The 72,089-nt window shown below is 38.5% G+C and overlaps 2 protein-coding genes across 3 annotated transcripts; both read left to right on the top strand.

Annotated features, from left to right (window-relative positions):
• The first annotated feature begins 25,022 nt into the window (after positions 1–25,022).
• On the top strand, positions 25,023–47,720 carry AUG3 (HAUS augmin-like complex subunit). Of its 2 annotated transcripts, none has more exons than XM_082905646.1 (18): positions 25,023–25,402; positions 26,546–26,582; positions 27,559–27,662; positions 33,097–33,292; positions 34,414–34,480; positions 35,042–35,145; positions 36,436–36,520; positions 37,237–37,294; positions 38,097–38,228; positions 39,267–39,336; positions 44,998–45,055; positions 45,151–45,206; positions 45,847–45,999; positions 46,166–46,277; positions 46,399–46,540; positions 46,807–46,882; positions 47,102–47,197; positions 47,412–47,720. In XM_082905646.1, exons 1-18 carry the CDS (start codon positions 25,227–25,229, stop codon positions 47,541–47,543), a joined length of 1,854 nt encoding a protein of 617 aa, XP_082761772.1. In that variant the 5' UTR covers positions 25,023–25,226; the 3' UTR covers positions 47,544–47,720. The 2 variants fall into 2 exon arrangements, with proteins under 2 accessions (XP_082761772.1, XP_082761773.1); XM_082905647.1 differs by having other exon boundaries at positions 37,240–37,294.
• A 4,654-nt stretch (positions 47,721–52,374) lies between these two features.
• On the top strand, positions 52,375–56,564 carry LOC145806973 (uncharacterized). The gene is made up of 6 exons (XM_082904855.1): positions 52,375–52,660; positions 52,751–53,501; positions 53,634–55,209; positions 55,328–55,393; positions 55,447–55,819; positions 56,137–56,564. The coding sequence occupies exons 1-6, from the start codon at positions 52,375–52,377 to the stop codon at positions 56,562–56,564; spliced, it is 3,480 nt and encodes a 1,159-aa protein (XP_082760981.1).
• The last annotated feature ends 15,525 nt before the right edge of the window (positions 56,565–72,089 follow it).

The following is a 72,089-nucleotide window of genomic DNA, read 5'->3' on the forward strand; positions in this document are numbered from 1 at the left end:
TGAAGATGTCTTAAACTAGGCCTAAGAGTACCTAGAATGGGATGAGGATGCAAAGATGCACGTTTAAAAGCATTTTCAGATTTTTCAGAAAAACAGAGTCCCGCTCGAGCGCGGTTTTACCCGCTCGAGCGGACATGCAACAAGGTACACGCTCGAGCGTCAACTTTCCCGCTCGAGCGTACTGTAAAAGTACTGGATGGGTGAAATCTCCGCTCGACGGATGCTCGACGCCCGCTCGATCATGAGACACATGCCTCCGCTCGAGCGCCCAATCCTCCGCTCGAGCGGACTGTAAAACAGTGCAGAGAAAATACTGGATGCTCGGATTCCACGCTCGAGCGCTACTTTCCACACTCGAGTGGGAGTGTAAAATCTGGAAAAACCCAGATTGCACCACCAAGCTCAACTCACAATCAAATGCATCAAAACCAATCCTCTTGGGCCCATTTTCTGGAAAACATTTGTATACACATGGAATAACATGGTTCAAAGCTCAATTTGAGAAATCAAAGCCCAAGGGTGTTTAATTCAAACCCAATTTCAAACCATTTTCAAGAACATGATGAACATGCAAACATGCATGAATTCAAATCAATTCAAAGCTTCAATTTGATGCTCTAAGGAGCCAATTGTTTCCAAAACATGATGAAATCATGGACTTAAACATAATTGTGAACATGCAAGTAACATTTTGCCATGAAAGCAACTCAACATCTACAATACAACCATGCATGCAAGGATTGAGCTTCAATTCAACAACAATGAACCAAAACATGACTTAGTTCTACAATGAAGCATGAATCATGCAAGAACTAGCTCAATTCATAAACAAGAGGGCAATTACTCTACCTTAGGTCTTGTATTCAAGATTTAGGAGCTCAAATAGCAATCTACACATCAATTACCAAGCAATTTTTCAAGATGAATCTAATTTCTCTCTCTCTCTCACACTCTTCTCTCTTGGTCGGCTATGGCAAGGAGGAAGGCTGAGCAAATGTTTTGATTTAAGTGTGTACAAGGCTCAACAGGTGTGAGGTAGTGGCCACTAAGTGGTCTAATGGTAATTAAGTCAAACTTAAGCAATTGATCAATATTTAATCTAATTTATTCATACCTAATCAGTTTTCAGATAAATACACCATAAGATCACATTAATTATGAGGATCATAAAACATCAATCAATTCCCGATTTGGCCGCCGATAAGGTCTTCAATTAGCAGTTTAAACATAAAACGTGAACAGATCAAGTAAACAATCAAACAGATAGAATATAGATTAACACACATACTCAGTCAATTCAGTTCCAATTTTCAGTCAGTCAGTTCAGTACTTTAATCAGTTCAATTATCAGTCATAATCAGTTCAGTTTGACGGTAATCAATGTTTATCGGTAAGCAGTGATGAGGGTTATTACAAGCATGGCTTCCACAAATTCCTTCATGAATTTCATATAGAAAATCTTCAACCTGCAAAGGGTGTACGCACCTCAAAAGGGGTCCAGTGAAGGACCTTCTGTAGAGGTGTCCATCTGCTGTCAGACTAAATCTTGCCGATTTCAATCTGACTTTGTGTGCCTCCTTACGATCTTCTGGCAGCTTTCCTTCTTTCAGGAATGCAACAACTGCATCCATCCAGCTTGGCCTCATGTCTACACACATTGCTTCCTACTCTATGCTCTGTGGTTCTATGCTCGGACCCGACATATAGTCGATCATAATTGTCCTTGTTTTTCCAGTCTGCATTGAACTTGCCAGGTTAGCCAACGCGTCGGCGTGGGTGTTGTCATCTCGGCTAACTTGGAGTAGTTGGCAGTTCTGAAATAGGGTTGCCAATCTGATGACCTCTTTTGCATATGCCGACATCCTTTCATCTGTGGCTGCAAATTCTCCTGTTGACTGGTTAACAATAAGCTGTGAATCACAAAAAACGATTACTTCATCTGCTTCTGCTGCTGCTGCCAGTTTTAGCCATACAATTAATGCTTCGTATTCTACTTCATTGTTTGAGGCCTTGAACCCCAAACGGATGGATTGTTCTATTATTTTTCCATCTGGAGATATCAGCAGTACTCCTACCCCCGCTCCTTGTTGGTTCGAACTTTCATCGACAAACAGTCTGAATGAGTCGCCGATGTAGATACTTCAGGGTCTGAGTTTTTCCTTCCTTTGCTCTTTTGCCTTAGGCTGGGATTCTCCTTGCTTGCTGGGACAATGCTCATCCTGGCTCAACGGAGCTCGATGTTCGATGGTTTCAGGCGTGAATTCTGCCACGAAGTCGACCAAAACTTGGCCCTTTATTGCTGTTCTGGGCCTGAACTCCAGGTCATACTGGCCCAAGGCAACTGTTTATCTTGCGATTCTTCCTGTTAAGTCTCCTTGTTGCAACTGGGACTTCAGTGGGTGCTCTGTGAGCACCATAATCTTGTGCGCCTGAAAGTAATGGTTCAATTTTTTTGAGGCCATTACTAAGGCCAGCATTAATTTCTCTAGTGGTAGATACCTTGTTTCTGCGTCGGCCAAGGTTTTACTTACATAATAAACAGCCTTTTGTTCTCCTTGTTCTTCTCGGATTAGTACTGCACTTATTGCGTATTCTGACATAGCTAAGTACAAAAATAGCTCTTTCCTAGGTACAGGTGTCGAGAGGATCGGAGCCGTGGTCAGATATTTCTTTAGGTCGGCCAAAGCGGCCTCACTTTCCTCAGTCCATAGGAAGTCCGTGGTCTTCTTCACTAGGTTGAAGAAGGGTTTACATTTGTCTGAGCTTCGGCTTATGAACCTGTTTAGGGCTGCAGCCCTTCCAGTAAGCATTTGTACCTGTTTTGTTGATGTTGGGCTTTGTAGGTCTAGGATGGCCTTGATCTAATCTGGGCTGGCCTCTATGCCCTTCCTTGTTACCAGGTACCCCAGAAATTTACCAGATCCAACTCCAAACGCGCACTTTGATGCGTTGAGTCAGAGCCGATATGTTTTGAGGATCTTGAATACCTCTTTTAGGTCGGCAAGATGACTCTTAGGCTCCTTGGTCTTCACGACCATGTCATCGATGTAGACTTCTACTGTTTGGCCAATCAGGTGTTTGAACATTTTGGTTACCAGCCTTTGGTAAGTTGCTCTTGCGTTTTTCAACCCAAAAGGCATTACCTTGTAACAATACAATCCTTTCGGGGTGATAAACGCTGTCTTCTCTTCGTCTGGAGGGTACATGGCTATCTAGTGGTATCCTCTGTAAGCATCCAGGAAGCTCATCCTTCCATGTCCAGATGTGGCGTCTACCAACTGGTCAATCTTGGGTAGAGGAAAGTAGTATTTGGGACAAGCTTTGTTCAGACTTGTAAAATCTACGCAGACCCGCCATTTACCGTTCTTCTTCTTTACCACTACTGTGTTGGATAGCCATGTCGGGTAATAAACTTCTCAGATGGCCCTGGCCACCAGAAGTCTGTCCACTTCTTCTTCTACTGCTTCGACGTGCATCAACGTTGGTCTTCTGGCTCGTTGAATCACAGGTTTTGCCGACCTGTCGACATTCAGTCTACGGCAAGTGACCTCGGGGTCAATGCCAGGCATTTCGTAAGGTGTCCAGGCGAACACCTCAATGTTGGCTCTTAAAAAAGTCTCAAACTCTTTTTCCTCTTCTTCGGCTAAGCCCGAGCCGAGAAGAAAGAAGCGTTCTTCGTCTCCATCCTAGACGAGGATTTTTTTTAGCGCCTCTTCGCCCTTCTCGGCTGGTTCTTTGCCGACGTCGTCTAGTACTTCCACGTCCTCATCTTCAATTACTGCCTCTTTTGGCTCTCGAACGTTGCAAGTAGACTTCATTGCTGCCATGGAGCAACTTTTTTCCTACAGTTGATCTCCTCTGACTTCTTCAATCCCATGCTCTGTTGGGAACCGCAGTAGTTGATGCAATGTTGAGGGAACTGCCCCCATTGCATGCAACCATGGTTTTCCCAAGATGATGTTATATGGTGAAGGTGTGTCAATCACCATGAATTCTGTCCTGATCTTCTTAGTGCCAGCTTGTACTTCCAAGCTTGTTGCGCCCAGTGGCCACGTCGGCGTTCCATTGAAGCCGACCATCGGGCCATTCGATTGCTTCATGTTGTCTGGGTGAAGGCCTAGCTCCTCGTAACATCTAACATGCATGATGTCACAAGAGCTGCCTTGATCTATTAGGATGCATTTCACTTGGCACTCCCCAACCTGGAGGGATACTACCAAGGCATCGTTATGCGGATGCTGGACCATCTCTAGGTCAGCTTCAGTGAAGGTTATCATCGGTCCTCGGCACTCTTCAGGCCGAGGTCTTTTATGTCCGACCTGGTTCACGTGCTGCAGGTGTTTTACTCTTTGGGTTTCTCCTCGAATGTCGCTTTCGTTCACTTTTGAGTGAATTACATTAGCCACCCTAGGTCCCCCTCCCTGTGGTTGCTGTGCTGGGGGAGGCGGGGCCGCTGGTGCTTGAGGCAATCTTGCCTGCTCTTCTCTTGTCCTGGCTTCGTCGACGAGGTCCCTTAGATGGCCTTGCCTTACTAAGTCCTCTAAGTATGCTTTTAGGGCTTTGCAGCCCTGAGTTAGGTGCCCTTCTTCATTGTGGTAAGCACAACGCCTACCAACGTTCCTTCCCATGTATTCCCCTGGGGCCTTTGCTGGTGCTCTGAAATAAGGTTGATTTCAGATTTGATCCAGGACTTTGTGTGCTGGGATTCGGAACACAGTCATCACTGCCTGTTTACCCCTCAATTCTATCTCCGATTTGTTAAATCCGTTGTCACCTCGGCTTCGCTTCAGCTCGCCGTTCCCTTTTTCTTGCTTTACCTCCTTATTTCCCGATGTGTTCTCCTCGGCTCTGGCATATTTCTCAATTCTCGCCATGAGCTCTTCCATGCTTTTTGGCAAAGTTTTTGCCAAAGACTTCCGTAGTGGACAATTGTCTTTCAGGCCGTTCTTGAATGACACGACCGCTACTTCTTGATAACATTCTGGTATTCGATTGAACACCTCATAGTACCTTTTCGCATAGGCCCTAAGGCCTTCATCTTTGCTGATCTTCAGAGCCATCAATGCGTCCACCCTCAATGGCTGCAGTTTGTTCGTTACAAACCTGGCTACAAACATCTCGGCCAGGCCTTCCAAAGTCTTTACACTTCCCTTCGGTAGTTTATGGAACCAATCTTATGCAATTTCCCCAAAGGACGAGGGGAACACTTTGCAGAGCAACGGCTCGTTCCCACTATACAATGCCATCGAATTCAGGTATAGCACGACGTAGAAGTTGGGATCTGACTTACCATCATATATTTGGAACCTCGGCATACTGAATCGCTTTGGTGCTTGAAATTTTTCCAGTTCCACCGAGAATGGTGTCCTCAGCTTAACCGGGGAAGTTACCTCGGCTTCAGTATTCTGTTGCTTCCTCTTGAGGTAATCTCTCAAGTCTTCTTTACTCCTTCCTGGAGCTTTGCTATCTCTGGACTTCAATCTCTTCGGCACACTACTCTCGGCCTCGTGGTGGGCTCGTTTTGATCTCTCTCCATGTGTTGTGTCAAAGCAAAGCGCCTGCCCTTGAACATGCCGATGTTCTTTGGGTTCTGGGTCCTTCGTGTGATACATCCTTCGGGACTCCTCTCGTCTCGGCTCCTCTCATATGCCTTCCCTGGAAGGTCGGTGAGAGTGCCTTCCGCTCCTGATGCGCTGAGGGACTTCGGGGATTGTTCTTCTTCCTCCCTTCTGGGTGTTAGTTGCTGGCATCGGCATATCCTGCAGCGGGTATGGTGGCTGCATGACATTGTTTTGCATCATGAAGTTGACCACTGACTGTAGGTCTGCCAACTTGTTTGCCAAGTCTTTTACTTCCTCATCCCTCCGTAGGCACCTATCCCTCCATACCTGAAGGTTATCTTCGTTATAATACTTGCTTTGGTCTGTCCTCTTCGAAACGTCGCCCTCCTGGCCGACGTCTTTCTCTCCGTGGCCCTGGTCATGAGTTTCTGTATTGTGGTTGTCTCCTTCAACGTCAAGGTCAATTGGTCTGCCACTCCCAGTAGGAGTGTCGCCCCCAATGTTTTCCCTCTGTCTGTTACTGGCCATCTATTCTTCTAAGTTCCCACAGATGGCGCCAAATTGTGTGAGTGATTTTCTGACCACACTGCCTGCCTAGTAATCAGCTGGAAAGCACTGGCAGAATAGATGGCTTCAGCAAACCTGTAACAGAAAGAAAAGGCTCCGGCGGTGGCTCTTCCACCTGGGGGCACTCCGACGATCAAGTCAGAATATCTCTCAAAGATAATCAAGTACTAAACTCACTACTCAAAGTATAAAACTGCGTACCTTAGACCCACGGGGGTGCCTCTTTTTTATAGTTTACTCAATCCTAGTCCCACTATAAGCTTGACTTCTATGGACTACAATTCTGTACTTATTTTGGATTTCTCAAGAGATAAAGATAAACTCCCTAAGAGTTTTATCCTTATCTTAGCAAAGTCTTCTCTTTACTCTAGGACTCTTGGCCCTTATCCATTATCCGCTTATCTCGAATTCCGATATCTTCGGAGATAACCTCGGCCTCGCCGAGATAACCTCGGCGTCACAACCAGGACACGTGGCACTTCGGCTAACACGTCGGCGTCACCTTGCCACGTGTTGGTATTCAGAAAATATATCCCCACAAACTTGAAAGTTTTGCTTCAAGTATAACGTATACTTCATCATCTTATAAATTTATCTGTCTTGCTTTAACATTCTCGGTTGTTTTCGATCGTTCTTGTTTCATTCGAGCTGTTCGGTACTGGTTTGTTGACTGTTAGAATTATGTTCGGTAATACAGTACTGAACATAATCCTTTTGTTCAATACATAGGTTCCGAACATTAATGCAGATAGTCAGTTATGTAATTTTCTTTGTTAAACTAACTTTGAATGGAAAAGAGTGATCGGTAATACAGTACTGAACATAATCCTTTCGTTCAATACATAGGTTCCGAACATTAATGCAGATAGTCAGTTATGTAATTTTCTTTGTTAAACTAACTTTGAATGGAAAAGAGTGATCGGTAATACAGTACTGAACATAATCCTTTCGTTCAATACATAGGTTCCGAACATTAATGCAGATAGTCAGTTATGTAATTTTCTTTGTTAAACTAACTTTGAATGGAAAAAAGTGAATTGAAATGGATTTAAGTTATGTATTTTGAATGGATTTAATTCATGTTATTTTAAGTTGTGAATTGGAATGGATTCAAGTTACACAGTGATGAACAAATTTTGTTCGGACATACAGTACTGACAGGATCATTATTGTTCGACAAAACAGTTATGAACAAAATACATTTTTTCGACTACACAGTGGTGAACAAATTGTTTTGGGCTACATTCAGAATTCTGATGGCCATTTAGATGATGATTTTGATTTTCCTCATCTTGCAAACGGTTATACAAATCCCGTAGAAATTAGAGTATTTTTGATCGATCTCAGCGATGACAAAGATATAAAAAGCAACAAAGAAGAAGATGATAAGAGGATGAGAGAGGTTATTGATTCGGCGATACGGAGAGCGTTCAGAGAAGATGAGAGTTGTCAGAATGCTCCGTTGATGGCCGAGACGGTGACGAGAGTGATGGAGGGTTGGGGTCCAATAATTCTATACTGGACCAAAGCTCAAAACTTTAAAGATTAAGTGAGTCAGAGAAGGAGAGGGATGAAAAATTAGGTGGGTGTGCATTTTATTGTGAAAAAAATTATGAATATGGATAGATTTGATAATAAGTGGAGTATCTTAAAAAATATTATTAAAATTTAAAACTTAGGATTGGGGTCTAAAGAAATGAGAAAGAGCAAGGATCCTCTAGAGTGATTTTTTCCTAAAGTTTCCTAGAGTGCTACATTGTGTGGTTGAGATTTACTGGTAAGTCACATCAATTTTTCTGATGTGACTTGCCAGTAAATCTCAACCACACACTATAACACTCTAGAAAACTTTAGGGAAATTTCACTCTAGAGGATCCTTGGTGAGAAATGAGAGTCTAAAGAATTTTGATCGGTGTTAATAGCAGAATTATTTTTATAAATCCGCACCGACGTGGCATAGTTGCATTGGACAATACGTCAGGGGCAAGACATCAAGAGGCTTTTCCCAATATAAGCCTTTTTTACATTGTATTTCCAAAACTATGCCAACTTCTGACGGAATTCCAAAACTAAGCTAAAGCGCCATTACTATTCGCGCTTTTACTGTTAGGAGCGCAAAAGTAGATGAACAGGAAAATCGCTATTACAAATAGCGACTTTGATTAAGAAGTCGCTGTTACAAATAGTGCTTCTAGGGTTAATTTTTTTCCCAAGGAAAACGCTGTTAAGAACAACGCTTTTTACACAAAATTGTTTTGCCAGAAAAACGCTATTGCTAATAGCGAGTTTACTTAAATGAAAACGCTTTTTCAATCAGCGTTTTTAACGTCCCTCATATATACGAAGCCCCCCCTCATTTGCATACGTTTTTTAGAGTTAGGTTTTTCGGGTCTTGCTCTCCATCTCGCTCTCAGCTCACTCTCCATCTCTCAGCCTCTCCATCTCTCACCCTCCTCCATCTCAGCTCATCTCAGCTCGCTCTCGCTCTCTGCTCTCTGCTCTCGGTCTCTGCTCTCACTCTCTGTCTCTGCTCTCTCTCTCTCTCCGTGGTATGACATTAACCCTAATTTTATGTATTTAGTTTTTGTGTTTGTAAATGTGTTGCATTTTTCTGTCAATGTTAGGGTTTTACATGTGAATTATTAAATGTGTTAGGGTTTTTATCATTGTGGTTATGAAATTAGGGTTTGGAATTTTTTGAAATCAGAAATCAGGGTTTGGAAATCAGAAATGCGAATGGTTTTGAATTTGTGGAATTTTTTTGCTTTTGAATTTTTGGATGTTGCTTGTGAATTGAATATGGTTATGAATGTTTATGCTTTGTCAGTGTGGTTGTGGTGATGAAATTAGGGTTCGATATCAGATTGTTCACATTATTAGGATTGTTCAAATTAGGATGTCATTTTAGGGTTCACATTATTAAGGGTTCTAATGCTTTTGAATTTTTATGCTTTTGAATCATAAATCGGGTTTGGAATTTATTTAATTTTTTGAATTTTTTAAATAAATCATAAATATGAGAATTGAGAATTGAGAATTAAGAATTGAGAATTGAGAATTGAGAATTGAAATTTGGAATGATGAAATTCGTAAATCATCAATTCATATAATTGATAATTGTTAATGTCATATTATGAAATTCATATAATTGAGAATTGGGAATTGGGAATTGAGAATTGAGAATTGAGAATTGAGAATTGAAATGACGAAATGTTTATATTTTTAAATTTGAAATCAGGAATTGGAATTTTGAAATTATGCTTGTGAATCAAAATGTCTATATTTTGAATATTGAATAAACCAACGTACATTTGTTGAATTGAAAATTGTTTTTTTTGCTTGTGAAGAGGAATTAAAAGGAAATTAGGGTTTTAAAAGTAATTTTTTTTAATTAAGAATTGCGATTAAAAAATCCGAAATTCATATAATTGATAATTGTTAATGTCATATTATGAAATTCATGTATTTGAGAATTGTTGATTTGAAATTATGAAATGTCTATATTTTGAAATTTGAAATCAGAAAATGGAATTTTGAAATGATGCTTGTGAGTTTTTTTTTTTTTTTTGCTTGTTAACAGGAATTAAAAGGAAATTAGGGTTTCAAATTATGGTTTTAAAAGTAATTTTGTTTAATTAAGAATAAAATTAGTAAAAATTGTAATTCATATAATTCGTAATTGTTAATGTCATATTACGAAATTCATGTAATTGAGAATTGTTGAATTGGAATTATGAAATGTCTATATTTTGAAATTTGAAATCAGAAATTGGAATTTTGAAATTATGCTTGTGAATCAAAATGTCTACATTTTTTGAATCAAATTATGGTTCAGAAATTGTTAATGTCTAATTTCTACAAAATACAATTATTAAACAAAAAAATATTTAATTTTGAATGTATTTGATTAAAAAAATATTTAATTTTCTCTCCATGAAAAGATCATGTTCTCTCAAATAAAAGATCATGTTCTCTGAAATATTTAATTTTGACTCTATTTTATTAAAAAGAAATATTTTTATTGGTTTCTCAAAATATTTAATTTTGACTCTATTTTATTAAAAAGAAATATTTTTATTGGTTTCTCAAAATATTTAATTTTGACTCTATTTTATTGAAAAGAAATATTTTTATTGGTTTCTCAAAATATTTAAATTTGACTCTATTTGATTTAAAAAAAAAAATTTGGTTTAATTTCGTTTGGTTTATTTCACTATATTTGGGGTCAGGCAGCCAAAATATAATTAAAAAATTTAATGAGCTGAATTTGTAATACATATAATAGTATTCTAGTACAAATTAAAATTTTCTCAGAAAACTGAAGAAAATTTGAAAAAGTTTTTGAAATGGGTATTGAACGAACTGACTTATCGCCTTTTTCACTTTGTGATTGTCCACTACCATTGAAAAGGAAAATCTAAACATTATGTTTTAATAATGTTTATTCATGTTTGTATAATTAGAAGTCATTATTAGAGTAGTTACAATATATGCATGAAAAGAGTAATAAATTATTTTAATTAATAGTCCATAGCAATTTTGTACGTAAGAAGGAAAAAAAAAAAATTGACACTTTGATGGGTAAGCATGTGTTTTATAATACCAAATAATTGGTACAGATGCCCCGATAGATTCACATGGATAACTATCCAAAATGTAGTCCATACATTTAACCACCAACTTCAATTTAATTATCTCTAATTTTTGGCCATTATAAATTATCTCTGTAATTATTTTTTTGTTTTTGTATGTGTAAGAAAAAAAAGGAGTAAATAAATTTAATTTTTTTCTTACTTTTCAGAACGATCCAAAATGATCCAAAATTAGTTTTTTGTTTTAATTTTATAAGAAAGCCTCTATGCCCTTTACAAAATGGACGAGGGTTACTAGTTCACATAGGAAATAACTTTGTCATTAAGGTCCGTAATGGCACAAGTTGGAGCAAATCAAATTAACTTATATTTTCCATAAATCTGAACAATTACATCACCAGGTTAAAAAAATCTCTCTCAATGTTTGCACCCGGTATTTTATATTGTCCAAATCAATCGCGTCACCCTCTACTAAATATCTCTCAACCTATTTTATTTTTCGCCACTAATTTGAAAGAATTAAGACAACAAGTATACTTCTTGTTATGTGTTTTTTAGATTAAGACAATAGAGCAATAACAACAAAGAACATTCACGTTGAAAAGATAAGAGTCTTCACATAGGAAGTAAATGAGACACAATCTATAACTCCACGTATAGATGAAATCTCAGCTGTTCTGTTATACGAATAAAAATAAGTGAAAAAAATGAGAAAATAAACAGTAATAATCAAGTTGAGACACAAATATATAGTTGACAAAATACAAATTGAATTAATGTTTCACCTCTACAGTTCCTTTAACCCTGGAAAATATAAATTGATAAAAAATTAGAGGGTTGCTTTTATTTGTGGCTTCTGCAAATTTTAATGTTTATTTTACAAGTACAATTCGATAAATGTATATTGTTGATATTTTAATATTTATTGTTTCATTGAAACAAGTATATGGCAACTGTTCCAATTATCTTTTACTGGGGGGGAAACATAATTCGGGATCCCGATGAAGGTGTGTCATATGATGCTGAGCCGAAAGGGATATATAGGGTGCAACTTGGCACCACACTTGGCAATTTGGAGGAGATGTTTATGTCCAAGGTCGCAAGTTACGGGGAAACAGTCCGATTGATCTTCAAATGTAGATATCCTTATCGCCAGTGGCAAGCAACCAGCAAATACAAAATATTACCGATAAATGACGATGAGGCGTTGAACACCGTTTTAAGTATCGGTGGAAATTTTGAACCACCAAATTGTTTGGAAGTGTACATTCAGAAAGAGGTTGTACAGAATCTTCCGAATATAACACAGATGGATTCGCATCCGTTCACTACATTGCTGACACATGGGGTTGACACGACAGCATTTCAGTCTCCTATGTATGAATCAAATGAATGTTATGCAGCTGGCTACACACAACAGACATTTCATGGCCATGGTGGAGAATCAAGTTCACATGGTGGATACGAGACTGAATTTCACAATAACACCCAAGATGTGCCCACCTATAGCCATCATACGACTCCAGTTGAAGTTGCTGGTAATATGGCTGAAACGGTTAATTCTGTGCAGTTTGCTGACAGTGACATGTACGGTCCTGATGTCGCCCTAAACAATGATGAGAATGAAATGTGTGATGAAGAAAATTTATTGGGCGGATCAGATGATGATGATGATGAAGAAGATGATGTCGACGCTCCCGTTGATATTCAGAATGCCCCCATTCCACCTAGACCTAAAATCCCTTTCTATGAAAACATTCACATGGGTGGTGATTTTGACATTAGTAACTGCGATGTCGTTCCCCGTAACCGAATCTGGAATGCTGAAAATCCAGAGTTGGACAAAGGGATGGTTTTCGTTGATAAGAAGCAACTCGTACATGCTGTGAAATTGTACCATGCAACAAATAATCGAGAGTATAAAGTCGTAACCTCCAAGCGAGACGTTTGGGTGTGTGCTTGCAAGCACGATTGTAGATGTTGGTTGCGTGCATCTCTTAGTAGGAGACATGGGCTTTTTGAAATAAAGCAGTATAGGGGTCCTCACCATTGTTTATACCCACGAATGAACAGGAACCACACAAATATTAGCTCCAATTACATTGCTTCTCATCTTTTGGGACAAGTTGCGGTGAGTATACAAAATAAATGTTTACATTTATATACACATTGTTTATTTAAAGTGTTCACACCAAAATTGTGTCTTTAAAGTGTTCACACCAAAATAATCTGACTCATAGGTATTGTTGTATGCAGAACGAACCTGATATGCCCATTAAGAATGTCATCGAAGACATAAAAAAGTCCATGAACTATACTATACATTACAAGAAGGCGTGGCATGCAAGAGCAAAGGCAATTAGAATGGTATTCGGAGATTGGGATGAATCATATATGATGTTGCCTAAATTCATGTATGCATTACAAACATCTAATCCTGGCACCATCGTGCAATGGAAGCATAGATATACCGGAAATACAACCATTATGCCCGTCTTCCACTTTGTTTTTTGGTCTTTCAAACCCGTCATCGATGGATTCAGACATTGTAGGCCTGTTATAACCATAGATGGTACATTCTTATACAGGAAATACACTGGTGTGTTGCTTGTAGCAACGATTGTCACCGCCAATGGCAAAGTACTACCGCCTGCATTTGCTGTTGTCGACAAGGAGAGTTTGGAGTCTTGGTCGTTATTCATTTCAAATATCAAGGAACATATTGTCATGGACCGACACGGAGTGACTTTGATATCCGATCGAGCTGAGAGTATTTTAGCTGCTGTGAGGCGGCATTGGTTGAATCCCTCGCTCCAATTTGTTGGATATCATCGGCACTGCCTTCGACATGTTTGTAGTAACTTTAACACTACGTTCAGAAATAAGGAGCTGAAACAACTTCTATGGAAAGCAGGAAGTGCTCATCAACGACGAAAGTGTAATGGTTACTTACAACAAATACAGGCTATTGACCAAGAAGCCATCACTTGGGTTTACAAGATGAATCCTGAGGACTGGGCCCTTTCGTATGACGGTGGACATCGGTGGGGGGTATTGACTAGCAATGATGCAGAGTGCTTCAATAGCGTCTTGAAAGGTGCAAAAAACTTACCTATCTCAGCTATGGTTGAATTTACATTTCGGCGACTTGTAAAATATTTTGACGAGATGGGAGCCCAAGCTGAACTAGATGTACGAAATGAGTTCCAATACCCTAGAGAGATGCAAAAAACTATTGAGGATGGCATCGCAAGGGCAAATACTTTCAAGTTGATATCATATGACAGGTTAGTTTGTAATATAAATTAAATTATTGTTATTATGTTGTCAATTTAACTACACCTAAAAACATGAACTTCATTAGTTTCTATTACAATTTTTTTATAGGCCACGCCGCGTGTTTGAGGTGCAAACATCTTTTCGCCATGGACGAGGTCGCAATACACAAATTGTGCGGATGAATCAACCCACGTGCAGTTGTGGGAAATATGAGATACAACACTATCCATGTTCTCATATGCTCGCTGTAATGTTTGAATGCGGTGACAATCCATTCGAGTACGTTGATCTAGTATATAGGCTTCCTGTATACATGAGGGTTTGGGAAACTAAATTCAATCCAATACCGCATCAAAATTATTGGGCTGATCCGCAGTGGACTTTAATGCCTAATGTACTGCGTCTGCGACAAGTGAAACGGGGTCGTGCATCTATGTCTCGTATTCCGAATGAGATGGACATATCAGATAGGCATTTGACCGCTCGTTGCAGTGAGTGCCAGCAGACAGGTCATGACAGGCGAACATGTCCGGCGCGACTTGGTCGATGAAGACTATATAATACTTACATATTGTAATAGATCTTTTTGTAATTCTTTATTTGTAATAGATCATTTTCTTTTCTTTTGTAATTCATTATTTGTAAACGGGGTCATACATTTAATAGAACATTTTTTATTTGTAATAGATCATTTCTATTGTTTAATTCTTTATATATTGTAATTGTTTTATTTGCTTGACAAAATTTACAACTATCATAGTTTTTATTCTCTACTTCATTGAAAATGTTTATTACAGAATTTTATTTAAAATCACATAGTTCTTCTTTCATTTTAAGATTTTAATATTTCGACTGATTCAAGCATTTTGTACATTTAGAATTTATGAATTACATGTACGTAATTTACAAATTTTATACTTTATTGCAAAACAAAAATTACAAAATCAATAATGAAGTTGTCGAATATGCCATAAATGTAACGAAGTTTTGTCAAATATGTCAAAATCAATAATGAGGTTATGTCAAATATGCCAAAATCAATAATGAAGGTTTGAAAAAAAAAATGATCATTCCATTTTTTTGTAAATATTGACATACAAAAACTATCCACATGTTATTGGTCATTATTAAGCTTATGTAACTGAGATCGTAAAATGACTTTGTAAAAGATTTTTATATTAGTCCGAAGCATAGATAACGATAGGTTATGTTGAATTGCTTATCATATTTAATGGCACATAATATGCAAAATTCTGATTTTAGTTAATTGCTTCCATGTTAATGGCACACAAATTTAGACTTTTAAAATAATCGACCACATTTATTTTCCAAGTCGTCATGTACATAATAATTTGAGCTTAATTGATATAGTTAAATTACATGCTCACCAATACAGTTTTTCAAAATGTATTTGTTTTTCAACTGTACAGGCTTCATGGCACATCTACCTGATGAGGTCCCCCTTTTGAGTCATCCACATTGGGCTGACAGTATATGGGAGGACCCGGTATGCAATAACGTTTGTTGGACTTTACGCGTACAATGAAAATACACTGCATTTTGTTTTTGATTTCCTTGATAATGCTATAATTTAAAATACTCATTCTGTTATGCAGGACCAGTCACGCACCGTGGTGGCATGCCGACGGGGAGATTCCGGCCTGTGGGATCGTCCATTGGACCATAGAGTCTTGCAGTGTCTACTACGCGCGGGATTCTATGGTGTATATCGTATAGGCCATATCAGACTGGACCACCCACTCATTACTGCTCTCGTCGAGAGATGGCGCACAGAGACTCATACATTTCATTTCCCGACCGGTAAGGCCACCGTCACATTGCAGGACGTATCTGTCCTATACGGTCTACGGATTGATGGGCGAGCAGTTACTGGACTTGACCCATCATTGACGATGGAGCAGTGGATAGCGCTATGTGCTGAGCTATTGGGAGTAGCACCTACACCTGCAGACTTACAGGCAGGTAGAGTGAGGGTGAGGTGGCTGTCGGAGCATTTTCAGGGCGATTTTCCAGATCATGCTGCAGATGAGTTAGTACAGCAGCATGCGCGAGCATATATTCTGTGGCTTATTGGAGGGGTACTTCTCCCTGATAAGTCACAGAACCTGCTCAAGCTGATGTATTTGCCACTGTTAAGAGACATTGACGTCATCGGCCAGTACAGTTGGGGCGCCGCGGCTTTGGCATGCTTGTATAGGATGTTATGTCGAGCCACTCAGGTAGGTGTGACTCAGATCGGAGGACCCCTTGTCTTGCTACAGGTTAGTAAGAATTTTATTACATGTCAATTCATATTGTATGGCATATATCAGTATTGTAATTGCGTTCAAACTATTGCAGATTTGGGCGTGGGAGAGATTGATTCGCATTGCCCCGTCTAAGCGGCAACTAGTTGCTCCTGGTGAGGTTCCCATCGGGCAGGGAGACATGCAGATGCCGGCCGGACCTCGAGGTAGCCGGTGGAGGGTTGACATGAGCCACGAGGTCGTATCGACCCACGTAGTGGTCGTGTATAGAGACCAGCTTGACCGGATGATAGACGACGAGGTATCAAATTTAAATACCTAAATTTTAATTGTCATATGGACTGTATATGTTTATGAGCGATTTTTAATAGACTTGTCGTTATTGTAGTTTATCTGGCAGCCTTATGCTGATGTCCTCCAGACGCTCCCAGACTACTGCCGCCTAGGTGAGGATATATGGATGGCGAGAGTACCACTCATTTGTTTTGACGTGGTTGAGTGGCATCTCCCTGATCGTGTCCTCCGACAGTTTGGTCGGGTCCAGGCCGTGGCGGATCGGTGTGACACCGAGTGGTGGTTGCATGCGATGGATAGACGTGGCCGAGCCAACACTGACTGGAGTCTGCATCATATGCGATACATACAGTTGTGTGATGCCCGTCGCGACACTATTGTACAGGCTGACTGGAGCGATGGGGTCCTCCCCTCTCCCGACCCTTACATGTTGTGGTATCGGCGACATACACACCTACTTGTTGGTAATCCGAGCCACCTGTCCGAGGCCAGATATCAAGGAGTTGGGCCTTCTCTCAAGGCATTGGTGAGTATCGTACTATATGTCCGATAATTGTTAATATCATAATTGATTATTTTCAGTCAACTATAGCCTAATATATCTGATTTTTTTTCCAGGTGGTTCGAGCTGGGAGGTCATATCACTTGGCTGAGGACGCCATTTTCAGACGTGATGGGTAGCTTGGTCTGCAGGCCCTTGTAGAGATCAGAGAGTTATTGTACGAGGGGATCCAGCATGCCCATCAGGTAGATCGTCTGCATTTTGGGGACTACGGTGTACACAGTGCAGCAGCTGCTCCAGACACATCAGTCCCGTCCACGTCAGTGCCTCCCAGTTCAGCGCCAGCCACAGCAGGTCCTTCGACTTCAGTCACCCCACCACATGATACCCCATACATTTCTCCATATTCCCCACACGTACATCTTACCCAGCCTGCTGACCCTGACCCTGATTGGTCACCGCCCCGCTTCATGCATGATGTTATTACCCCACCCACCCAGTTACAGCCTACTTTTCTGGGGAGTACTTCGACCGCGCCCCGGTTCATGCATGATGTTGTTACCCCACCCACCCAGTTACCACCTGCTTTTATGGGGACTACTTCGACCGCGCCCAGGAGTACACATGATGCAGTTCTCACTGACATCTCCCACATTGATGATGAGGCCCATATTGAGCCCCCCCCAGAGCGCGAGGGAGAGGTTATGGTCGTGGGGGACGTCGCGGCCGAGGTCGGGGTGCGGGCAGAGGCAGAGGTCGGGGTCCAGCTGCAGATCGTGATACAGTTGCACCAGACGAGGGAGTGGGAGTTTCACAGCTCACAGCAGTATCTGATCTACAGGCACAGGCAGGATCAGGGGCATCAGATGCAGAAGAGGGGGGGTCACACTCACACTCACACTCACAGGCTCCACAGGCAGTCAGTGGAGGGCCGCATGCAGGGGAGAGAGTGCCAGATATTCAGAGAGTCTACCGTAGGAGACCGAGGAGGGAGATCCACGGTCAGGGTTATGGGACTGGGGGCAGGTTAGCGCATTAGCGGTTGCGATATGGACTATATAGGTTTTTTTTTTTCTTTTTTTTGTTTATATGTGCCAAACTTGTACAGCTGATGTAAGTGTCATACTTATTTATTCGCAATTATAATTTCACAATTTTTTATTCTTATTTATATTGATGAATCACACAAATCTCTTTCACATCTCTACCCCTCTCTCATTATCCGTAATTTAGGAGAACATAAATTACAAACGCGTTTGATTTGAACAAAACGTGTAAAGAAGCTATAAAAAATATGTTTGTTCAAGGCTAAAAATAATTGAAATATCTCGCTTCATTGATAAGTCATGGATAAGCATTACAAATTGCATGCATTACAGAAATGCCCTGGGCGTTCATCCAAACAATTTCATTCATTATCATCATCATCTGACATCTCAATATCAGATTCATACATAACATCCATGCTCCAGGCGTAGTACTGGTGTGCATCATCCATTAACCCATCTTCGGCACGTTCATTTGCGGTCTTCATTAGTCCGGACCTTTGCAAACGTTGGGTCATGCGATTAACCTCGTCGCGGATACGATGCAATGCCCTTTGCAACAACTGTGGAGTGTCAGTTGGCATACGCATGGCTAACCGGCGAGGAAATTTAAGATTAACTTCACGACATAGCTCAACGAGAACGTTTGCTCGAGTTTTGCGAAATTCCCACTCAGCTCTCATGGTATTGACGGTGGCACGTGAGTAACGCAAATTTGGATTTAATGGGTATTGAAATTCATCTCCATCTGCAACCCAATAGCGACCCATTGTTGAATATAGATCAACCACCGTATATGTCATGATGATATCGCTAGAAATAGCTGTAAAACTTTTGTTGTGGTATGCTACGATATTTATACCATATATACACATGGTAGCTGTATGTATGCAATTTCCTGTTCGATCACATGCATGCCACTGACCTTATCCAGTGCATTCGGCTGTCAGGACTCGACTTTGTGCAGTCATGAACGAATCAACGGCCTGTAGCATCGGCTATTGTGCCACAGATGCAGTGATGCCTGTGACTTTGTGCATAATTCCAATGGGCACAGTAGGTAGGAGGTATGTGACTTTGTGCAGCGATGCAGGGATGCATCTGACTTTGTGCAGTGATACAGTGATGCGTGTGACTTTGTGCATCACTGCATCACTGCATGTGACTTTGTGCAGTGATGCAATGCTGCATGTCACTTTATGCAGTGATGCAGTAATGCATGTGACTTTCTGACTTTGCCATGCTTGTATACGTTGTGACTTTTTTCTTGACATTACATGATGCATGTGACTTCTGCAGTGCAACTTACATGCTTTATTTTTTCCGCACATTTCAGAATTCATCTAAGTCACATTATTACGACTGTGAAAAGAAGCAGAAAATGCTATTATGTTGGTAAAAAAATATGATGGACGGTTGTGTAATGACAATACAAATCGGATGACTGTGAAGTTCATTAACTGAAAATAAGATAAAATATAGGCACCAAAGTTCCAATCGTGTGTTACCTAGCAGGTGACCATTTTATTATGTTGGTGAGAAAAACAATGATAGTTTATGAACAATATTACTTTAATACAAAGAAAATTTCATTTTTCGATTTCATTTATAATTTCTCGAAAACACCTATACGTACTGAAATCGTCAATTCCAAGTGACTACTTATTGTATTACAAAAGTAAGCATGACAAAATAGTTTCATGTGGCGATGTGACAACTCACTGCATTTTGTTTTATTTGACAACGCACTGCTCGAATATGAAGGGATTGCATTGTGATTCTATGGCCTACAATTATGATTTTATCTTACAACCACGTCCGTGACTACATCACAGGTACACAAAGTCACGGGTAATCAAAATTACACGAAATGAATAACATCAAATAATATCACGTGTATCACTTATTCCATAGTGCCCTAGCACCACTATGATGTCTATAAATACCCCAGTATGATGTTTGTTGAAGTCATAACAATAGTAATATATATACAATTACTATTATTATTATTTTTTTTAATTTTATTAACAATGTCTTCAAGAGGTGCAGGAAGTTCACGCTGACAAAGAAATCTGAAAGTGTGGCTGCTACCTCCATTTATGTATGACTACAAGAGCGAAAAGTACTCGAGTCCGAAGGATTATTATGCTGGTATTTGAGCAGAATGGGCGTTCAGGGTAACGGAGCAAGAAGGATTATATAATGATCTACGTAACTTTGGGGCACCGGTACCTCATCGTCGTTCATTGACCATGGCTAGACGAAATGTGAGTGACTATGAAAAAGCAGTTAGCAGAATTAAGAAGGAGAACAACAGGATGTTGATGCGGAGATGTCGACATTTCATGCTTCAGCTAGCCACTGAAATGGCAGAAGCAAGCAACAGAGATTTGACAATGGTTGAGCGAAATAATGTCTTAAACAATGAAAAATATCTCTTTGACTACTACATGTCAGATGAGGAATAAGAAATCAAACACCGTTATCTTTCATATGTTCGTTACTGGAGTGTAAGACAATGTTGTTGTTGGTCTAACGTACGGATGTATTTCAAGTATTTTTGTTATGAACCTGAAGTTTATGAAATAACTACATTTATAAGTACACATTTATGAGTTCATGACTTTCTTTATTGAATTGCAATTTGTTAATGAATGTTCTGGATTAATGAATGGATTAATGTATGTTCAATTATGTGAATACTTAAAACACATAAAATAGATCAGGCAACTCGGAGAAAAGGTTCCCTTAACTGGGGCTGCTGAAATAGGGATGAAATTACAACGAATTTCAATCTCCATCGGGAAAGAAGAAAGAGTCACCTTCCAATTCTTGAAAGTCCAATAAAAATGATGACTCCGGTAATGAATGAGGGGTTGACAAAAAACTAAACTCGGTGAATCGAACTACCGCCTTCAACAACACATAAAACATAACAGGTAGGTCGGTGAATAGCTTCCCAAATGACAAGAACAATTCAAATAGTCATACTTTTCAATGAAATACAAATAGCGGGTCGTAAGCTTCATAAGCTTCATTTTTTCACACATTGAGTAGTCAAATCATGGAGAGACTTGTCAGTATATGCAGATAGATTGTGAAGTCATGTGACCTGGTGCACAGTCTTTGGTTTTATTGATTTGTTTATTACAGTGACAACTCATCTCTTATTTACATATGTGGGATTCTCAACTCAGAAAGTCACATGGCAACAGTGAATTCACTGATTTACCTTACTGTCAGCATGCCTTTATTTTGTCTGTATATGCAGATAGATTGTGAAGTCATGTGACTTGGTGCAGAGGCTTTGGTTTTCTCGATTTTTTTTTATTACAGTGACAACTCATCTGTTATTGATATATGTGGGATTCTCAACTTAGAAAGTCACATGGCAACAGTGAATTCACTGATTTACCTTACAGCCAGCATGCCTTTATTTTGTCCTTATATGCAGATGGATTGTCAAGTCATGTGACTTGGTGCACATGCTTTGGTTTTCTCGATTTTTTGCTCGATTTTTTGTATTACAATGACGACTCATCTGTTATTGATATATGTGGGATTCTCAACTCAGAAAGTCACATGGCAACAGTGAATTCACTGATTTACCTTACAAACAGCATGCCTTTATTTTGTCCTTATATGCAGATGGATGGTCAAGTCATGTGAATTGGTGCACAGGCTTTGGTTTTCTCGATTTTTTGCTCGATTTTTTTTATTACAGTGACAACTCATCTGTTATTGATATATGTGGGATTCTCAACTTAGAAAGTCACATGACAACAGTGAATTCACTGAATTACCTTACAGTCAGCATGCCTTTATTTTGTTCGTATATGCAGATGGATTGTGAAGTCATGTGACTTGGTGCACATGCTTTGGTTTTCTCCATTTTTTGCTCGACTTTTTTATTACAGTGACAACTCATCTCGTATTGATATATGTGGGATTCTCAATTCAGAAAGTCACATGGCAACAGTGAATCCACTGATTTACCTTACAGTCAGCATGCATTTACCTTACAGTCAGCATGCATATATGTGGGATTCTCATTTATCCGTTCATAATCAACTATATAAACGAGTAAAGGTGAAGACACAACCTTACAACTCATTTCGCCCTACGAAATTATCATTCATTTGTTTTAAAAAATTAGCATGGCTACATGGTTCATAGGAGGGAGTGGGAGTCGCAGAGGTGGTAGGAACTTGCAAAGGGGTGAAAGCTCACGACGAGGAGGGGGAAGGGGAAGTGGCGATGCTGAAGATGAAACACCATTTCCTTTCTTGGATGCCTCTTGTGCTTATCATGATAGGTTTGGGAAGCGACATTTTGTCATGCCCAAGTACTATCGAGATCCATGTGGTTTGGTGGAGGATCCATCAGAAAATCAAACAGGATATGGTTATGCAAAGGCTAGACTTCTTAAGTGGCCCGCACTATTTATAGAGCGAGTGCAAAACGAAAGATTATGTCGGGAAAGACGACTGAAGGTGCCAAAAGCACGTCCTGTTGAGATCCAAAAGGAAGATCCTGATAATGTTGATCGACTATGTCAAACACTACAACGTGAGATTTCTCAAATGGGTCGTAGATTGGCCCGCGATATGCAACTACTCATACTTAAGAAGGATGCCCAGAAGAACAAAACAGAACCAAATGTTGCGGCTATCAAGGCTATCATGGAGGATCCTGAACTTGTCTCTGACGCTGAGCTTTCGGATTGTTCAGACTCTGAGTCACCTGCCGATTTAAGCGCGAATTAGGTGTTAATGTCTACACTTCGGCAATATAACAACTTGCATTAATATGTAATGTCTGTGTTAGAGTAAGTATAACTGTTATGTTATGTTATGTTTATGTTTAAGTTTATGTTTATGTATTGTGTCTGTCAAATGTTACGGCTATTAATATGCAATATTAGGTCATGAATTAGGTGTTTGTCTATCTAACTGTTATGTTTATGTATTGTGTGTTCAGTTAAGAGTGTCCAGGATGTATGTAATGTGTGTTCAGTTCATGGTGTCCATAATGTATTTTTGTGGAAGAATTATGTCTGTACTACCTATGTAACTGAAAACTATTACATTTGCAACTTCAGTTATGTTAGTTTTCATGCCCGTATGAGTATTTTGTAAAGTACTGACTTCGTATATTATGTATTAAGTATTATTACAAAAATGTTGAGAAAATTTATTTTAGGAGCTCTCGCTGTGGCCTTTGTCTTCTTGGCCTACTCCGCGGTGGTCTTCGCGTCTCACCCTTCGTCGTTGCTCGTCGAGTTGCACAGTGTGTGGGTGTGCTTCGAACTGTAGAGCATGCATATCACATTCTAACCCATAACAAAGACGATACAAAAAAATAAATTTTATAAATGAAAACGGGTACAAAACGGTTTTACTAAACTGGTTTACTAAACTGATTTTCTGAATTACATTCTCACATTCTAACCCAAAACAAAAGAATAAATATATATGTATGTTTAAATGAAAACGGCTTTCGTAAAGCTAAAATAATTTTCTAAATAACACCTTCTAACCCAAAACAAAGACAAAAAAAAAAAATTTACATGAAAACGATTTTAGTAAAGCGAAAAAAAAATTATTAATTACATTATCACCTTCTAACCCAAAACAAACACTAAACAATAAGCAAAAAAAAAAAAAAATTACATGAAAACAACTTTAGTGAAGACGAAAAAAAAATTTGAATTACATTTTCTAAATCAAAACAAAGACAAAATAAAAAATGAAAAATGTAACATGACAACGGCTTCAGTAAAGCCAAATAAATGAACATGATTGGCTTAATAATATCTACATGAATATGATTTTGAAATTATATATATGAAAAATAGTATGTAAAATTAATATATGAAAATAAGTTTTTTTTCATATTATGTAAAATTTATGAATTACACATTCTAAACAAAAACAAAAACAAAAGAAAAAAAAAACATATTTTAACATGATAATGGCTTTAGTAAAGCCAAGTACTAAAATATACAGTGTAAATATATTTTTTAAAATATATTTTATGTTTTTTTCTTTTGTTTTATCTTGAAAATAGCGTTTTATTCCAACAAAGTTTATGTTAAAAACGCTGGGCGAAAAAAAAAAAATTCTGTTAAAATCGCTATTTGTAATAGCGTTTATTCATGTTAAAATCGCTATTCGTAATAGCGTTTTCTGGGGAAAATGGATTTGGGTTAAAAGCGCTGTTCTTAACAGCGTTTTCCTTGGAAAAAAATTAATCCTAGAAGCGCTATTTGTAACAGCGACTTCTTAATTAAAGTCGCTATTTGTAATAGCGATTTTCCTGTTCATCTACTTTTGCGCTCCTAACAGTAAAAGCGCGAATAGTAATGACGCTTTAACTTAGTTTTGAAATTCCGTCAGAAGTTGGCCTAATTTTAAAAAGGAAAATTCTAGAGGTCCCAAATTTTCTACCAAATAAATGACCAAATGTCTCACATGGACCCCACACCCATGTGAGACATTTGGTCATTTATTTGGTAGAAAATTTGGTGTCCCTAACATTATCCTTTTAAAAAGGAAAATGCTAGAGGTCCCAAATTTTCTATCAAACAAATGACCAAATGTCTCACATGGGTGTGGAGTCCACAAAATTGCGGATCCCACACCCATGTGAGACATTTGGTCATTTGTTTGGTATAAAATTTGGTATCCCTAACATTATCCTTTTAAAAAGGAAAATGCTAGAGGTCCCAAATTTTCTACCAAACAAATGACCAAATGTCTCACATGGGTGTGGAGTCCACAAAATTGCGGACCCCACACCCATGTGAGACATTTGATCATTTGTTTGGTAGAAAATTTGGTGTCCCTAACATTATCCTTTTAAAAATACAATGTAAAAAAAAAAAAAAAAAAAAAAACTTATATTGGGAAAAGCCTCACACATCAATCCTACCGTACGGTGCAACGCACCCACCTAATTCCGAAACCATGCCGGCGCCAAAAGCAGCAGGACGGCCCTCTGGAATAGTTGCTTGAAAACGGAGGAGGTTCCAATTAATCAATAGCTTCGATAGCTTCCGGATCTGACTCCATTCCCGGCCATTTTCACAGTGATATGCCAGAACATAGCAGCCAACAATGAGTGGAGCGAGACTGTGTGCATTGTTGGGGGAATTGGGTTACGAAGGGCACGAGTCATTGGACCCAGACAGCTTCGAATGGCCCTTCCAATACGACGACGCTCGACCCATCCTCGACTGGCTCTGCTCTAGCCTCCGCCCTTCCAACGTCCTCTCTCCCTCCGAGGTTTCTCAGTTGCGTCTCCCTCTCTCTCAATTCAATTTACTTCAAATTTAGCAAGGTTGCAGATCAAAATGCGATGTGGGTTTTTTTTAATGCTAAATTTTCAATGATTTTGCTTCTCTTTCGAATAGGGTTCTTTGATAATTCAGTAAATTTGAAGTGGGTTTGTTGGCAAAATCAATATGGGTTTTAGGAGTATTCAGAAATTTCTATGCCTGCCTATGTTGTCTTTCTTTCTTTTCTCTTTGTTTTTACTTCCTTCTTTGTTCTGTTGCCTGGGTCAGAATTTTACATTCCTCTTGCCATCACATGTTTTGTTTGGTATTGGATTTAGCCAGGGAAGAAGAAAATAAAATGTAAAAGAAATTATTTTCCTTGTTTGGTTACAATGCAAAATAGGGAGGAAAGAAAAGAAAATATATGATGGAAAAAATTGAAATTTTTTTTTACCTTTAGGTGTTTTTAATTCTCTTCATTTTATTCTAATGTTTCCTTGCACCAAATAGAGCCTAGGACATTTTTCCCCAGCAACTACAGATACACATACCCTATGGTTTTCATTAGTAAGTGAGTTGGAAGTTAGTTATATATTTTGATTGCAGTACTCAATGTTCATATAATATAAATTTTTAATTTTGTTGAATTTACTACAACCATCAATTGATTGTGTGCCCATCATGTACTAAAGCCAAACTCATTCCCAATCACTCTCCTTGCCCTTTTAGATAATTTTGGGTTTTGTTATATTGGAAATGGTTAAGCAAAGGCAAGGCAAGGAAAATGCTAATACATACCTTAGAAAGGAAACCATTCATTAGCAACACTATTTGTTTCAAATTAGTAGGTCATGTTCAAATTGTCACTTGATTCAAGTGTTAGATTGTTAACTGTCATCTTATCTAAAAGTTTAAGTTGTTACAAAGAGGGCAACTCTATTATTTACATCCTCTACATGTCTCACGGGTGGCCCAACTCTCCTCCATAATCGCTTCATACACACTTAAGTATTATAATTATCAAGTAGGTTGAGGTTTGAACAAATTATCTGTTTCAAGCTTTGATACCACATTAGAGAGAGGGATAACTATTATTTATATTATCAGCCAGAAGTCAGTGTTTCCCTTATTAATAACTGTCTTGTATTTGTTATCCAGGTGTGAGCAATTTATACAAGAAGGGAAGTTATTGGAGGTATCATCATCTTGAGCGTTCTTCTAAATAGCATTCTATGGATTGATGAATGCTTTTAACTTCTTGCATGTTTCTTTACGAAGTTCTACTGCTGCATGAAAACTTTCCCATGGAGCCTATGAAAATGTGAAGTATCGAGGACAATAGAATCAGACTTCTTTTTTCTTGGTTACCTATCTCTATTGTTTTTCTATTTATAGTAAAAAGATACTGACATCGGTCAGTCTTTCAGGAGGCCAAGTAGTGGGAGTTTGGTGGTACACAAAACATAGTGGGTGTTTGGGAAGTGGCTATTTTAGAGGCTTTTTGGCTATTTTAATAGGCTATTTTAGTTTTTGTGTTTGGGAAGATGAGATGGATTTTTATTTGAGTTGTTGTATTGAAAAATGTGTTGAAATGATTTTTGAAGTTAAAATGACAAATTTGTCCCGAAGATTACATTTTTTCAAAATTGATGTAAAGGGGCAAAATCGTAATTTACCAAGTGATGGAACAATTTGTCAATGTGACAGTGTAGGCTGTGCCTACACTGTCCCACGGCTGCAGCTATTTTTTTTTTTTAAAAAATAAAAAGGGTTGGTTTAGGGGCTTTTTGGCTTTGTTTTAGTTTGAGGCTATTTTAGCCTCAAACCCATCTTCCCAAACACCCCCATTGGGGTCACCATATCAGGCTTTGTCTCGAAACCTTGTTAGGCATAGCCTTTGTGATGCTTATATGACTCTTTGATTTATTTTCTGGTTGGATTATGCACAGTGGAGTTATTGTAACTAGCATGTTTGCCTGAGCAGTTCAATATTTGAAAATTTGATGCTTTGTGCAGAAGTCTAGCAAGCACAGACACGGAAACATGACACGACACAAACATGACACTGCCACACATCGAATATTCTATTCATGTCGATTTGGCTGCATTTTTTCCAATTACATGGGATTAATACACTTATTACATGTACACTTGATGCGACGACTTAACAGGGGGAAGACTTGGATTTTGCTTATGATAGCATATCTGCCTTTTCAACTAGGAGAGACAACCAGGAGGCAGTTTTTGGAGCTGAAGAAGGATTGAAAGACATACGGTACAGCTTTTTTTGCACATATTTGCGAACTTGACTTTTTTGTTTTTTCTTGTGTTTATTTGAGGGCTTTTTTCTATCAGTAGTAGATGGTGATTAATTAATTTTATTCTGCAGCTTTATTTTGATAATGTCAGAGTTGTTTTTATGTGGGAAGTTTGTGTTTGTTGCTTGCTTCATATTTTTCAAACTTTTGTTACTGGACTATTGCTTGGGTGCGTGTAGTAATAGCATTGTTAATAGAGATTTTGGAAGTATATATAAGTTAAATTTTGGCAGAAAATGGTTCTGAAAATTTTAACGTAACCTTTGTTTTCAGAGAACCATTTGTGCCTCTAAATGAGTACTTTTAGCTCATGATGTCGTGTGTACTATGTTGGCATTTAGTACTTCTTTAACATTTTGCTGGAGTACAAATATTTTCACAACACAACCAAGTTAAACAGCGGTATAGGAGTGAGAAGTGTTAGATCACCACTACTCCGAAAAGTGTAAAAATAGATGTATTATTGATTTATTTTTTGATATATTACAATGATTCCTATATATAGAAGAGAGGATGTGGGAAGAGAATAGGTGAGTGTGTAGTAGGTATGGAGTAGGTGAGGAGTAGGTGGAGAGTAGGTGAAGTAGGTGAGTGTGTAGTAGGTGGTAGTGGTAGGTGTGTAGTAGGTGAATTTTAATAGCCCCCCGCAAACTCAAGGGGGATAGGAACTAACCAACTTGAGTTTGGAGAGAGTAACAAAACAAGAAAATACATAAAAATAAAAGAGGATAGGAGACACTGTATGGTCGTGTTAGACCATTGGTGAAGACACTGGATGGTGGTGTCATAACGTTGTAGAGGACACTGTATGGGGGTGTCATAACGTTGTAGAGGACACTGTATGGTGGTGTCATAACGGTGTAGAGGACACTGGATGGCGGTGTCAGACCGATGTAGAAGACAGTTTATGGGGTCATGTCGGACCGTTGTAGCAGACAATGTTGTGACAGTTTACAGAGTCTTACTGGACCCTTGTAGAAACTAACCGGAATCAATGTCGGAACAGTTTACAGAGTCTTGTCGGACCCATGAAGGAGCTAACCGGAATCAATGTCGGGACAGTTTACAGAGTCTTGTCGGACCCATGAAGGAGCTAACCGGAATCAATGTCGGGACAGTTTACAGAGTCTTGTTGGACTCCTAAAAAGTCACACCCTCAAAAGGTGTGCCCAATCGGTCAAAAAAGGCGTGCCATCAAAAGGCGTGCCCAATCCATAAAAAGGCGTGCCATCAAAAAGCGCGCCCATGTTGTCGTCGAGCGCCGAGCGGCGCATGATGCGCGTGTCTGCCTCTTCGTCAGGGTCTTTATAAACTGAGGCGGAGGCTGTGCTTGAGACAGAAGCGAAGACAAAAAAACTTTGTGAAAAAACTTCTGAAAAAACTCTTCATTTTCTGAGAGAGATATTCGTTTTCTGAGAGATTGTCTCTAAGAGCTGCAAATCTTGAAACTCTGTAATACTCGGTTGCCCAGAAAATGGCCTCTTCTTCCCGTTCAGCTACCCAGAATATGGTCTCTTCGTCCCGTGGTCTGCTCACTCTCTTTCCCGACCTCAATGAGTCAACAAGAGAGATAACTGGTGCGGTGGCCAGTGAACCTCAACCAAGCGCCTCTGGTTTTGCTCCGTTGAACTTTCCGATGCGGTCGGTGGAGCAAAAAATGGCAGTGCAAACTGATATTGAGGCTAATCAGTATACTTTGAAGTCATGTGTGGAGACCATGACGGCGGTCACAAACCTGTCGCACCGGCTGCAGAGTAGGACAAATGAGGTGCAACAGTTAAACGCCCAACTGGCTCTGCTCCAACGCATGTATAAGGATGCGCGAGCAGAGATAAGTGTGCTAAAGGCGGAAAATAAGGAGCTGAAGCGGAAGGCCACCGTGATGTTCCGATTTGGAGGGCCGCCATATGCTGCAGTGGAGGAGCAGGGAGTAGTGATCGTGCCCAGTGGAGTGGGAAACATGGAGGCAACACCGGCAAGGGCCGCCCAGGACGGAGGCAAGAAGAAGAGACCTGCGGCACAGTAGAGAAGAAAAATGCCGCCTGTGGATGTGGTTGTTTGGGTTTTGGTTGTGTGGTCTTGGTTTTTTTTTTTTTTTTTTTTTGTGATCGGGGTGGATCCCCAGCATGAAGAAATGACAAGGCTGTGGAATGTTGTTGGTGTTATTTTGTGTTGTTTAATAATAAAAATAAAAAGAAAATAAAAATAGATAAAAAAAATATTTTTGGATGGGTTATTTGAGAAAGAGATATTATTATAGAGTGGATATTTGAAAGAGAGGAAAAGTGGTTTGGCGAAAATAAATAAAAATAATTGATTTTGAAATCAAACGGAAGAGATTGGGGAAATAAGGAAAGTGGTTCACGTGGTTGTTTTTTTTTTTTTTGGAATGAAAAAGAGAAGATAAAATAAAATAAATAAAGGTAATGTTGAGGGCGGTGGTGTAGTGGTTTATAGGAATGGCAACGGGGCGGGGCGGGGCGGGGCCGGGGATCACCCTCCCCGTCCCCGATCCCCGATGGCCAAAACTTCCCCGGCCCCGGCCCCGATCCCCGACGGGGAACCTTTCGTAGTCCCCATCCCCGTCCCCAACGGGGATCGGGTTTCCCCGACCCCGAAATTTCCCGATCCTCATCAACAGATCAAAAACCAACAGATCAAAAACAAACAGATGAAGCTCATCATCAACAAAAGAGATCAAAAACAAAAAAATTACAGCTCATCATCAAATTACAGATCAAAAAAAAAATTACAGACTAAAAAATTACAGATCAAAAAAAAATTACAGATCAAAACAAAATTTACAGATTAAAAAATTATAGATCAAAAAAAAATTTACAGATTAAGAAATTACAGATCATCCGCGGTGGAGATTGGCGGATGAGGAGATCGGAGGAGATCGGCGATGGAGTCTCCAGTGAGAGATCGAGTGAGAGAGTTGAGAGAGTGAGAGATCGGCGATGGAGATCGACACGAAGCTCTCCAGTGAGAGATCGAGTGAGAGAGTTGAGTGAGTGAGAGATCGGCGATGGAGATCGACCAGTGAGAGAGAACGAGAGTTGAGAGAGTGAGAGAGAAGAACGAGAGAGAGAGTGAGACCGAGTGAGAGAGTTGAGAGACAGAGAAGAACGAGAGTTGAGAGAGTGAGAGTGAGAGCTTCGGGGACGGGTTTATCATATATATATATATGTTATATATATATATTATATAAGGGGTATAAAAGTAATTTTATTTCGGGGAATTTCGGGGCCGGGGCCGGGGCCGGGGACGGGGCCGGGCCGGGGCTTAAACACTGATCACCGTCCCCGGCCCGAAACAGATCGGGGATTGATTTTCAAATACCGTCTTCTCCCCGTCGGGGGTATTTTTCGGGGAAAAACCGTTAAAATCGGGGTCGGGGTTGGGGATCCCCGTCGGGCCGGTTTCAAATTGCCATCCCTAGTGGTTTATGTGTAGTTGATACCAGCTTTGTCTGGTACTCATTACTTGAGCATTATACAACTCCAAATAAAATAAATAAAGGAAAAGAGGGGGACAAAACCCATGTGCTCTGCTTCACCGTCTCCAAACAAGAGAGAGAAAGAGGGAAAGACTGCAGCGCACACTAAAGACTGCAGCGCACACTAACGCCAGGCCATTCTTTTCTTCTCTGGTTCGGTTTCATGAATTCTGCTCTCTCTACTCTCTTCTCTCCCTCTCTCTACAATTCAGTTGGAGGAGAGACTGTGTTGAGAGGTGTTTAAATGGAGTGATGGTGTAGAGTCAACCACCACTCGTTGCAACTACCCCCTCAGATGAAAAAGTTTGGTATAGGTGCAGCAAGTGTGCTGCCCTTCCAAAGGACTGCACCACCGTGCAGAAATGTTACATTGAGCTCTCCAAGCAAGTCAAGGCAAAGCTCGGAAAGGTGGATGAATACTTCCTCAAGCTGGCCGACGCCATGGTCACATGGATTGAAGCGTGGGATGAACTCAACCCGGCTGAAGGAGAAGCAGCTGTACTAACCAAAGAATCCAGAAGTATCATACTGCAACCATTGATGTGCCTGGACCTGAAGTTCATCGATTGGCTGCTATGGCTGGAAAATGTAAGATATATTTAGTGATGGGTGTGATAGAGATGACAGCGGAATAGGTTGAGGTCCGGCGGGCGGCTAAGGTGAGGTTGCCGCTCGCCGGGGAAGCGAAAATACTAGGTTCTAAACCTGCTCTGATACCATGTAAAAATAGATGTATTATTGATTTATTTTTTGATATATTACAATGATTCCTATATATAGAAGAGAGGATGTGGGAAGAGAATAGGTGAGTGTGTAGTAGGTATGGAGTAGGTGAGGAGTAGGTGGAGAGTAGGTGAAGTAGGTGAGTGTGTAGTAGGTGGTAGTGGTAGGTGTGTAGTAGGTGAATTTTAACAAAAAGTTTAAGTTGTTATGAAATGACCCAATAATACATATGAAGTTCTTCAACACCCTCCCTCATGTGTAATCTTGTCTTGTACTTGGAGATGCAAACATCCAAATAGAGAAGCATAATGCAAATGGAGAAACTTGAACCCATGACCTCTCCTAAATTAAGCTCTGACACCATCTTAGATCACCACTAGTTCTAGAAGCTTAAGTATTTAGAAAAGGGGCCCAACAATGCATATGAAGCTCTCCAACAAGGACTTCATAGAATTAATTTAGGCTTACTTCTTTTCTCTTTAGTATAGTCCACTCTGTCTCTTTATTTTTTGTATGGCTATATGGATTTTGAAAATTCTGGCTTTACTAAGCTTTGTCAAGAGAGGCAGCATTGGCTGTTGCAATGAGCTCATTGATGTAGAATGAGATAGGAGAAGAGAAGGAAGAGAACTCAAGAACGGCCATGGCCTAAAACTATATATAATATTATTCAAAAGTTGAATACTACAACATAAATCCTAGTAGTTACAAGCAAAAAGAAACCTAACCAAAGTAGGAAATCTAATTAACTAATATCTCTTACTAATTTTTTATTTAATTAAACCTAATTAAATAATAATAATAATTTAAAAAGAAAAACTACCTATTATATTATGGGACCAAAAAGTCTTCGGGCCCACAGGCTTCACCCCTGGCTTCCAAATTTGATAATTGGCCTCCAACCTGTCAAGGGCTGCGCCATCACTCAGCCTGCCAACATGATGATTCAAGTTTGAGTTTAAGGGCAGGCATTTGTGTGAATAATGCTAATGGTAAGGTTTGTACCCAGGTCATTACAACGTATGGTTTTTCTCACCACTAAAGTCAGTGCCTGTAAATTTCCTTTGACATGCAGAGTTAATTTTTTGCTTCATTGTTTCCTTTGAAATAAGTCATGATGATGCATACTTGTTCTTTGCTTCTCTTGATGGATTAACTTTCTTCTCCAGGGATGCTACTTTAGCATATAAAGCTGAGACTTTGGAATTGCAGAGACAGCTTAGGCAATTGCAGACTCAGTATGATATGCTTACTGGACAGGCTTCAGCATTGATCCAAGGAAGAAGGGCACGAGTGGCAGCAACATCTACTGTCAATGGACAGCTTACTACTATAGATGATAGCCTTTCAGCAAGAAATTTAGAGGTGTGCAGTACAAATCAACGTTATGTTATTAGCTTTAGCAGTTGGACTTTATTCTATGAAAATTGGTCAATCATGGTGGAATGCCTATCTCAGTTTCTTTAGGAGGTAGAAAAAGCAAGGTTTTAAGCAATGGTGTCCATTCATAATAATATCAGTGGTTGTTGAAATACATTTTCATTAATGAATATATGCTTTTAGAATTCCAAAATATGGTTTTATACAGTACACATGACAAAAATAATCTAGAGTTGGATTACATCCATTATGTGGATTTGCAGGTTTGCTGTTGATCTACTTTTTTTAAGCAAACAGTAGACAACAAATATGGCAAAACAAGAATGATGTCACATGTGATGTGCTAGTACTTTACCTTACCTTACCATATAATTTATTTTAATTTTATTTAAATATCCATTTTTTATTTTTAACTGAACCCAGTGTACTTCTTTGTAACCAACAACCTCTCCTTTTTGCTTGCCTCACTCTTTCAACCCCACAAAAAGTAGATTATTTACATTTAAATGGAAAAGCGGACATTCCCTGGGCTTGGGGAGGAACTTTTTTGCCCTTGAAGAGGTGCTTGTGTAGGGCAGAGGAGGAGGAAGAAGGCTTGGTGTTTGGCCCCTTTCACAATTATATGGCTTTTGTGGGGAGAAAAGAATATAACTTTTGAAGGCGAAGAGGTGTCAATTTTGAAATTGAAGAAAAGTTTGTCTCCATATAGTATAGTTGGTTTTTGGGGGTGGTTAACTCATCTTTGGATCAATTTTTGGACTTTATAGAGGACTCTGAATAGGTTTGGTTCCTGGAGCAGAAGCTGCAGTAATGATTTCTGTTTTTATTTATCTTTTATGATATTTTCCATAACAAATAAGAATGATAGCAAGTGTAAACATTCTGGAGGGAACTCAACATTGATTATCCAACTATAGTATTGTGTCTTTTTTTTGTTTAGTTGCATGACAGCGTTTGTATTTTCATTTGAATCTTTCACCTTAGAATAATCTCTATTGGGTAATGTTTTGGTTTTGATGCATACATTTTAATTTGGTGAGCATGTAAATGCACTTCATTTGGTGCTTGATTTCATGAGGTCTTAAAAGTTTTCTGTTGTAAATTAGATGAATGCAGTTCTCGGAAGGATGGCTTCTACGGCTCAAGAGTTGGCTCATTATCATTCGGGGGATGGTAATGTGTCTTTTCTATCCACTTTTGTCATTTGTGCACCATTTTGGTTTTGTCTATTGGCAAATTTACTAATTTTAATGTGATCTGTAAATTTTAATGTGATAAAATTACTTTTATCTTTTCCTTTGAAAGATTTCATACGGTTATCTGAATTGTATGTAAACATAGATGGGTTGGGTTTTGAATATTGAATGCTCTAATATTTTTCCATTAATAAGCTTACTTGCTTTGCTAGATACATTGGCTAAGGGTTGACCTTGTATATTGGGTATTGGTTGAGGTTCTTTGCCTGATTATTGTTGAGCTAGTCCGGGGTTGGTTGTTTTGGACCTCAGCAAACCACACATCAATTTACTCATTGTCATCTATGTCAGACGAATCTTTGGTTGTTTGTTATTTTCCAACACCAATGCTTTACGTTGGCTTGACATTCTGTACGAAAAGTAAAGAGTTTTGGGGTTGCTCGGGAAAAATGAGAAAAGCAAATGAAATGCACAACATGGTTTTGTTAAACTACTTTTGTACCTTTTTGAATGAGTTTTGGAATTATTTTACATGCAGAGGATGGCATCTACTTAGCTTATGCCGACTTTCATCCATATTTGATTGTGGATGCGTCTTGTATGAAGGAGCTGAATCAGTGGTTTCATAAACAACTGGACACGGTATATGATCATGGAACTGTTAGTTCATTTTATTGTATTCACTTGGCTTTCTTATCCAATTCCGTTGGTGTCTCATAGATATATCACAGAAGAAGAGGTGAAAGAGAGTGCTCTCCCAAAATATTTCGACTTTTCTTCTTCTATTTTGTATATGGGTAGCATTTACTTAACACCGTCTAAAACAAGAACATGCAGCAATATTGTTAGAATTCTAATGACTTACTGATAATCTTCAGATTCTTCTCATGGATCTTGCGTCAATTAGGTTGCATCTAGGGGTGTAAACGGTTCGGTTTGGTCAGTGTTAAGAATATATTTAGCACTGAACCGATTCTTTCGGTTTTTATGATTGAGAAATTGACACAGACTGTATGTTACGGTTCGGTTTTATCAGTTTGTTGGTTTGATGTAGAAGATAAATTTACATGAAATTTTAAAATATTTTATAGTAGATTATAGAATTTTACATCGAAAATAAATGAAGAAAATATATGAAAAGTCCTCTATAAATGTTTTTCTCCCTATTTTTTATCATAAAAGTGTATTATATTAGTTATTTCTCATATAATGTTCAAGAAATTATAATATAAAAATATTTAATTATAATGTTCGGTCGGTTTGGTTTGCATCGGTATAAAAGGTTTCAAAATCGAAACAGACCGTATGTTATGAAAAACGGACCGAAAACTAAAATTTCGATTGGTTTTGATCAGTCGACTCGGTTTTATCAGTTTTTCTTACATCCCTAGTTGCATCTCTCTCTCTCTCTCCCTCTCCTCTTTGAAGGAGCCATATGAAGCACATTTTTATTGCTTGCTTCCATGTGTGATGGACATTTTGTGCTTTAATCTAAAACATTCAATATACTATTGTTGCATTGTCAGTAGAATGGAATTCTGTTAAACAAATGCAAATACGTTAGACTTCTTCCACTTTTTGGATCTAAAACATTCAATAGACTATTGTTGCATTGGCAGTAGAATGGAATTCTGTTAAACAAATGCAAATACGTTAGACTTCTTCCACTTTTTGGCTGAAATAGTTGTTCATTGGCTATTTGATTAATATTGTGCGATATGGTTGCTTACAAAAGAGTCATTTGTGTCTGTTTTTATCCTGCTGCCTATACCCTTGATGGCCTATTTCATACCATAATTAAACATACTTGGAATAGCATTTCTTGGGAGTTATGATGAAATATATTATATACTGAGTGTAAATTTTCAGATATTTCTTCATGGAATTTGTGTCATGTTAGTTTTGGTGACCTTTTTTTATGATTTGATTCAGGGTCCTTATCGACTAGTTGCTGAGGAGGGCAGAGCTAAATGTTCATGGGTGAGTCTTGACGACGTCTCAAACACCTTAGTACGAGGTAGTCTTCTTTCTTTTTTCTATTGCTTAAATTATCTTGTAGTCTTTCTATATTGATGTTATGTTCTCATGGCAGCGACCGTCTGTTACTTGCTTTTGTATTGTATAATGCTTATATAATTACCATTTTCTGTTCTGATGTAGTTCTTTTTATTCCCATGATTTTTGAAATTTTTATAGTTTAAAACCAGAGGGAAGGACATGTGAGGTGTTCTTCTATTTGATACATGGGTGAATTACATTGACACCCCTTGAATTCTTTTGAAATCACACTGTCACCCCTCTATCTATTCATTGAAATATCACTGACCTCCCTTACTTTTGGTTTTAACGTATCAATTACGCCCATCCGTGAGTCATCTGTTTGTTGACTAATGGAAATTGCTAACTTTGACCAATAAGATTTTTCAAAATACCCACTTTGCTCTTGTACACAACCACTACCTATTTTCACTTCTGCAATGGGTAGGTAGTTTAATCCAAATAAGTACACACAAAAAAAACATATTTTCTTTTGGTTATATTTGTTTCTGCAGCTTGGCAGATTTTGAGAAATCCTCTTGTCAATTTGTAGGCATTGACACAAACCAACCCACATATACATGTCCAGACAATTTCAATTTCTATAGGCCATATATTATCAAGTCTACTTATAAAAAATAAAAAATAAAATAAAGCAGGAATTTTTGACTTATCATTCTCCCTTTACTGATGCAGCAGATTTAGAGAAGTCACATCATCAACGTGTATCTGAATTGCAACGGCTTCGCTCTATGTATGTAATTTTACTTATGCAACTTTTTAAAATTTTTGGTTCTTTGCATTTTAATTGTTTGGTTTCAATGTTTATGGGATTTTGAAGAAGGTTATAATCTAGATGAATATGGCTTTTTCAAGTTTTAATTAGGAAAGAGATGTGAAGGTGGTATTTATCTGTAGAAGGAAAAAATATTAGCCAAGGTCAATGATAACTATGATCTGGTTCTCTGAAGAGGTTTTGTTGGTTCTTGCTGTGAGATGTGACCATCTTCTGTAATACCCAACTTTTTTTTTTTTTTCCATTCAAATTTTTTTTTTTCAATATGTATCCATCTTCCCTCTTTCTCCAGTTTACCTTCTATAAAGAAAAAATTGAATTTGATGAATTTGATATGTCCTTGTATGACGTCTCTAGTCTTCTATTTTTCACATTTTGATCATTGAGGATGTTTTTGCTGTGGGGTGATATAATTTGAATATCTTGTTCTGTTGGGATTTTTTTTTTTGTTATCAATTAAATTGTGACAGAGCCCTCCGCCTCCTCTGTCTGTTACCTGTGTTATTATTATGCACATGACAATGAACTATGTTAGATTGATCCTACTTCTGAAACATTATCGTGAGAGTGTCTAGTTCTTCAGTATATTATGCAATCAGGTTCAATAATTTTTTTGTCAGAAGTTGTTTCTTAAACAAGACACCTACATTTTTGAACATGCTTCTTTTATAACTTTGTGATAATTGTTTATCTGCCTATATAGTTTGTAGATGTCCAATACTTATAAAAAAAGGTTTATACTTGTTCAATACTGTGACAGATTTGGAACGAGTGAAAGACAGTGGGTAGAAGCTCAAGTTGAGAATGCTAAGCAGCAAGCTATTCTCATGGCACTTAAAGCTCAAGTAACATCAGATGAAGCTCACATACATCTTGATCTTCATTCTCTTAGGTAGAAGATCTCTACTTTATTTGTGATTCTTGAACATGGATTCTTGTTGTTCATTGAGCTCCTTTCAATGCTCTTAGCAAGATGTATTACTTGAGCTGAAATGATATGCATGAAAATGTCCTATGAAAGTTGCCATTGCATTCAATGGCTTGTGGAGCTCTTTTATGCAAAATTCATATGGATGTGATTTGAGGTGGCTGTGAACAGAAAATAATTTCCAATATACTGTATAGATCTGTGGAGTAAAAAGTTACATTTCCAATTCATCGAAAGCTAATTGGTTAGGTGAAGCTCAAAAGGTCAGAATGATGCTCTAGAGGTGGAACACTTGCAACCTTTACATGCTCTTCACTTTATTGTATTTTTACTTGAAAGCACTTACTTCCTATGAATTATCTTATGTCCTTGATCTACAGTACAAATATCAAGTCTCAATTATATTGCCAAGTGACATCATTTTTAAGAACTCTGACATAATCTACTGCCACGCCAATATTGCCTACAATACCAACTCTAGAGTTCACTTCATATATTAAGGGTTGGTTTGGCATGTTTGAAAAAAGTCAAAAAGCCAAAAAGTCACTATCTTATTTAAGTCACTATCTTATTTAAGTCACATCACCTCTCTAACACATCACTTCCAACCCAACCCAAACTCAACCCATATTTCATAAAAAGTCAAAAAGTACACTTATTTAGATCATCCCAAACAACCCCTAAAATGGACTTGGATCATAGTGTGATTGGGTTACTGTGATGCAATAGGATTGATAATACCATGCTTGTACATGCTTCATAATGAGGTCTCTAAAGTTTGTTGATTAATGAAAGCTCTGTTTTGGGCATGAAACAGCTTTGGCCTTTTTCATACAGTGTTTGATCTATGAATATTTCATATTTTGGAAGTGCTTTGTTTCTGTGGGATGTTGTTGACTGTTTGCAATAGTGAGACAAGTAGGCTAAAACAGTAACTTCTTTGGTAATTAACAAACTAATAGTGCAATTATGTTTAAAAATTTTGTTTTGTCTAATGAATAGGAGAAAGCATGTTGAACTCATGGGAGAACTTTCAAATCTTTATCACAAAGAAGAGAAGTTGTTATCTGAGGTATGAACCTTCAGCAAGTATCTGATTTCTACGATCTGCTTGTTGTAACCTAAGTTCTCTATGAGTTGTTCCTTATGCTTAAATGACTCCATTCTTTAGTGGTTGTAGCCATTAATTTCTTATTTGTGACATGCTTTCAATATATTACATGTTTTTTGCAACATATGAATGCTTGATTCTTTATCTGCAGTGATGTGTCCTGGATGTTGATTCTGTTGTCAGCTATCAGATTTTGTTTTTAATTCCAAGTTAAAGCATAAATTAGTTAGGTGCTTAGAATCAATTTCTACTTGTTCTTTCTCAGTTAATAAACTTATTTGAGAAATATCCATCATGTTTGCTGTTGGCATCTTTAATGGAAATTTCCACTACAATTCTTTGGTGACTAGGTCACTTTGCTGAGGTTTAGTCATATAAAACTTAAAAGCTGATAGTTCCTCTCATTGATAGTGTTTGCAAAATTTAGTATCTACTTGATGACTTCAACTGATTGGACTAGTTTATTTATTCACAGTTAGGGGTTGTTTGGGATGTTCTAAATAAGTATACTTTTTGACTTTTTATAAAATATGGGTTGTGTTTGAAATGATGTGGTAGAGAGGTGATGTGACTTAAATAAAATGATGTGACTTAAATAGGATAGTGATTTTTTGACTTTTTGGCTTTTTTAAGACATCCCAAACAAGGCCTTAGTTTACATAAGCTATCTCAACAGTCATTCAAGCTGTTGCCTAGATATCTTCTTGTTCCAGCTTGCTTATGTGCTTGCCATGATGTCTCTCGATAATGCACATGGTCAGAATACATTTCAATTGCTGGTAGACTCTTGAGCAATAAAATGTGAATCGTCCTTTATATGTTCTTTTGTATCTTCAGGAATGGTCATTGACATCTTTTGGCTATTAACTGTATGTTGTTTTCGTGTACGAATAACTATAACACAAATTAGATACTTTTTCTAAAAAGGCCCTGATTTCTGTAATTATAAAATTTTGGGCAAATTACAAAAAACAACTGTAAGAATTTATGTATGATTGATTGATGAATTGATATTATTGATAGATCTGTATTGTGTATATTACAAGTACAAGGATTCCTATTATATAGGAGAGGATTTGGGAGTAGGTGAGGAGTAGGTGGAGAGTAGGTGAGTGTGTGTGGTAGGTGGTAGTGGATGTAGTAGGTGTAGGTTTTAACAGCCCCCCGCAAACTCAAGGGGGATAGGAACTAACCAACTTGAGTTTGGAGAGAGTAACAAAACAAGAAAATACATAAAAATAAAAGAGGATAGGAGACACTGTATGGTCGTGTCAGACCATTGGTGAAGACACTGGATGGTGGTGTCATAACGTTGTAGAGGACACTGTATGGTGGTGTCATAACGTTGTAGAGGACACTGTATGGGGTGTCATAACGTTGTAGAGGACACTGTATGGCGGTGTCAGACCGATGTAGAAGACAGTTTATGGGGTCATGTCGGACCGTTGTAGAAGACAGTTTACGGGGTCATGTCGGACCGTTGTAGCAGACAGTTTACGGGGTCATGTCGGACCGTTGTAGCAGCTGACCGGAATCAATGTCGGGACAGTTTATGGGGTCTTGTCGGACCCATGAAGGAGCTAACCGGAATCAATGTCGGGACAGTTTACAGAGTCTTGTCGGACCCTTGTAAAAATCGCACCCTCAAAAGGTGTGCCCAATCTTTCAAAAGGCGTGCCATCAAAAAAAAAAAAAGCGTGCCCAATCCATAAAAAGGCGTGTCATCAAAAGGTGTGCCCAATCCATAAAAAGGCGTGCTATCAAAAGGCGTGCCCGACAGAAAGCGTCGAGCCATCAAAAGGTGAGTCGGAGACGCGGCGAGGCACGTGGGCGACAGAGCAGCGTGTCGGCCGCGTCGTCAGTGTCGATATAAACCAATGCGGAGGCTGAGGCTGAGGCAGACAAAAAAAAAAACTTCTGAAAAAAAATCCTCTGAAAAACTCTTCCTTGTCTGAGAGAGATACTCTGTAACACGCTGGGTGCCCAGAAAATGGCCTCCTTGTCTTCCCGGGGTTTGCTCACTCTCTTTCCCGACCTCAACGAGTCAACAAGAGAGATAACCGGTGCGGTGGCCCCTGAACCTCAACCAAGCGCCTCTGGGTTTGCTCCGTTGAACTTCCCTATGCGGTCTGTGGAGCAAAAAATGGCGGTGCAAACTGATATTGAGGCCAATCAGTATACTTTGAAGTCATGTGTGGAAACCATGACTGCGGTCACAAACTTGTCGCACCGGCTGCAGAGCAGGACAAATGAGGTGCAACAGTTAAACTCCCAGCTGGCTCTGCTCCAACGCATGTATAAGGATGCGCGAGCAGAGATAAGTGTGCTAAAGGCAGAAAACAAGGAGCTGAAGCGGAAGGCCACCGTGATGTTCCGATTTGGAGGGCCGCCATATGCTGCAGTGGAGGAGCAGGGAGTAGTGATCGTGCCCAGTGGAGTGGGAAACACGGAGGCAACACCGGCAAGGGCCGTCCAGGACGGAGGCAAAAAGAAGAGACCTGCAGTAGAGTAGAGAAGAAAAATCCCACTGTGGGTGTGGGTGTTTTTTTTTTTTTTTTTTTTTTTAATGTAAAATGGTGAACGGGGTGAGCCCCGACATGAATAAAATGAGTTTGGTGTGCAGTCCGTCTTCTTCTTTTGTGTTGTTTTGTTTGTTGTTTTTTTTTTTTGTGTTTTTTTTTTTTTTTTTTTGTGTTTTTGTTTGTGTTTTACATATGTGGGTGGAAGGGTTGATAAAAAAAAAAAAAAAAAAAAAAGAAAAAAAAAGAAAAGAAAAAGGGTCAAAGAGCACATGGAGTCTGAGTAGGTGCATAATAAAAATAATAAAAGGAAGGAGTGGAGAGAGGGTTTGATATGTTTAAATAAAAAAAGAGAGTGGGGTAATAAAGTAAAAACATAACATAAATTAAAAATGAAAAGGAGTAAGGGGGAACCGAGTGGGGGTGTGGTGAGAGTGGTGGAATAAATATATATATAAAAAAAGAAAAATGATGGGAACATTGGCATGTGTTTTCAAACTGTCAAAAGGAAGAGAGAGGTTTGGTGTTAAAGGAAAGGGAATCATGGATATAATTAAAAAGGGGTCTAGTGGAGAGAAAGGGACCAAACCACCAACTCTTCTCTGCTGCATAACCGGCAACCACAATTTAAAAAAAATCAAGCCACGTGAGAAAGTTGTTCCTGTCTTCCCCATATATCAACCAGCTAGCAGACTACAGCTAGACTTGGGAGAAAAGCTGCACCAATAAAAACTCACCACGCACAACGCAGCTTAACATGCGCTGGCAGTGGAGAGGATGTTGATTTGTAACCAGAGATTCAAAAGTGTCCCTGACCAAACTTTGAACAGTTGAAGAGACTCTTGAATTTTTCTCAGCAGGGACAACAGCAAAGACAACCTTTGTTTTGTTCGATCCATCCAAAGGTTGCAGATCTGTAATCTCTACTTTAATGGTGGGAGCTACTATTTCATCAAGAATGTCACCTGAGCATCCAGATCTAGATCCTGGGCAGAGAGCAACACAGCCACACCAAGTAACAGTGGAATCAACAGTGGAAGAGACAGACTGGTCTTCGACCTTTCCCATTGGGAATGTGGGTTGCTTTTGCTAGTCTCCATGGCAGCTCTGGATCGATGAATTTGGTGAGAGAAGAGCCATGGCTGTTGTGGGTTGTAGAGAGAGAAATTGGAGTGTGAAAATTTGGGTTTGTCCGGCGGACGGCCAAGGCGAGGCTGCCGCCCGCCGGTGAAGCGGAATCACTAAATTCTTAACCTTGCTCTGATGCCATGTAAGAATTTATGTATGATTGATTGATGAATTGATATTATTGATAGATCTGTATTGTGTATATTACAAGTACAAGGATTCCTATTATATAGGAGAGGATTTGGGAGTAGGTTAGGAGTAGGTGGAGAGTAGGTGAGTGTGTGTGGTAGGTGGTAGTGGATGTAGTAGGTGTAGGTTTTAACAACAACCTTAGGGTTTCGCGTGTTTTTAATTTAAACCCTAGGGCTTTAATTTTAACAATTAAAATCCTAATGTTACTTCGGTATCACAGTTTAGCCCCCCGTCCATCTTCGTCTGATTGAACTAATGAAAATCTCAGTAAAATTTTCAAACACACATGTTCAAGCCCTTGTGTCTCCCTCATTGTAACTCCATTTCACCTTATTTTCATGTCGTTGGATGCACCTCATGGCCTATTTTTCATTTCACCCCTCATACGCCTTGTTCCACCTCTTTTTGCGTGCCATCGAAGCTCTGAAAGTTGGTCAAAATAAGATTTTTCTCTCTTTTTATTTATTTATTTATTTTCTTCTTCTATCTTCTATCTCCATACTTCTTCCTCCCTCCTTCCTTCTTCCTCCTTCCTTTCCCTCTTCCTTCATGGCCCTTCCACTGAACTCGCGGTGGCCACTGAACCTCCGACCTTCCTCCTTCCTTTCCCTCTTCCTTCATGGCCCTTCCACTGTGGCGGCGCTGTCGAGTGGTGATAACAATCTACCATGACATGCATTTTGGTTACCACCCAAATGAGGTTCTTTTTGCACATCTCCGGAGTTGCACCAAAGCCATCACCAAAAGTCTTGCACCCTTAGCATGGTTAAGAGTTGTTTCCTGCAAAAAGAGCTTATGCTTATGAAGAAGTGAACAAAGCTTAACATAATGGTAATGATGATGGTAATAATAATAATAAAAATAATGCAGTGCATGTGTTCTTTTAGCATTCTAGTTGCTTCTTTTCTTGGCTACAAAACTAAGCCAAGAATATTCTTTCTAGTACAAAATGAAACTAAAGTTTTAACCACATCTGCAAATGATTCATTAATGTCTCTATAGAAGCAGTTCGATCAGCCCCTACATCAAGCATCATCCATTGCTTTGAGAGAAGTTTTGAGAGAAAACATGACCATCCTGAACGATTTTCCCAAACCAAATGGGTCGGTGAGCATGTCAGGCCGCCTTGGTTTCCAATCAAGCTTCATCCATTGCTTCTCCATTGCCAAGAATATACCTATCAGCACTTGACGACACCGCCACCGTCACAGGTTCGGCGGAAGGGCCATGAAGGAAGAGGAAAGAGAGAGAATAATTGTGAAAATGAAGGAGGAAGGAAGAAGTACGGAGATAGAAGATAGAGGAAGAAGGGGGGGGGGGGGGAACTTATTTTGGCCAACTTTTGAAACTCTAACAACATGCAAAAAGAGGTGGAACAAAGCGTATGAGGGGTGGAATGAAAACTAGGCCATGAGGTGAATCCAACGATGCGAAAAAACTAGGCCATGAGGTGAATCCAACGATGCGAAAATGAGGCGAAATAGATTTACGACGAGGGAGTTATAAGGGCTTGAACATGTAAGTTTGAATCTGAAAATTTTGCTGAGATTTCCGTTAGTTCAATCAGACGGAGATGGACAAGGGGCTAAATTGTGACATGGAAGTAACATCGGGGTTTTAATTGTTAAAATTGAACTTTTGGGGTTTAAATTGAAAAATACGCGAAACCCTGGGATTTTTATTGTAATTTGTCCTAAATTGTTTTTACCTAGTCTTTGCGGGCTTTTGGGTGAGGATAATTTGTATAAATTCTAATTGTAAGTGCGCACCTTTATTTTCCTAGACTATTCCTGATCTTTGTTGGGAGCTGGCTCAGCTTCAAGACACATACATTCTGCAAGGTATTTGACTTGTAAAGCTAAAACAGTTGGTTCATATCTAACTTCATCTTTCTATTTCTTTTTTATATATATAATTTTTATTCTTGAGTATGCAGGTGATTATGATTTGAAGGTCATGCGCCAAGAATACTATATTAATCGACAAAAAGCGGTATGTTTAGCTACATGATAATGTAATTTTAGCACTTTTCTATTACAAATTTTCTTGTTGAGAGATGCTGATAATAATAAAAGCACACTTCCAAAAAAAATTGTTTAAGTGCTTTTTTCAGAGATGGAACTTTTTTATTCTTAGCAAAGATGAAGTTTTTTGAGTTTAGGTTGGAAACCAGATTCTTGGTCTGTTAAACTAATATTGGCTTAATTAGTTTCTCAACACCTTACTGGTTTGATCATGGTATCCAAATTTGAATTTTACAAGTTAGATTTAAGTACTTTACATGATTGGTTTTAGCCATTATAATTTCTCTGTTAATAGATTATGACACTTTGCATTTACTTTTTTTTTAATGTGTGAAACAACCATGTTCACAAAGGAATATAACCAACCCAAACAAAGTCTCAAATCCTATCAAATGGGGTTAGCTGCATGAATCATTGTTCTCCACTCGACTCTATCCAAAGCCATGTTCACAAAAGAATATATGTTGTTAAAACCAAACTAATGTTGGCATTGCTAGGGTGTGTAGTGAGTTCCATTATGTAGCAATAGCAGCTTTTGCTGCACCAATGCTATTGTGGTATATGGTGTTAGTTCACATCTTCTTCTTATTACTTTTGTGTTATTGCAGTTCATAAATCATCTGATTAATCAGCTTGCAAGGCATCAGCTTTTAAAAATAGCTTGTCAGCTGGAAAAGAAGACCATGCTTGGAGCTTATTCATTGCTTAAAGTTATTGAGTCCGAGCTGCAGGGATACCTGTCAGCAACCAAAGGCCGAGTGGTATGTGGGCACTTTATTAAGGTTCTCAGAAATCACTCATTGAGCGTTTAATTCTAGGGAAATCTGATCATTTAGTTGCATTTCCCTATTAAAGTTTTTATCAATTTTTTTTTTTATTAACTTTAATTGTTAGTATCCTTATTTTTCTGTCTTGTAATCTTTATAGGGTCGTTGCCTAGCATTGATTCAAGCTGCATCTGATGTACAAGAACAAGGAGCAGTGGATGATCGAGATACTTTTCTTCATGGTGTTAGAGACCTCTTGAGTATTCATTCAAGTAATGACAGTACAATTTCTTCAATTAATCAAATCATATTCTTCTTCTATCTTGAAGAATAAATAAAAAATTGCTCTTTTTTTTTTTTTTTTTTTTTTTTTTTTTTTTTACGTTTTGGTAGATGCTCAAGCTGGTTTGCCAACATATGTATCGGCACCAGGCATTGTTCAACAGATGTCTGGCCTTCAGTCAGACTTGATGACCCTTCAGTCTGACCTAGAGAATGCCCTTCCTGAGGACAGAAATAGATGTATCAATGAGCTGTGAGTTATCCTTCATTCCATAAAGCAAATAAAATATTTTATCGGAAAGCAGTGTATTTACCAAGCATCCCAGATATCAGCAACAGGATGTGTTTCTGTAACTATATAATTTTGTAGTTCTGTGAAATCTATGATAAGGCTGTGGCAACTTGAAAAACATGCCTATCAGGAATTTGTCATTTTCTGAGTTACAAATCAAATACTGATATTGTATGAAACTTAGAATTTACAGTGAGCACCTACTTTTGTGTTTGCTTATATGTTAGGTGCACTCTTATTCAAAGTTTGCAGCAACTACTTTTTTCGTCGTCAACAACAGCGCAACCAATACTGACAACTCGGGTATGCATTTCATCTTTTTCCATTGCATTTTTTGTTTTTTTCTTTACACTCGTTAAATGTGTTTTTCCAACATGCTCTTTCATGTCCTGTATAATCATCTTTTATTATGTTCTCCCTTTTCATCTAAATCCACCCTGAGATTAATATGATGATATACTCTTCTGGTGGTCTTGTTTCAAATTTGATATTTCTGATTCTGAAAGAGTTGGTTTGTTATAGCCATTAATGAAAGAGCTGGATGAAATGGAAAAGATCAATGCAAAACTCTCCGCTGCAGTTGAAGAAGTAACCCTTGAGCATTGCAAGAAGAGTGAGGTAACTGTCACCCATTCTTTTTTGTTTCTTGTTCTGGATCGCTTTTTAAGTTCCAAGATGTTCAATCATGGATTCGGGTTATAATTTCTACTTATTTGTTTGCAAATTGTTGGCTGGCAACATAAAGTTGAGACTATTGTTGTTGCTATTTGCTATTAATGTTTTTCCTTAGTCATCAATCCGCAAACTCATCCAAAATGCTTCTGGAATGCAGATTGTAAAACATCATTCACAAGAGGTGGGCCTTCAGAGGCGGGTTTTTGTCGACTTCTTCTGCAATCCTGAGCGTTTGCGGAATCAAGTTATAGAACTGACTGCTCGAGTCAGGGCTTTGCAAGGTTCATAGTTCATCATTTGAATGCTGTTAATATTATACATTGGGTTATCAATCCCATCAGTGAACCGATGTTCGTAAAATCTCATGTCTATTATTGTCTTATTTTTATCGATGCTGAAAGATTTTAATCGAGTGGAACCCAATGTGTAGTTTTTGTTTATTACAATACCATTAATTTTATCACAATTCGAGCACAGGTTAACCATAGAAGTTCAATTTGAGATGACATATGCAGAAGGTTCGTGCTTAGAAGCTGGAAGAACATTTACAAAGAAGAGAAAAACATTAGTTCTGTTCAGCTGCAGCTTTAGGGTTTATTTGTCTCCTTGATCGTTAAAAAAAGAACAAATTCAAAATTGAAAAAACAAGAAAAACACGTGAAACAATTAAGGAATAACAGAAAACCTATGAGGAACAACCATCAATTGTTTTGTCATAACCTAGGAGAAAAATTCAAAAGACTTCACGTGGATGCTCATCCTTGTTAATAAGGTCGCTAGGGTGTTCATATTGTGCCAAAGCAGCTCTCCCAAACCTACAATGCAATTTTGTGTTAGTCGAATTGATACTTTGAACACTTCTCTCGCTAACATCGTACTCGGACAACATCAGTGACAATTTCTGAGTCGCACCAACCCCAACCCGGTGCAGGCGGCACCTGAATGATCCGGCATGGGCTGTCGGAGCACATATGCAGTTTTTTCTCGTTGCCGCACTCGGCTTGCTGCCTATCACATTCTTCTTCACTGCATTCTGCATTGCTTTAGCTGAATCCTGTGTTGATCCCTGATTTGACGCAACACCAATAAAAGATACTTTTTTGTTTTTCTTCTTCATCTTCTTTGGACTGTATCTGTATTATGGTTAAGAAATAAAACAGGTAGTGAATGGTAGCTCACGTCTTTGTTAAAACTATAAAAGTTTGACCAGTGCTAAGAAGAGTAAACCAAACAGTAATATTACAAATCCATAATTAACCACTCAAAAATTATAGAATTATCATCTTATGAATCAGATTTATTTTACATATAGATCTTACATTATATAAATTTAATTTTCACCGTACAAATATTCACCCAACAAATTGTGGATGGGTATGTATGGTTTTCAGACTTTTCCTAAATCAAAAGAAAGATTCAAGTGTTTGAAGCTATTTGATGGAATAAAGACTTGAAAATCTCATATCTTTAAATTTTGGAACTTTCATTAGGAAAATGAGCGGTAGCTCGAAAATCTTGGCTTGAAATTGGCTCGAATGTCGTTTTGGGTGTTTTGGGTGGTCTGAAACAGAGGAGAAAGAGGGAGAGAAGAGAGGAAGAAGAGAGGAGAAGAGAAAGAGGAGGGGAAGAGGGAATTGAGAGAAGAGAGGGCCCCTTCGCTTCTGCCGTCGGCCGAGCGCCTCCGTTTCGTCGCAGCACCAGCGATCGTCGCAGCACCACTACCGTCCCCTCCGGTCCCGCCGAGCCCCTCCCCTTCGTTGCAGCACCATTGCCGTCGGCCGAGCCCCTCCCCTTCCTCCTTCATCCTCCTCCTTCCTTCTCTTCTTCCCTTGTGATTATGCCCCCTCCAGTCCTTCTCCTCCTCCTCCTTCCTTCTCTTCGCCTTCTCTGCTTCTGAAATTGGATTCGAGTCAATTTCGAGCTCGACAATTCGAGCTACGTAGCAGTTCCGCTTTCATTAACAACCCAGCGAAGGACAAATTAATCAGCATCATATCACTGATTTGATTTCTGACCTATAGTTGCTCACTAACCCGGGGGTTAGTCCAAAACAAAGCAATCACATGTTTACTTGTTGATTGATCATCTACAGTGAAAGCTAAATTTATAGTCAAAAAATTATTATATCACTCCATTTTTTTACATATTTTTTCAATTAAAATAATCAATTCAGGGGTAATCCCCATCAGTTGTAATGTTTATAGGTAAGTGTGTATGACAAAAATTATTTTACAAATCTATTTTGAAATAGTGTTGGTCGACTGGCTAATTGATTTGTGCCAATCAATCGGCCAGTTGACTAGGGCATGACTTTACCACAGATTTAATGAATTTTTATAGTAATCTCTAACATTAATGAGGGGAAACAGTAGGTAGAGTCAATTCTTGAGTAAAATATCACACATAAGAAGCAATGATCTCAACAACCGACAGAAATCGAAACAAAGGCTTAAAAAAGAAAAGAACTGTAGATGAAAATACAAGAGAGTGACACACATACATACTATACAAATTTATTTAGTTTAGTATATGCACATCTAACGCTGTGTTTAATTGGGAGATTTAAAAAGGAATTTAGAAAAAAAAATAAAAAATATGTGTGAAACTAGATGACATGTAAGTATGTTTTATTCACATTTCACTTACTTTTTTTATTTTTTTTTCCAAATATATTTTTAAATCTCCTAACCAAACACAGTACAAATAGAAATGGGAGAGAGAGAGAAAGAAAAAGGGTTTTAAAAAAAAAAGGCAGGGAACATACGAGAGATTTGAGAAGGCAGTGACAGCAACGTCCCTGTTGAGTAACTCAGTGGGCATTCTTACTGACAATCAATCAAAAGCAGAAGAAAATCTCTTAGAAAACCAAACAAGATCGACTTCCACAGTGGAGAACTAGTAGATGCAATATTGGGTGCACAAAGTTACACAACAATATGAACATGTCCTTCATACATACGTGTATATATAGAGAGCAGAGGATGAATCCAATTCCCAAAAGATGATGAGGGTGTGGTGTACTTTTTTTAATTTGGATATCATGAGTATAGATTTGGTGCGTGATAATAGGATCCTCTCTAACTAACTATCCATTATTTTGATGATATTTTGGGATTATAATGAATTAATTACTCTCTAAGTTGTTATGCTAATTTCTTTTTTCTTTTTTATTCTTTTTGGTAAGCAAATTAGTTGTACGATTTTCACTCTCTACTATCCTATAGTCTTTTATAGAAACACAAAGATGAAAAGAACTTGGCCTTGAGATATAAGACTTGTTGGGGGAGTAGTTAAAATAATTTATAAATTATTATAAATTATCATGTCACTTTCTTTATTTTTTTATATATACATATTTTTTTTTTATAAATAGTTAAAACTTAATTAAAATAATTAATTCTCAAACGAGCCTTTAATTTGATTAGTTTTCACTTGTTATATATAATAAAATTTTGGAAGGTAAGATGATAAGTCACAGTTGGTGATGGCAATACTTTGACCTATTTTGGAAAGTAGGAAAAAAGTTAAGTTTTTTTAAAAAAAAAATTATGTAAAGAGGTGATATGATTTAAATAAATTAATAAAGTAATTTTTTTTCTAGTTGCCAAAATAGCCTTTGTTTATCCCTAATACTAGATACAGTTCTTCCTATCAAGCATCATATGTGTTGTTGCTTGAATAACTAATACGTATTGCTGTCTGAATGACTAATTTTGAAAAGAGCTGAATCTCTGGGGACTCCAAGAAGATTTTAGTGCAATTGATCTAGGGTGCAACTTTTTCCTTTTTAAGTTCTCCAACCCTGAGGATTTTACTAAAGTCTATACTGGAGGCCCTTGGGTGATCATGGATCACTATCTTACAGTTAGAAGATGGGAACCAAATTTTAAGCCTTCGGAAGCTCTTGAAACCACAACTGCGATTTGGGTTCGGTTTCCAGAGCTTCCGATAGAATATTATCATGATAAGGTCCTTTTCGCAATAACTAAAACCATTGGTAAACCACTGAAGATTGACTGGACAACCACAATGGCAACCAGAGGCAAGTTTGCTAGAGTCTGTGTGGAAATGGACCTCACAAAGCCTTTGATCCCTAAGTTTGTTCTGGAGGATAACTGTTATAGTATTGACTATGAATCCCTACACTCCTTTTGCTTTCTTTGTGGACGAATTGATCACAGAAGGGAAGCTTATAGATTCAGAACACACATTGCACAACCAGCGGGGGAAAAGCTAGCCGTTACTGGCAAAATTAGTCCTGACACATCCACCACAGATGCCAACGGTAACCTGCAACCTCGGTAAGACATGGAAGATGAATTTGGGCCTTGGATGTTGGTAACAAAACGTGGGCGCAGACCGATTCAACCCAGGAAAAATCAAGCCCCTTCGGGCCCAACTACAAAGCCCAATAAATTCGCACACTTAGATGATACCCAAGTGGGGCAGGAAGATTACCCAAGGGGAAGAAAACATAATAGAGTGGGTGCTGAGAAGGCTCCAAACAACCAGTCCAACCTATTGAGCCCACGACAAAACCAAGACCCCAAAGGTAAAGGCAAAATTGATCAGATTCAACTTTCAACCAAGGAGCAGAATAAAAATCCTCACCAACCTCTGACTTCACCAACTAGTGCCAGCTCATCGAATCAAGAGAAAGAACCTTTTCCAGAATCACCAGACCCTGAGCATATTGAAATAGACAATTTCACCACTATAGAGCAGACACAGCTTGGTGTGACTGACATGATCTGTGTCTTGGAAACCAACACACGGAAAGAGGACTCAACCATGGCTATAACTCAGACAACTCAAACCCATCCCAGTAACTCCATTCCATCTTCCAGTATAAGAACTATTCCAGAGGACCAGCTAATTAAAGAAAAAGAACCTCCAGACCTAGGATCCCAACAATGGAGAAGGAAGGAGAATCGAATACAAAAAATCTGAGGCTAAGTGTGAAGGAACATCTGAGGCAGACCAGTTCGGAAGGCCTGTTGTTAGAACTAGAGAGCAAAGCTCTTCACCTAGTCGCTTTCGTCTGGTTGATAGAACAAATTCGTTTGAACATAGAACCCAGTTAGGCGGACAACCCAACCCAGCCATTCCATTTAATCCAGATGGCCTCCCTCAGATCAGTGGAGGACGATCATTGGAGGATACGTAGTATAGTAGACCTTGAAGGTAATGTCCCTCCCACATTCCCCTCTATGGATTTAATACGAATCTTGTTTTGGAATTGCTGCGGTGCCGGCAATAACAAATTTAAACGTAACCTTGTGGAAATCATTAAGTTGCATAAACCTGAGATCCTGATCCTCATGGAGACTAAAGTGGCTTTTAGTACAATGAGCAATTTCTTCAACAGCCTTGGATTTACAGCTTCATCAACAGTTGATCCTGTGGGTAGAATGGAAGGAATATAGATTGTGTGGGACACCACTCAAGTAAATGTTAGAACCTCTACAGTTAGTCCACAAGCCATTCATGCTACAGTCCATAAGGAGGATTATGAGGAATGGGTGTTGGCTGTTGTTTATGCTAGCCCTAACCCTACCCTTCGAGACCAGATGTGGCAAGATCTGACTGAGGTAGCTGATAATATAAAGAAACCATGGCTAGTTGTTGGAGATTTTAATGATTATGCAAATCAAGGGGAAAGAAGGAGCTACTCAGCAAATCAAAATACTAGAAGGACCCAGAAATTCCTTGACCCAATTAACAGCTGCAACTTGATTAACTTAGGTAGCTCCGGGCCTCGAATGACTTGGACAAACAACAGGAAAGGGCTTGCCAACACCATGGAAAGACTGGACCGGGCAATGTGTAATGCAGAATGGAGGACCATGTTTCCGGAAGCCACTGTTCGAGTTCTCCCTAGAACCTATTCAGATCATTCTCCACCCGTGGTCTACACCCAAGGTATGCACTATTTCAACCCTCGCAATAGGCCTTTTAGATTTGAGGCGGCTTGGATGTCTCATCCCGGTCTCATTGAAGTTGTTAAATCTTATTGGCATTTTATGAACAATAAACTTCTTGATGCTACTGCTGAGTTTACCCATAGAGTTAATGACTGGAATAAAGAGGTTTTTGGGAATATTTTTAAACAGAAAAAGAGGCTCCTCACAAGGATTGAGGGTATCCAAAAAGTCCTTGTTGTGCAATTCACACACTACCTCCAACATCTTGAGATTGAGCTCATTAAGGAGTATAATGAGACCCTGTTTCAGGAAGAAATGCTCTGGTTTTAGAAGTCAAGATCCAAACACATTATCCTTGGTGATAAAAACACTAGATATTTCCACATATCTACCATTAATAAGTGGAGAAAACTTAAAATCAATGCCCTTAAAAATGATGATGGCATTTGGATTAGTGATACTGAGGGGGTGAAGAATATCATTCTAGATTATTTTAAGAACCTCTTTAGCAAAGGGGATTACCAGCATCTAGATCATTGGAAGAATACCACTCATGTTAAATTCACTAAGGAAGATAATGATGGCTTCTTGAAGCCTCTATCTAACCTTGAAATTTTCCAAGCTGTGAAAGATATTGGAGCCTTCAAAGCCCCAAGGAAGGATGGGATCCCAACCATATTCTATCATAAATATTGGAGCCTTGTTGGTAAGTCTGTCTGTGATTTTATTAATAATTGCTTTCATAATAACTCTGTCCCTGAGGAGATTAATGAGACTATCATTGTCCTTATCCCTAAGATTGATAATCCTGAAAATATTAAGCAATTTAGGCCCATTAGTCTTTATAATGTCACATATAAAATCATTTCCAAAATTTTTGTGGGTAGAGTTAGACCACTTCTGGATAGTTTGGTGAGTCACAACCAATGTAGTTTCATACCTGGGAGAAGCACAACGGATAACATCATAATTACTCAGGAGATTCGTCATGCTCTAAGGCATAAAAAAGGTAGGAGGAGAGGTATGATTTTCAAAATAGATTTGGAAAAGGCTTATGACCGCTTGTCCTGGGAATTCATTAGAGACACACTCATTGAGTTTAATATGAATGAAAACTGGGTAAACCTTATTATGAGTTGTGTCACTAACAACAAATCTGTTGTCCTATGGAATGGGGAGATACTTGAAGGAATCAAAAATGAGAGAGGGCTACGACAAGGCGACCCTCCCTCTCCATATCTCTTTGTGCTATGCATGGAAAGGCTGTCTAATATGATCAATTCTAAGGTGGATAGGGGTCAGTGGCAAGGTATTAAAGCAGCCTGCAATAGTCCTCCCATCTTACATTTATTCTTCGCAGATGATCTTATCTTATTTGCCATAGCAGACCAATCTAACTGTGAAGCTATAATGGGAGTTCTCTCTGAATTTTGTGATATATCCGGGCAAAAAGTCAACTATCTTAAGTCGAAGCTGTTTGTTTCACCCAATCTCTCTCGCAACATGGCACTATCTCTAAGCTTCCAAAGTGGAATCCCTTTAACTCAAAACCTTGGGAAGTACTTGGGTTCCCCAATGCTCCATGGCAGAGTCAATAGAACCTTATTTAGGGACACTATGAAGAAGTTAAAAAATAGATTGTTAAGTTGGAAGGCTAGAAATCTCTCCCTTGCTGGAAGAACCACCTTTATCCAGTCTGTGACATCTGCAATTCCTAGCCATAATATGCAGACCATGGAGCTCCCAAGGAGGATGTGTGATGATATAGACAGACTTAATAGGAACTTCTTATGGGGTGAGACTGAGTATAATAAGAAAGTCCATCTTGTTAACTGGGACAATGTCTGTAGAAGCAAGACAGAAGGGGGGCTGGGAATTAGAAAAGCTAGGGAACATAATGCAGCATTATTGACTAAACTTGAGTGGAACATGCTGCGTGATAAGAACAAATTATGGTGTAAAGTGCTCCACTCCAAGTATCTGCGGAAGAATACCTTGTTTAATTGGCCTCTCCAAAAGAGATCATCTCATGTTTGGAAGAGTATATGTAAAAATAGAGATATTTTAAATAAAGGAGTCAAATGGAATGTGGGTAATGGTGAGAATATATCCTTGTGGTGTGACTGATGGTGTGGTAATCAACCATTAGCTACAACTTACATTTCCCAACAAGATAATGGCCTCCAAAAAGTTAGCTCAGTCCTTGATGATGAGGGTAATTGGGACATTGCTGCCTTGGACAATCTGTTAAATCCTTAAGATGTCCAGGAAATACTCAATGTCCACAGGCCCAGATTTGTCACTTACACAGATGCACCTGTTTGGGTTGGTTCCAACAGTGGCAACTTCACTACCTCATCTGCGTATAAGATCATTGCAGGCCAGGATGAGGATAACAGGGATTGGAAATGGCTTTGGAAAATCAGGGTCCCTCAGAAATTAAAATGCTTTATCTGGATCATTCTTAAGGGGAAGTTGCTTACTAACCACATGAGGCTTGTGAGGAACATAACCACATCTGCGTTATGCCATCGTTGTGGTTTAACTAGTGAAGATTTGAACCACCTCCTCAGAGAGTGCATCACATCCAAAAATATTTGGACTGAAATTAAAGATATCACCTGGTGGGAGGATAGCTGTGGTAGGCCTCTACTTGAATGGATTATCTTTAATTTAAAAAATACCAGTGAGTTTTTTGGAACAAAATGGCAAACTGTGTTTATTGCTACCCTTTGGAAAATTTGGACAGATCGTAATAAACTTGTTTTTCACAATCTGAATTCCTCCATCAAGTCAGCCTCAAGAGCATAAGAAACTATGCTCATGAGATTGAGGAAGCTTACCATTTTGGCCTCCATCCCAGGCCTTATCAGCCTCGACTAATACATTGGCTTGGTCCCTCTGCAGGTAAGATTAAACTGAATGTTGATGGCTGTTCTAAAGGTGATCCGGGTTAAGCTGGTTATGGAGGGCTGTTGCGGGACGAAACTGGCATATGGATCTGGGGATTTTATGGAAAGCTGGGCCATTGTTCAAGTCTTGAAGCCGAACTGTGGGCTATATATCGAGGCCTCACTATCCTTTTTCAAAAAGGCACGAAAGGAGTAGAAATTGAATCTGACTCTGAACTTGCAATCAATCAAATACATAATGGTCCAAATACCAATTCTCCATACAAAGCTCTAATAGAAGATACAAGGTTCCTTCTGAAAAGATGTGATTGCCTTCTGCGATATACACCAATGGAGGGTAACAGATGTGCTGATAAGCTTGCAAACCTAGGTGTGGAGCAAAGTGAACATGTAGTGCTGCTAGAGGACCCTCCTGAAGAGGTGAAGAATCTGGTCATAGATGATATGACTGGAGTTAGTGTAATAAGAGACTAGATCCTATCTATCTGTTGTATTTGTTCTATTTTCTATTGTTGTACTCTGAATTTCCTTTGAATAAAAAAAAAAAAAAGATTATAACATCTCAAAAGCTTACCACTTAACAACACCCCCATTGTTTTTTTAAGAGTTTTGTTCACCACTAAAAATTATTTTCCACTAGTGCCCAAACCAAAATTGCAGTTGTAAGTTTCACCAAAAACAACCCCACATCACACTGCCAAAATGTACATCCATTTGACTCACTTGTCGAGTTCAATACTCTTTTGTTACTTTCAATAATTCTTAATGAATTTCCATTTGCATTGTCGACTGCAAGTTTTAACATTTAAACACTGCAATTCATAGTAGCCGTTCGAACCTTGCCGTAACTGTGTGGAGATGGCTTCCTTCAGACTTAACTTTCGTAATTGAAATTATTTACATTTTTTACTTTCCAAATATATATATATATATATATATATTTAAAAAAAACATTACTATATTTTTATCATGTATAGAAAATAGGAAAAAGCATGGACGGATCTAGGATTATATCTTTTGGAGGGGCTACTCTATAGTTTAAAAAATTAGGGGGCTACTCTATATAATTTTGAAATTATCTACAAAAAATTTGGGGACACGAACTCCTATAATTTTAAGTTATTTTAAAATTTTTAATATAATATATGATATTTTTCAAATTTTTATGGGTGCGGCCGCCCCCCCTAGCGCCCCCTCCCTCAGATCCATCTTTGGGAAAAAATATTTATAAATCTTATTTGGAAGACTTATTTAATGCGAAATCTTATGAATATTCTTTTAGAGTTTGAAGTCTTATTTAAATAGGAATGCATTTCATAGGGTCCTATGAGTTGTAAATGAACGATATTAATGTACTATTGTACCCCTAATTTGTTTTCATATTGTATCTTATTTTTTTCATTCATCTTATCACGTTTGAGAAGGCTTTTAGAAAAGACAAGTCTACTGGCAACGACCATGCGAGTTTTTCTTCGCCTTGATTGCGGGATTCCAGTGCATTTTCAAAATGTTGCTTAAATGGATGTAGATATGGTCGATGATATGATGAAGTTTGAGGGTTGTGTGTTGATTTCTTTGATAAAATTGGACTCTAACCGGTTGAGGGGAAGAGATATGTGTTTTTTTTTTTTGTTGAAGTGTGTTGCTATTTGTTGAAATATGAATTGTTCATCTTTAATAGGACATTGACAATCTATTACACTTATTGATAGACACATTTTGGCTAATGTTTTAATTGAATGTGTGTATTTGACATTGTGATGGTTGATGCGTTTTGATATGTCCGATATGTGGAATGGTGTGTATGGGTTCAAGGGTTGGGTTGGGGGTATTTGGTTTTGGTTGTTAATTAGGTTTCGAATGTGAACCACGCCGTAAGATGACAATTGTACATTGGGACCTGGATGATCGTGTTACGATGCATGTTACATTTAATGTGTAACGTTAATCCACATACACCATGTAATAGATGCATTTGTCTGTTTGTTCGATTGTATATGTGTTTGAATGTGTGTTATGTCTTTGTTGTAATCAATGTTTATATATATGTCACAGTATGTTGCGCAAAATTATTGGAGATTTGGATTTGTAATTGAATGTGGATTGAATCTCATCGCTCGATGTTGAAATTACGCCAAGTTAGGAGTGATGGTGGTTCAATACATGGGTTGAGTTGGGATGTTATATGTTACATTTAGGAGGTTGCATTATTTATAATTCAATTGTGGACTATTGGAATGTCATGTTGGTTTTGGGATGAGAAGCATAGGGAAATATCACAGTGGGTTTGGAACGTTGCATGTTACATTTACGTTTGGTTTTAGATGAGAAGCATATGAGAACGTCACGTTGGGTTTGGGAATATCACGTTAAGTTTGGGAATGTCACATTGAGTTTACATTTATGTTTTGAATTTCAAATTTTTAACTATATAGATACGATCACAACCTATGGTAACATTAGATTTTTCATATATAGTATTGCCATTAATAAAGATATTTTAAATTTTAGAAATATATGAGAATATCACATTGAGTTTGAAAAAGAGCAAGGTCACTGCGGTAGTCCCTCGCTCCGATGCTTGCCGTACATGTAAAACCACATCGTTTTACATTTTTTTCAAGGGTGGGTAAGGGTGAAGGCAGTACCAACCATCACACTAGTCATAGGTGGTATGCTAAAGACACGAGGGGCGATACAAAGTTTGTAACCCATTTTACCTTTTACTGTATGGTTCATGTTAAGGAAAGAATGAATAGTTAAATTATGTCATTTTGATTTTTTTTAAGCAAATAATTCAAATAATTTTTAAATAAAAAAGTATAATAAGGTAAAAAATACTCATTATTTTATATAATTTTATATTTTTTGAAGTTGAATACTTTTTTAAATTCTTAAAATATTTTCTTTAGTGTTTATTTTTGTCAAACTAAATTGTATCTTTTAAAAATATTAATTTTGAAATTAAAATTAAACAAACCATATTTATCAAAAGTGCAATTGAAAGGGGGGGGGAATGCAATCTAATTAAACTCGCTTTGATTGCATTTTTTTCAATTACACTTTTGATGCATTCAAGCGAGTTTTGAAGTAGTCAAAATATATATAGTTTGTTTGATTTTAATTTCAAAATTAATCTTTTAAAAAAATACAATTTAGTTTGATAAAAATAAACATTAAAGAAGATATTTTTAAAATTTTAAAAGTTATCCAGCTTCAAAAAATATAAAATTATATAAAAAATAATGAGTGTCGTTTACTTTATCATAACTTTTTACTAATTAAGTCTATATGAAAATTATTTCAATTGTTTGCTTCAAAAATAATCAAAATGACGTAGTTTAGCTGTTTATTCTTCCTCTAATGTGAACCATTTAGTAAAAGATAAAATGAGTTACAAACTCTACATCACCCCTTGTGTCAAGGGTGTAAATTTGGCCCGGCCAGGTTTATGTCGGACCTCACGAGCTCCCGTCAAAATTCGAGCCGAATCGAGCCAGGCCACGGGCCAAAAAATTAGGCCCAGCCCAGGCCCAGGAGTATTTGGGCCTTGGGCGAGCCGGTGAGCTTGGGCCTAGTCTTCAAGCTTGGGCAGGCCTGACTATTTTTTTTAAAATTTTTTTTAAATTTTTTCTACCAAAATTTTATTATTTTCTACTAAAAAAGACACTGGACCTCGGCGTGGGCCAGGCCTTAAATGAGCCCACAGGCCGGGCTTCAAAATGATGGTCTCTAGACCCAGGCCCAGGGGCTCGGGCCCACCCTGGGCCTCCAGCGGGCTTTGGATCGCCCACGGGCTGTGGGCCATTTTTACACTCCTACCTTGTGTTTTTAGGATACCACCTACTAATGGGATAGTTGGTATTGCCTTCACCCTACAAGAATTAATAACCCTTGAAAAAAAAATACAAAACGTAAAACAATGTCATTTTACATGCACGACAGGTACCGCAATGAGGGACTACTGCAGTCACCCTTGATCTATTTGAGAATGTCACATTGGGTTTGGACTGTTACATGTTACATTTTAAATTTCAAATTTCTAACCATATAGATATTTTCACAATCTATGATAACATTGGATTTCTCATATATGGTATTGTCATTAATTAAGTTATTTTGAATTTCAAATTTCTAATTATATAAACATGATCACAATCTATGGTAATGTTAGATTTCTCATATATGGTATTATCATTAATCAGGTTATTAATAAATCAAGATTGGGGATAAATGTGTCCACAAAAAAATTACAAGACCTATTGGATTATAAAGTTTTTCATAGGACCATATTTTGTATAAGTATTAGTGTATGCCTGTGCCTAAAGGCACGGTGTAATCAAAATACAGTTGTAATTTATACGTATTATGTTAAAATTTGTGGAGTTTGTAGCATTTTTTTATTCTTCTTAAAGAATTTTCAACAATTTTACTTGTACGACACGCTCTATGAAACTCAATTAAAATAACAACTCCCCCTAACCTTAATACAAATTAAGGAATAAACATTTAAAATTTATAATGTTCATTAAAATTGCAAATCAAAATAGTAAAATGTAGAGTAAAAAAATAAAAATTTATAACTTGTGCCTATAGGCACTCTCAACAATTTTTGTGGTACCTCACACTATAAAAAACTCAATTAAAATAAATCAATTTAGAATGAAAACAATTTTATTGCACTATAGAACTCAATTAAAATAAATCAATTCAAAATGACAACAATTTCACTGCGCTATACAACTCAATTATAACAAATCAATTCAAAATGACATACTTCATGCATAAGAAGAATGGTGAATGAACATTTTGGTACAAAATAATAATCATTATAGCTTATTAAAAAACAAAAAAACTAATCATCCAATCAAGAATGAAAGACCAATCATTAGCACACATAGAAGAAAGTAACACAACCACAATGTTTCTAATGCTGATCAGTCACTTGTAACAAAATCACTCCAACACTTGAATTTGACTTTAAAAAATCAACTAAAAGAAATCATAACAGGAAAACTCATTCAAAATATTTATGAGAAACAGGAAAACCAATAATTATGAATTAAGAGAAATTGAACAAAAAAAAATTTCTAACATACTTCTTCTTGATAAAAGCACCAGTGTCTTCCCCAATTTACCTGCAATTATCAAACTAAATACTAGCAATTATCACATTCACACTTCAACAATTTTTTCATGATCAAATGTCACGACCCCATTCCGCCCCTAGTAGAATGGTGCCGTGATGGCCAGTAATCCGAGATTACCGAAAGCCAACTTTCAAAATTCACACACAATCAGAGTATTACATATGGGGCTTACAAATGCAGAAGCAATAAATTCAAAGCTAAGTAGTCCATAAGAGCAGTGCATAAGTTAAATGGAATGGCATACATCTTTACACAGTTTTAATACAATAAAATGAAGTACAAAAATACATCTTGACCAAAAGGCTTCTCAGCCATCAAATACAAAATACAATGAAATACAACTAAGAAGCATAATTTTCAAGATGCTGCAAAAGTGCAAAATCCAAAAAAGTGGCAAGTACATCTAGGTGTCACCGCCGTCCTGCTCGTCACCTACATATATATAGAGAGAGGGGTGAGTTTGGATACTCAGTGAATGGTATAAATAATAAAGGGTTTTACATGAATGATATCTGAAATCTTTATCAAATCAAGGCACATCACATCTTGTACAAAATCCAAGGGCAAATCAAGTTTATCTAACAAATCTTTCAAGTCTCAACAATTAAAGTCTTTCAAGGCTTTCAAGTACCAAGGGATGACATTATCAAAGATTGTGCTACAAATGCTTATAGTCCCCTAGCACGTACGGACTTTCAAGATTGTGCTACAATTGCTTATAGTCCCCTAGCACGTACGGACTTTCAAGATTGTCAAAACCAAAGCTAATACTTGATACACAAAATAGGGATAGTCATTCATACTTAACAAATACTTTTCCAAAACAAGCAAGGTAAAACTTTATCAAAACTTAATAACATAACTTTATTAAAAATATCACTCACCTAATTCTTCAAACGTCGGGGTCAAGGCAAGTCCAAGTCCTACAAACACGTGGCAAGGTCTATTGAATGCACTACTCAAAACAAGTCTTGCATGCATGCAAATGACCTCGGCATTCTTCAAAAACTAAGTCAAATCAAAACAAAACACAGTTCCTTATCTCGGAAAAACATGCTGGGCAACTACCAGGTCCAGGCCGAGGTCCCACACCTCCTTGCCGAGGTGTGGCCTCGATGGCCACATTCAAGGAAATGAAGTTGGAAAAAATCTGGGTTTCCCTCTCTTGAAGAACATGACGAACATGAAGAACATGAACATGAGGAAGATGAATGCTATGATCATAATTTGCTATTACAAAATCTGAGATTTCATGCTATGCATTCGAAAACATGGACTTGGGTACCTATACTCAAGGATCTTGTGAGAACAAACACAAAAACATGAATCTTAATGCAAACTTTCGGATCAAACAAGACTTTTTCTTCAAGAACACATGAACACTATTTTCTCTTTCTAAAACCAACTTTAAATCAATGCATGACGTGCAGAACAGGTTCGATCGTGCAATGCAGCTAGATAAACATAAAGAACGACAAGAGTAAATCAAGAATCTAACCTCAATACATGAATCTAACGGTTTGATCTCTAGGAATCAAGCTCGAAAGCCCACTCTCTCACTCTAAAACTTCTTCTTTTTCCTAGAGCTTCTCTCTCTACAAGGCAGAGATATGATACAAAATGTATATTTTTTGGGTCTGTCGGCTGACTTAACCCTCTGCAGGGGCACGTGGCAGCGGCTGGTTGGTTCTACTCAAAAAGGTGGCTGAGTGAAAAGACAAGACTATGACAAAGTGTACTCAATACGCTAGGTGGCAAGAGCACTCTGGCAAGTAACGACATCGGCTAACAACAAGACTTCGGCAAGCAAGGGGCAAAGACATCGGCTAGAAAGGACAACACTTGGCTTAGCTGTGTCACACCTCGGTCTAGGTCGTACCAATCCAGGAGTAAGGTCACTTGGGTTCAAGGGTAACATCTCGGCCTCGGCGATGAACACCTCGGCCTAGATAGTGACATCTCGGCCAACATGTCAGAGCGAAGGTGGAGTCAACCAAAGTAAGTTCCAAGATGGTCTTAGATGTAAGAGGTCCAAAACTGACCTAGGCTCAGGGTGTCCTCGGCTAAACCCACACCGGGCAAGGTACAAAGCATGCTGTAACACTTAAGCGAAGAAGGACAAGACTTGAAATGCAAGCTTAACAAGACAGAATCATATGAATGCATATGAGTATGGTTAGGACAGTGTGAGGGTTATTACATCAAAATACATGATTCCTCATAGAAGGCTAAAAAAAAACCTGTTTAAAAAAAAATTACCATTAAAATAATTTAACACTTGAGAAAATCCAAACAATCCAAACTGACTATTGCCGACAAAAGTTAAGAGGAAAAACAAACTATTGTATTAAAACTAAAAAGATAGAACACCGAGTCAAGGTTCCTCACCTTTGCATTGAGTTGCAATGGAGTATCATAGAACTAAATAGGAAAAGCAATATAAAGTACTACACTTCCTTCTACGTAGTGTTAAAAAAAAGACAATGCTTCCAAATGCCTTGGAGAATTACCAAATGCATCCATCACTACAATATGTGAATTAGTATTATAAAAGATTGGTTCAATTCATTCAACCTCCTTGATTTGAAGAACCTTTACAGTTTGTTCACATAATGCCACATAAGAAAAGTTAATTTAAGTAAGCATGTTAAATAAGTATATAGGTATTGAAGTAATAGTTAATTAAACAAAATTATTGACTACATTATACATGATTTCATTAGACAGTGATGAGACTACTTGAATCTTTAAAATCTAAGATCTTACACAATCATTAATAGTACATTATCCCCTGTTTCTCACTTAATCCCATTAAAAGAAAATATGTTTAGAAATTACAAACGTATTTAAACTAAGCCACCATCAAAGCCACCATCTTGTTGTGCCCTTGGGTCAATATTCACTTATCCAACTTTTCATTGGAAGAAAAATCCGGAATATGCAAACCTAAAAAAAAAAAAAAAAAAACCCTGCATGCAAGAACAAATTTAAATTCTTTGTTTTTGATGAACATAACAAATCTAGTAGTCTATGGCAAAACTGATATTACACCTATTACATTCCTAAGTATGCATCAATGTCGGAATTAAGACCACAATGTTGCATTCAATTGTTCAAACATGAGGAGCTTTCGACATAATTAGAAGCATAATAATAGAAACTTGACATAACACAACCTACCGGTAACATCAAATAAAAGTTTAACAACAATACTAATATTATGAAGCATCAAGTGCTTTGTAGTCTTGAAACATACTAATATTTTAATTGTTAAATAAATAAAAATGCTTCAAGAACCATATCAGTTGATAAGAATTTTATTCAAAAACCATCTTGAGACTAAAAAAAACTGCGATGTCAACACTTTAAATTCTTTGTTTTTGATGAACATGACAAATCTAGTAGTCCATGGCAAAACTGATATTACACCTATTACTACATTCCTAAGCATGTATCAGTGTCAGAATAAAGAAAAGACCACAATGTTGCATTCAATTATTCGAACATGAGGAGCTTTCAACATAATTTTTTTTTCTTCATAAATAAGCAGACTTTATTAAAAAGCATCAAGATGATGCAAAGAACACAAAAATTCAGCCCCCAAAGGGATAACAAAGCTAAGAAATCAAATCATTCACAAAATCTAAAAAAGTCAAAACATCTGGATCAACCAAAACATTGACTTATTGGCTTATATTGTGGTCACATAACCTCTCTACTTTCTGTACATTTTTTCGTAATAAGCCAAAAAACCAGCTTATGAGCCACATATACTTGACAAAACTAAAAGTTTAACAACAATACTAATATTATGAAGCATCAAGTGTTTTATAGTCTTGAATCATACTAATATTTTAATTGTTAAATAAATAAATAAATAATTCAAGAACCATACCAGTTGATAAGAAATTTATTCAAGAACCATCCTGGGACTAAAAAAAACTACAATGTCAACACTTTGAAGGTTGTTGAGCATCTTTTAAAATTAGGCAAAATTCAAAACAAAAAAAAATACTATTGTGACAAAATAAAAAATTCATCATCTCAGCAAAAAAGAAAAAATAAGAAAGAAAAAAAAAAGCATTTCTGTGAGAAAAAGACATTACCAAAAAGAAGAATATATTAGAATAATCTAGCAAATGACTTGTGCCTAAAGGCCCTCCCCAACTAAAATGAAGCGTAAATTATCAACATCTGATATTCCATAAATTCACTGTTAGCCTCACACTCCATTTTTAATCCTCAAATAGTACTCAAAGATTCAATTTTCCCAAGAAAATCAAATTAAAGATATTAATGCAACAAAGTTCACTCTGAATGGTTAACAACAAAGTCCAAAACAAAAAAAAAAATAATAAAAGAAATAAATAAATAAATAAATAAAAAAGAAAGAAAGGAAAAGCAAACAGACAAATAAAAATCTAAATAAAAGAGCTCTCATATGATCTAAACAACAATGCTAGGAATACATATGTTTAAAAAGAAATCCAAAATAAAATTGTAAACAAACACCAAATCAAAATCAAATTAGAAAACAAAGGCACTTAAGGATCTCATCACAGCTTGAGTTGAAGATAGAAATGTTTTTAGAGATTATTAGTTGGCATAATGGGAAAAGGAAAAAACCAAAAAAGAAAAAGCTCAGGAGGAATGGGCAAAGCTGAGGAGGGGTTGAGAGATATCTAGAATTTGAGATGGGTGAAGTGTTAAAAAATAGACCACTGGATTAAATTAATCTAGACCATCCAAATTGCCACATAGGACAAATACATTTTCAAAATCAGTGTTGGAAATGGACAGTGGATGAAAGGGAGAAACAATCCTAGCCATTGGATCAAACACTACCTTTCCTTGTTATATAGAATTTTCTCTGAAACAACATATTTGTTTTTTTTCAAATTTATTCCCCCATCGCATTGCCACCACCTTATTTGTCTTTCCCTCCCCTATCGCACACCCTCTCTACCTCACCAACAACTTACCAAATTCATAAAGATAGAAATTCAATCAAACCAAAGTAAACCAGCTAATGTGCTAAAGAAATTTAAAAGCGCATCAACTAATAAAAAATCAAAAACATCAAAATCAACAACGAACAAAAATAATGATTGAGTAGGCATAATATGAAAAGTAGATATCAATTAATACCTTCAATTATTTGGATGATCTCGTAAAAGCATAATCAGAATTACTTAAATTATTTCCTGCAGAATAATGCAAAAGATCATCTATAGGGGATTCTATTTTAGAAAACCATGTACAACAGTTTCTGAATGTGAAAATGTGCAGGAAATAGGCTTGGGAATTATTGGCCGAAATAACAAAAAATGTAGTTAGGAAATAAACAATAGTACAGGAGTTACTAAAAAAATTACATGAATGCTTTAAAAAAAAATTACGTGAACCTCAAATTATGAGTCCTCTTCTTGTTATAATGCTTTTAAAATTATATAAACCTCAAATGTACAAACATATTTCATAAGTATTCAAATGATAAAATAAAAAATAAAAATACATAGGAAAAAAAATAATGAATCACATAAAAAAATGTTCTTACAAATAGTGATTATATTAGAAACCTAAAAAATTGTTGACCTTTAGCAAGAAAAAATCAAATTTCAGAAATAGATTTAGAAAAAATTCAAAAAATCATGAATCACATAAAAAATATTCTTACAAATAGTGATTATATTAAAAACACCAAAAATTGTTATTCTTAAAGCAAGAAGAAATCAAATTTCAGAAATTGATTTAGAAAAAATCCATACCAAATTTTCATATCTTTTGTGAGGGTAATTTTTGTATGGAAAATTGGGTCGAGCTGGGTAAATGGGCCGTTTCGGGCCGCAATATGAAGGGCTGAGTAAAACGGCCATAGAGTTAGACCGGCCTAGGGGAATCTTGAAGTTACACCGGTCCCGAGGTAAGCTCGATCGTCGCACAAAGTTAACTCGGTCATAATCTTGCGTGGGTATCTCGGTTACCATAGGCGTGGATAGCTCGGCCGCACTATTTGGAACCAAGGCATGATGAAGAGAGAGCAAGCCTCACTCTTAATTTAGCTCGATCTCGGTAGGGAAACCGAGATACAAACTGCGGAGTAAAAGACCAGGCTAGTTGAATCTCGGGCATGTGGTAGCTAGCATAGCATGGTCATTTTACTTCGGTCGTAGTAGCCCAGCCATAGAAGAACCATCTTACTTGGTTTAAGCAGTGAGGGGGGTGTTGGAGGATAAGGATTATCCTTCAGGAGGTTAAATCCTAGGAGGACTCTGCATGGAGAAGTAAAAGTCCTACTAAGATTGTACCACACGAAACCTATAAAGCTCACAAATATCACCTGCGGAGAGGTAACACAATTTTGCTTCCTGAATATACAGAGCTTTTGTCTACTTGTCTATTATACTGACTTAGGCATCGGAGAGGTTTCCGGCACACACCCGCCGGCTAGCTCACATTTGTATTTTCAGGTGGTAGAACGATGTCGTACGGAAGAGCGCAGACTTGGTCAACAGGATTATACGAGAAGGTTTATTTCTTTCCCGTACAATTGGCGTCGTCTGTGGAAAGATCAGACAAGACAAAACCTCTTGATCAAGCTATACCTCTTTAAAAACAATGGCACACATTGAAGAATTACCACAGTCCGCCATCGACGGGCAAACACCAGATGGGGGGGCCAGGCGTGAAGGATTACCTTTTATCCCTCCCATGGCGGACTTGGAGCCCCAACGACACAACACCAGGAGAGATACTAGGGGGAGGCAGACTCACAGCCCCCGTCGCTCTCGTTCACAAAGTCCTGACAGGCAAAGGCGGAGGATTGATCCTCAAGTTCTGGAGGACCGCGTGAAGGAGCGAGATGAATTAATAAGGAAGATGGCGGCCAACATGGAAGCCTTGAAGCGCCAGATGAAGGAAAAAAGAGTGGAGACAGGAGAGGGGCGCAAAAACAAGACGCCCCCTCGCCGCTCAGAAGACCATGGAAGACATCCAACACCATCACAAGCAGAAAGTAGAAGCCTCAGGACAAACGATACTCAGTCTGGAACCTCCAGAACTCGTTACTCCAGGTCTGAGAGAACGAGATCATTGAGGTCTTACACAGAAAGGAGTACCTACCGACCCTCACACTCGCACCAAACATCATCCAAACAGACGGAGTTGCCCAAATCATCTGATTTGCGGATTATGCTGGAAGAAAAGGCACGATGGAAGGAGGACACCAGGGCGCGCGACCCTCGCAGAGTTTCTGCCCTTCAACGATTGGCTCCTCGATCGCATGGAAACGTCGAGGTTGGAATGCCATTACCACGCCCTGCCTATGAACCGACGGACAAAGCATTAGCGAGGCTACAAACCTCGCCGTTCGTTCCGGCAATCGAAAACGCGCCCCTACCTACAGGCTTCCTTCAGCCCAAATTCACTACGTACGAGGGGAAGACGGACCCCTACATTCACCTAAGTCACTTCCGCCAGGTTATGGCGGTATATCGGCGAAACGAGGCTCTAATGTGCATCCTTTTCCCGTCAAGCCTTGGCGATCTAGGCTTGACTTGGTTTGAAAAACTTCCAGAAGGCAGCATAGCCTCTTGGGCGCAATTGGCAGAGGCGTTTGTTACAAGGTTCAGAACAAACACCAAAACCCCAGTGGAGATCAACCAGCTACTCTCCATTGACATGGGTGAAAAAGAGACGCTAAGGCCCTACAATAGTCGCTACTGGGAGACATTCAACCAAATTGGCGACTGCCCCACCAATCTCGCTATTGCACAGTATAAAAGAGGCCTTCAAGTCGGGAATAGACTAAGGGACTCAATCACCATGACACCACCCCTCACCATGGAAGCCTCGATGGAAAGAGTGCATCAGCACATCAGGGTGGAAGAGGATGGCACACGTGCCAAAGCAAAATCTGGCGCGACCACAGTACCAGAAAAGAAGACCTCAGCAAAGGTCAACACGGTAGATTGACCTAATAGAAACGGACGTGGCAGGCGAGACAACGGAGAGGACCAGGATAAAAGATGGCTGAGGGTCCGCACGGCCATAATCACAGTATTCAAGAAATCGATCTATCGGGTTCTGAGCGAAATACGCGATGAGCCTTTCATCAAGTGGCCAGCTAAGCTAGGAGAAGTACAGAAAGACTATGACGAAAGATCGTGATGCACCTTCCACAAAGAAAAGGGGCACCGCACTGAGAATTGCACGCCATTAAAACAGCATTTGGAGGAGTTGGTGGCAGCCGGCCACCTGGATAAATACATTGAAGGAGGAACGCAACCAGCCCCCCAGGACCATAATAACCCCAACGGGATGCCGATTGACGCCCCGCCTCAAGGCATTATCAATGTGATACATGGAGTCTTTGAACCTGAGCGTGTATGCGAGCTCAGAGGATCAATCAAAAAAGCTGAACACTTAAGAGAGGTGCTAAGTGCCCAACCTGCCATCAAGAAGGGGAAGACAGAGGCAACAAACGTCATGTCTTTTTCGGATAAAGACTTAGAACGGATATATTGCCCTCACAATGATGCCCTGGTCGTCACTCTCCGAGTCAAGGATTTTGATGTCAAGCGGATTCTGATTGACCAGGGTAGTTCATGTGAAATCATGTACTACGAAACATTTAAACAATTAAAGCTACAAGACAAAGACTTGGCACCTGCCGTATCTCCCCTAATTGGGTTTAACTCTATGCCAGAATGGCCCGTCGGCAAAATAATTCTTCCAGTCAGAGTAGGAAGTGTGACGAAACAAGTGGAGTTCTGGGTATTGAAGGTCCCCTCCGCTTACAACATCATCTTGGGCAGAACATAGCTGCATGCCATGCGATCGGTGGCGTCATCCTACCACCAAGTAATGCGGTTCCCAAACGACACCGGTGTAATTGAAAAGGTCTATGGAGATCAGATTATGTCCAAGCAATGCTTTGTCACGGTAAACGGCAGCCGCGCTGCCAAAGGATACGTTCATTCGGTGGAAGAACCCAAGAACAATGAGCTATTCGCAGATGTCGGCAAAGCGGCAGATCAGAAAGTAGTGGAGGACTTGGTAGAGGTAAAAATAGATGAAAAGAACCTAGATAAGTTCTTTTTGCTCGGTTCGTCGTTGTCCAGCACTGAGAGATTAGAGGTCCTGGAATTCTTAACCTCTAACATCGAAGTGTTTGCCTGGACGCCCTACGACATGCCAGGCATTGATCCAAACTTCATCTGTCACCAACTTAATGTCCACCCATCCGCTAGACCAATCATTCAACGCACACGCAGATCGGCACTCCACCACGCCGAGATAGTAGCGGAAGAAGTAGGTAACCTGCTGGAGGCAGGAGCAATTAGAGAAGTGCACTACCCAAGATGGATCTCTAATACAGTCGTAGTGCCAAAAAAGAATGACAAATGGCGTGTCTGCGTCGACTATAAAACAGTCAACAAGGCATGCCCAAAAGACAGCTTTCCTCTACCATGGATAGATCAATTGGTAAACCTAACGGCGGGGCACAACCGACTTAGCTTTCTGGATGCATACAGAGGCTACCACCAAATCGTTATGCATGAGCCAGACCAGGAGGTCACATCCTTTACAACACCAAGAGGACTATACTGTTACAAGGTCATGCCCTTTGGCTTGAAGAATGCAGGGGCAACATTCCAACGAATGGTCACCAAGATGTTTGAACCATTGTTAGGAAGAACGATGGAGGCTTACATCGACGACATGGTGGTCAAAAGCAAGGATGAGAATGACCATCTCAAGGACCTAGGAGAGATGTTTGAAATCCTGAAGAAGCACAAGTTACGCCTCAATGCATCTAAGTGTGCATTCGGTATAGGATCTGGCAAATTCCTGGGCTTCCTTGTGACCAACCGGGGTATAGAAGCGGACCCCTCCCAGATCAAAGCAATTCAGGATTTGGAGAGACCAAACTCAGTAAAAGAAGTGCAGCATCTTACCGGCATGGCAGCCGCACTCAATCGGTTCATAAGCCGATCGTCAGACATACTACAACCATTCTTTCAAGCTTTAAAAGCCAAGTTCGAATGGGACGAAGAATGCAACCAAGCTCTGGAAAGCTTGAAAGAATACATGTCCTCCCCACCATTGCTGGTCACCCCAATACCAGGAGAAGAACTCTTCCTGTACCTGGCAGTCTCTCAGCACACAATTAGCGCAGTGTTAGTCCGTGTGGAAGGAATTCAACATCTGCCAATCTATTATGTTAGCAAGACATTGCTGGGAGCCGAAACAAGGTATTTGCCACTGGAAAAACTAGCATTAGCCTTGATGATGGCCTCCAGGAAATTGGCACACTACTTTCACGCCCACACGATAGTCGTCTTCACAGCTTTCCTACTAAAAGCTTTGTTTGAGAGGGCGAACTTTTCTGGGTGAATTTTAAAGTGGGCAGTAGAGCTGGGACAATTCGACGTCAAGTTCCAACCTAGAACCGCAGTAAAGGCCCAATCTTTGGCAGACTTCGTCGCAGAGTTTACTCCTAGAAGTCATCATATTTGCCCAGTCGACCTAACTGACACAACCAAACTAGGGATGGAAGTTGACGCCGGAATAGCACAACCCCTAGCAGAAGGTGCTCAGTCAGACTCCAAGGCAGACCAGACTATAGACAGCAAGGAAGAAGCAAACCAAGACTCACCAACAAATAAAGACTTGGTACAATCAGATAGCGAGGGGCAGACAGCAAGCATGGACCTTGAAGAAAACACCAGCAACATTCTTGACCCCACGACATCATCCGACCCCTCCACCTGTTGGAAATTGTTTGTTGGTGAGATGTGGAAGCTCTTTGTGGACGGAGCATCCAACCGACATGGTGCAGGACTTG

The sequence above is a fragment of the Camellia sinensis genome, chromosome 14 (assembly GCF_055761805.1).
Source record: "Camellia sinensis isolate YWXY chromosome 14, ASM5576180v1, whole genome shotgun sequence".
Taxonomy (NCBI): domain Eukaryota; kingdom Viridiplantae; phylum Streptophyta; class Magnoliopsida; order Ericales; family Theaceae; genus Camellia; species Camellia sinensis.

Excerpts from the sequence above, each read along its gene's own strand:
- LOC145806973 (XM_082904855.1), top strand. The coding sequence starts at position 52,375 with ATGGCCTCCCTCAGATCAGTGGAGGACGATCATTGGAGGATACGTAGT. Across the intron at positions 55,210-55,327 it reads TCCAAAAGAGATCATCTCAT|CTACAACTTACATTTCCCAA; the intron begins GTTTGGAAGAGT and ends ATCAACCATTAG. Across the intron at positions 55,820-56,136 it reads CTGGTGGGAGGATAGCTGTG|CTGGTTATGGAGGGCTGTTG; the intron begins GTAGGCCTCTAC and ends ATCCGGGTTAAG.
- AUG3 (XM_082905646.1), top strand. The coding sequence starts at position 25,227 with ATGAGTGGAGCGAGACTGTGTGCATTGTTGGGGGAATTGGGTTACGAA. Across the intron at positions 39,337-44,997 it reads AAGAGAAGTTGTTATCTGAG|ACTATTCCTGATCTTTGTTG; the intron begins GTATGAACCTTC and ends TTATTTTCCTAG. Across the intron at positions 45,056-45,150 it reads AGACACATACATTCTGCAAG|GTGATTATGATTTGAAGGTC; the intron begins GTATTTGACTTG and ends TTGAGTATGCAG.